The sequence below is a fragment of the Pinus tabuliformis genome, chromosome 9 (genome assembly GCF_031772625.1).
Source record: "Pinus tabuliformis cultivar Carrire ecotype Pingquan chromosome 9, CPIR1, whole genome shotgun sequence".
NCBI lineage: Eukaryota > Viridiplantae > Streptophyta > Pinopsida > Pinales > Pinaceae > Pinus > Pinus tabuliformis.
Genome location: NC_142307.1, coordinates 1,185,915,623 through 1,185,987,711, shown reverse-complemented (window position 1 = coordinate 1,185,987,711; position 72,089 = coordinate 1,185,915,623). Strand labels below are relative to the sequence as shown.

At 37.3% G+C, this 72,089-nt stretch overlaps 1 protein-coding gene across 1 annotated transcript; it reads right to left on the bottom strand.

Moving 5' to 3' along the window:
* Window positions 1-20,191: 20,191 nt before the first annotated feature.
* Window positions 20,192-58,075, bottom strand: LOC149152794 (CBL-interacting protein kinase 5-like). The gene is made up of 3 exons (XM_089443608.1): window positions 58,005-58,075; window positions 57,489-57,662; window positions 20,192-20,522 (listed from the first exon to the last, which is right to left on the bottom strand). The coding sequence occupies exons 1-3, from the start codon at window positions 58,073-58,075 to the stop codon at window positions 20,192-20,194; spliced, it is 576 nt and encodes a 191-aa protein (XP_089299734.1).
* Window positions 58,076-72,089: the final 14,014 nt, after the last annotated feature.

Genomic DNA, 72,089 nt, shown 5'->3' with positions numbered 1-72,089 from the left:
AGAAATATTTATGAGAAAAAATGAAAACTATAAATAGTTGGTTCAGAGGATGCATATTGAAATAACTTTAAAAGAATTCATTAAAGCACACTTGTGTCAATTCTACTCAAAGTTCAAAATGTATGGATGAAAAGAAGTTAATCATGCCCAAACCATAATTTAATTTTACACAAAGTCCCTTATACATCTTCAACAAGTTTTTCTACTCTGTGTGTGTAACTATTCTATGTTGTGTTAATGCATTTGGTGCTTCAATCCTGAGATTTTATCTATTCACAGGTAAAACTCAACTGAAAAACTATATACAAGATTGTGAACGAGGTGCATGCATGGATGCACATCCCCATGCATGGATGACTAAAGATTTTTTTTTTAATATGCTTTGTCACTTTTCTACATCTATACCAAGTGATGTATCACCTGAAAACATACACTTGTCGGTTTTAGATAGCCATGGAAGCCACATTTCTATGCAAAAAAATTGAGGAGGCTAACAATTGAGGCATCAACCTATGAACACTTCCTGCTCATACAACTCACATATTGTAACCCATTGATGTGAGTGTGTTTGGGCCTTTTAAGAATTATTTCAAGTTAGAGTGAGCTTCATGGATGGAAAAGAATCTAAGGGTCGAGGTGAAAAGGTTTGAGCTAGCTAAGCTTGCAAGTAAACCCTTTAAAAGGAGTCTCACACCATCAAATATCAAGGATGGCTTTAGGAGGACTAGAATCTGGCCATTGAATTATGATGCTCTTATGCATGATACTGGTTGTAGCAAGCATTTGATGTGTATGGTCAGGAAGAAGGGAATGTCCAAGCACATGTTGATGCATAAGAAGAAGTGGATGAACAGGAAAATACAATTGTAGATGATAATATGATTTTCCTCTCTCAAGGAAACTTCTATGGTGATGATGATGAAAATGCAAGTGAAACACAATATTATCATGAACTAATTGAAAGTGACATGGAAGTTTGTTCTACCAATTGAAGCACATGCAACTTCTACATGTGATATTCTTAATGACTATGTTGATCATGCAACTAACAATGAGAATGTGATTGAAAATGTGGTTGAAAATGACATTGTTGATATTGCATCAAATGATATTTATAAGCTAGGTAACCCCTCCATCATGGCTATCAAAAGTTGTGATGAATATGAACAAACATAATATCTCAAGAACCAATGAAGAAAGCATCAACATGTCTTCACAACCAGTGGAATTGAACAATGAAATTTTTCATTTTTTTGTGGACAATAGATCAATGGAAGAAAATATTGTACATAATGAGGATTCAGATGAAGAGAACAATATAGTTCAATCAGTTGTCCCAAATATTGAAAGGAAAGTGTCAAGAAAGGAGTAGAAAGTGTCTAGGAAGGAGCGGTTACTTGGTCAATTCCTAAAGCAACTTGTAGAGAGAATGCCAATGAAAAGAAGGCAAGGAACAACATATAGACTTAGTTTGGGTTGAAGTTCTTAATTACTCACCTGAGCAGACTATATAAAACTATTAGTTGAGTTTGAAAAAAAGAAACTTCAAATTCAGAAATTAAAATAGAAAAAGGAGGATTTAGTTAAGGAAAATAAGGCATCAACGATTGTTGCAACACAATGTCGAGTAGAGGAAAGGATTGAAAGTATAGAGAAAGTACGACAAGAGAAGGACCATCCAAACAAATTAGTAAGGCAGGAAAAGGAATCAAGAAAGGCTCAATAATTTTCAAAAATAATAAGGGATGATAGATAGGGTTGATAATGATGAAAGCATAGTCGAGGAAACCAGGATGGTGTCAAACACATTAGACCATATTGCAGATAATACACCATTATTCCAAGACCGCATAAGAATACAAGTCCCTCGCTATCAAAATGGGTGTTTTCCCACTTGCTATATTCCTACTAGTGTAGGTGTCAATCCTATGTATGATTATCAAACACCACCACTTAATGCAGGGGTTAGTAACATAAGTGTGAGCTATGGGTACTCAATTCCTCCATGTCTACAAGGGGAATTTGGACTCAATCATATGGAAACATTGCAAAAAATCCTAATCAGCCATTATTAGGTAGGAAAGCCTCCTTGGATCAAACAGGAAACTCAACAAGGTTGGGCAATGAAGATTGTGAAGACCATCAAACATAGAGGTGTAATATGTTTTTTGGTGTAACCACATTAGGAAGTGGATTTTGTAAGGATTGCCTTTATTTCTTATTACATTACCATTTTGCATTAAATCCTAGGTCTAATTATTCCATAATGTTTGCGACATTGTAATCAAAAGCAATTGTAATCTTTTGCTCCCCCAATGTTCTACTAATATAACATGTGTATATTACAATGTTTTAAAAAATATAGATACCAATATAATATATCCATATTTGAAAATTTGAATTTCTTTTGACATGATTGATTCTACGATATTTCTTTATTTTATTCATTTGCATTTGAGTAGCACATAGGATGTTTTCTCATGCATCCACATAGGATGTCTCTTCTGCACCCAAATACTAGATGTTTACAGTCAGGAAATTTACTTTGTAGGATGATGAAATTTAATTTTCTTTAAGTTTCACCTACACCCAACACTATTAATGATATTCAAGCTAAGACTTTGTTTAATGAATTTTATTTTAACTTGAAGCAAATTGTATACAGATTCATGTAACAGGGTCTAATTTTGCACATTACTAGTGATGTCTCTTGTCCAATGTGCTTCTAATGAAGTATACCTTAACCTGATGTCGCAAATAGGGCCTAATTTTACATTTTCTACTCAAATTCACTGTTGAACTTTCTTGAAACTAAAATGTCCTAAGTGGACATATATAACTACTTTGAGAGCTGAATCTACACAAACAAAACCATAGTTTGGCCTAACTTATTATAGTAATATGTTAATGGATATATTAAGCCCAAAATTTGAGTGGAGACCACCTCACATTTGTGAGTTACGTCTGATTGTTTAAAGCATATATTGGTTATATGCTCTGAAAATAGGACTCCCAAAGTAGCTTTGAGGGTCGTGCAAATTGTGGTTGAATTTCATGACACTATCCTCAAACTAAAGCTAAACACTTTGTAGTGGAAATTCCTTCCAATGCTAATATTAATGAATTTCTCTGTTGATTTTTGAAATGATTAAGTAGTTCATCAAACCAACATTTTCTTCTACATATTTTACAAAAGTGTAAAATGTGTAAAGGAATAGTTTGCATAAACTAATTATTTGAATGGCATGCTTCTCACCATCCTAATGAGAAATTGAGTGTCTTGAGGACGAACAAATGTCGAGGGGATAAAATCACATAAATAATAGTTTAAAACCACATGGGCCTTGTAATCCCATGCATAGAAGACAAGCATGCTTGTGAATAGTTACAAGACTTAGTTGATTGAATTACTAAACCTAGTTGATTGGATCACTAATTTTTGCCATTAACAACAACAACAAAAAAGGAATACAAGATCATTGTAAAGATATAGTAATTAACTATCCAAACACTAATGATGGACTAGAACAATTAAAGGGAGACCTCACAAACCTCTAATTAATACACTCCAATAAAAGAAACAGACATGCATCATGGTCATTGAGCTAGGCAGGTGTATTAATTAAATTCAATCATGGTGCCCTTTCAAATAAGTTTTGACGCACTTTGGTTTTAGGTACTTGAGAAAAAAAGATGACCCTTAAAAACCAGATGTGAAACAAGTTTGTAGCAATCATAAGTGGGATGGTAAGGTTCAAAAATGGAGGTGCCTCCTTGATCAATTTGATTCTCTTGTTGAGGAGAACGAGGAGAGACCCAATTTATTTCAAGTATGTGGCAAGTATAAACAAAATGCTAGTATACACGTGGAAAGTAAGGTTGGCACAACAAAATCAAATGGAGAAATGGAAAATCACATTCATTTATTGATAAACATTGGAGGCCTTTCACACATTCACCTATTGATAGACATAATCCCTGCGGACATTCACACAATTTTGAAACATCCAAAGGTCGAGCAACAAACATTTTTAAAAAACCCTACATACATTTTTACATCCAAAAAATGAAGCTCTAAGAGAAACATTTTTTTAAAGTTGAAGCTTTGAGACAAATATTTTTTAAAAACCCTACCAGTGCATAAAAACCATACCAGTTCATATGAATATAATTTACAAACAAATGTGCACAATTTTTAAAAACCTAACCTAATTTTACATCCATGAACACAGATTTTTGAAACACCGAAAGAATGGACTATGATTCCTAGCAGATGGATGGAATGTGTTGATAAACACAAACAATGGTACCTGGTAGGATAAGGTATATTAATGTAGAGACAACCATGAAGCCACTGAAATTCCCAAACATCGTTGCAACATTCATCAAAACCTTATCACCTCGCGATAGCTTACCTACAACAAAGATAGAGCTTACTTGCAACAAAGAGATGGTAAAGTTAGTTTTGGAGCAAACTACAAAAATGTTGACAAAAATTTCATGGATAAAGATGGTAAAATTCCCACTTACACTCATGAAGACTGGATGGAGCTTGAAACATGCATGTCCTTCACTAAAATGAATAAAATATCTGATAAGCTCCATCACATTCTATAGGACGCACAATCAACAAAGGAAAAAAGTGAAATGCTAAACCCCCTATGAACCAGGCGAAAAAATGTCAGGAGTAATGGTAAGCCCCCCATGAACCAAGCCAAACAATGACATACATAATGGTAAACCCCCCATGAACCATGCAAAGCAATGACACCCCTCTAGCAGCACAACGAAGGATTTGTAGGTCGACCAAAGAAGGAGGCAGGTCGAATGACAGTCGGGGTAGCTTAGTGCCTACACATCGAACCTGAATAAGAATACACAGTGATAGCAACATGTTTCAAAAAACACCCAACGTAAAACCCTAAACCTACTAAATTTACTCTGCATTACTTTCCCACCCACAACGATAGGTGGCTCCACCAACTTGACATGTGTGATACCACTCATATGGAATAGACCACATGGTTTGCAGTTGTGGCGGGGAGGGCACGAAACAACTAGTGACCCTTCCCTATTAACTTTCATTTTAAATATCACTATGTTAAAGAAGTTAACAATTAATCGTTGGAAAAATGAAACGAGTATTATATGAATGGATTTGTAAATTCGATTTAAAAAATGTTCACCTAGGACTTTCCAAAATAGGGCCCCAATGGAATATGATACAAGAAATTATTTCTTGCTACCCTCTCCTATGATAATTCATGGAAAATGAAACTAACTCAGGAATATGACCTCTCCATAAAACAACTCCACTAGTAGCGATTTCCTCTGTCTGATGGTAATGACTACGGGAGCTCCTAAAAAATAGAGGACTATTACATGATCTGCCCTTCGGTGTCTATTTTTGGATTTACCCTCTGAAAACTATGACAAGAAGTAACGACGTTGCAGCCATTGTTATCATTGACCGTTGGCAGATGACTCCAAGCACATTGTAGTGTTTAGAACTGTAAGCTTTTCTGCACACATAACCTTTTCACATGATGCTTGACCTAGGATCAATGATCAAAATTGAATATTTCCTAGCCCTTCCAAAAGGGTCTAATCCTTCGTAGAAGTATATTTTCTAAATTACCGTTCAAAAAAAAATCCAGTGCTTTAAAATTTACCCATAATTTTAAAAGGAAAATAAATATTTATAAATTTCAAAAGAAGAGTGAGTTTCTAAATAGCCCTTCAATATCTAAAAATTATATAAAACCTTATTATTTGAAATTACTTAATTAAATTATTTAAAAACTAATTATTTGGAAATACCTAATTCCAAAAATCTAATTATTTGAAAACTTGAAGTTACCTACTTACAAAAACTGAAAATTGTCTTATTTCAAAAATAAAAACAAATGAAAATGATTTGTTACATCTTAATTGGAAATTGGAATGGTAATATACTATAATGTAATAACATAGATTTTTCATTCTATAGTTACATGATTCACATGCATCAACAAATTAAAATGGTAATAAGTTATTAAGATAAATTTTTCTATAAGTATCATAGATTCACATGCATCAATAAATTGGAATGGTAATAAGTTATTAATTAATAAAGTGAAATTTTTTATATAGGTATTTTTGGAAATAATTATTGACTTCATCAATATACACAGGAAAGAAATAAGTCATTAATGGTTAGTGGTTTGAGGCAGTCAAGTTAGTAGTTTGACAAAGTAGATTGACATGATTATAAAATTGTTAGATCTTGACATAGTCAAACTAAGGTATTCTCTCTATATATGTGTGATGTAATAGAGAGAAGTATGAGTGGAAAATAATAGTATGAACTATAATTTAGTGTGTAGTGTGTCTCCAATTTATGTCTTTTAAGTAATAGTGAAGATATTTCAAGCTCCACGTGTTTTCATCTCTAAATTTTCAGATCTCTGTGTAATTTGCCTCTGTAAAAACACTGTCAAGTATAACATATTCACAAGCATGATTCTATGTACTACATGGATGATAAATCTATCCAAAATATATATTTATAGAGAGAGTAGTGGAATTCGAATTTGTGGAGCCCCTTACAACCATGGAAGTTATTGCTTCTTAATGTTTTGATTCGTTTGGAAATGGTATTGTGTATAGAATAATTTCCTAAATTTTCTTATGATGATGATAAATTGATAATTATAGTACGATATTTTTATGTTTGGATTTCGAGACATAATCTTGGTTGATATTAGTAATCATTTTTATTGTACAAATTTCAGAAAGCATCTTAAATTGGGAGAGCTGAGAAAGAACTTGATCATTTTCTTTGGAGTCTTTCATAAATTTTCTACAAAAAGTTGGGATTTCCAAGATTGGAGATCGATTGGCATTTGTTAGAAAGGTATGTTACATTCACATCCATAAATATGTTCTCATGGTTATGGAGTTATCTATTAACTCAATCATTTCTTCTTGTTGAGTATTTTACTTTTTCAATTTAAAACTATAATTTTGATATTTTGAATGAATTTAACAACCATGAAAAATGGTTAGACTATAATTTTGAATTGCTTAAGTTGCAATTTTGAGATTATTACCATTTCATCTACAATATTTAGGTCAAAACCCTATCTAAACCAATTTTAGTTAATAAGTAATACATGCCTTTAGTTAATAACACATGCCTTGGTTTAAAAAAAAACCCATGCCTTCTTGAACAATAGATGCAATTCAATAAATTTCATAAAATTGACAATAAAATTAAATATTTACATTTAAATTATGCATTTCAATAAATTTCATAAAATTGGTAATCAAGTTAAATATTTACATTCAATTTTTTTTTGTGATGGGCGTCACTAATACTCTATTGTTGTTCTAAGAACTGAGTTGCTTTCAATCAATCATAGCTAAATGACATTTAAATATTAGGGACACAAGCAAGAGTTTGGATATGGCTTGAACTAAAAATGAATGTTTTTGAGTAAAAAAAAATTGTTGAATGTATATGATGCAATGGATTCATTATTTTACCTAGATTTGATATGCATCCAAATTATAGGATTCTTCATTGGCCTCATCAATTTCACCTTCCACCACTCAAATAAAGTTTAAATTGTTTTTAATGATGCTTCTAATTTTATTAGTTATTTTGTTTTCATATTAACACTTGGTTATTGTTTTGTTTCCATATTTATAGTTTTCATTATTTTAATTGATTGAATATGTATTTATTCTAGGAAAATGGCTCCCATCGTTCACCCTAAAAATGATAAACAACAAATATCACTTTTGTATGCATTTGGAATTAGTCATTATTATGATAAACTATGTCCTTTCCAAAATTATTTTGATTCTCATCCACTTGAAGATGATGACTCTGATAGCATTGAGTTTCCTGAAGAGGAGAAAGCATCAAAGAAACGTAAATGAACATTCAAATCAAACTGAAAGACATGATTTCCATGGGCTTATGTTGTAATAGATAAAATTTTCTTTATTTTTCAAATATAAAAGGGAAACTGAATTTGCTAAAGATGGAGACACCACTCTTCAAGTTGGAGGTATAAATGCCCATGACAAATCAAAGGCTCATACATTGTCTCAACAACTTTTGGAGGGAGAAACCAAAAGAAGTAATCTTCTGATTACAAAGCATGTAGAGCTAATGTTAGATGCTGAGAAGGAGATAATTAAATTTGTAATTGAAAATATTTATTTTGTTGTCATACATGACTTAGCATTAGAAGTGTATAAGTAAATTTGTGACTTGAATATGTATAAATGCACTCCAAACATTCCTTTAACAAATGAATATAAAAAATATACAAATACATGTGGAAAATAGTTTCTCCAAGCTACCAAAGAGGTATATTAGCAAAGATTAAAATATGATATTTGTCTTTTTTTCCAGAGGAAAATCCGTAATTTTATTAATGAAAACAAAATTACATGTTGTAGATGCTTACAAAAAATTCCATCAAGGCAGTCAAGACTGGTGATCCAATAGCCAATAAATAAAATACTTTAACATGATGAGAAACAGGTTACCCTTTTCTCCATTTATTCTTTTCTACTTTCTACCATTCTTCTTGAGATGGAGTGGTTGCTACAAGTGCTAGCTGAAACTCAACATATTTTCTTGGATTTTCCTTATCTAAATCTGAGCTTTCAGATGCATGATGACGTTTGTTACCCCCTAGCTCCTTTACTTCCTGTATCCGCTCCGTCTGCAATGATGGTTCTAGGAGTTCTTATACTTCATGATTTGATTCTTTGTTTCCTGTACTTTCATGTGGATGATGTACTTATTCATTGGTAAAGGGTTCATTTTCTTCTTCATCTCTTCATCATCGGGCAAATGTTGAGGAAATTTCCATCCTTTGGGTTGCTTTCCCAGATTCTTCTTCCTTTATGGCTCTTTCTTGGAATCGAGGCATGTAGATTGAAGATGAATTGTCTGTCGGCATATTCGACATATGAGTGTTGTGTTATCATAATCAAGAAACTGCGTCCAACACTGGTTGTTGTGATTCAAGAGGATGTGATCTGTAAATCCTTTGATGAGGTCCACTTCTACAAAAACGCTGGAAAAAGTGTAGATCCTTTCTTCGGCTCTTTGTGTATCTGTCTTGATGTATCTCCCTAGGAGTTTCCCAATGCCTTCCAGTACTTTATGATGCCAGAAGTGTAGGGCAAGATTATGTAGCCCAACCCATACTAGCATTCTTGAGACTACCATTGTATTTGCATCAAATTCTAGGAACCATGGGGTAAAAAAAAATCCCATAGATCCCAAAAACCATGGGACTTCTTTCAAAATATATTCTCATTCTTCTAATGATGCAAACTTTACTATGAAAAGAAATTTGGAGCAAAGGTGGATCTCAAAATTTATTGTCCAACTTTCTGAAGATCCAGTGTAAGAGATCCATCAGCTTTGGCCAGAAACTATTGAATCTGCATATAACGGCTTGGGCTTTATATATTGAGCACAAATCGTTTGTTTTTGTTAGATCTACATTCAATTCTAGAACTTGATTCAGCTGCTCCATAATATAGGGGCTAGGAATGTTGTGTGTTTGAACAGGATTTGCGGGGGTGATCGATTTTCCTTTAAGGATGTCTTTGAATTAAGGGCCTCCATTATTTTGTCCTTGATTTAATTATGTTCCCTTTGGAATACTGGATCCAAACACATCCCCTGGTCCCTTTGATTTGATCGATCTAGCAGATCCTCCCCGCAATCTCAGATTTAAAATGATGGCAGATGACCGAGAGACATTGTATTCTTGTATGCTCTTATCATCCTACATTGTTTTGCTTCCGTAGATCAGATTTTGTAGGCACATTGGGAAACCCATGCTATGAAGGATATTTTTCTTCAACTTTGATACCCATTCAGAAGTTAGGACCCATATGAGATGTGATTTTCCATATGGGGATTTAATTAAAACTTGAAAGGGTGTCTTTCATTTCGAATCTGGTCTCCTTTGTGGACAAATTTATATGTCAAGAACTAGATTTATGTCGTAATACTGTTCTGAGAGGCCTAACGGAGGCTGCGACATCATAGGTTATGAGATGGATCGACTGGTGATGGAGTTGAGCTGCTTGATCAGTTTAACATGATGCGACATCATAGGATCGACTCTCTGTTTTTCGATGGATCGACTCTCTGTTCCAACATATTACACAGATATACGTGTTTCACCCAGTTTGGGCTACGTCCACCCCAAACAGCCAGTCCTTCCTTTCTATTATCTAGCAAAATGAAGAGACACAACCTACAACAATTCCACTGTAATATCCTCTGTTTTCTCTCATAGTCTCACCTCTCTGTTTCTCGCTCACAGAATACACATCTATCACACAACCTCAAATACAATACCCTCATACAAAGAGAGGGGTTGCCTTCTAGGGCAAAAAACCCTAAACTAAACATAAGTTCTACCGTCAGATCATCCGCTTAATGAACGGCCCAGATTGACTAGAAATTACTATACTTTTACAAGGCAATTTTACAGTTGTTTTTAGCTTCGGGGGCGCTGCCCCGAAACCCCCTGCTAGGGGGGGGGGGCTCCCAAAGGTCGCAGCCGCCCCCCCTGGACCCCCCTGCAGCGAATATTTTACGGTCGGTGTTGCTGCCCCCATTTCGAACTGGGGTCGTATGTGGCGATACCTTTGAATATAGAAGATAATCAGGCTCCACAACCAACAAATTTTCTTATCTCCATCGAACCATCAAGAGTTCTAGGAGAAAACCCATCTCCACCCTTGACCCTTGAGAATTTTCTCGATTCTGCCTCAACCAGGATCCAAATCTATCAACCATCCAAAGATTAATCAAAATAGAGAACCCGCTACATCATGGCTATCTAGGAAATGGCAAGGCAAGGCTGAAACCATTGTTAATCCAGGGAAGTTCTATGTCAATGACAACAAAATAACCAAAGAACCAAATGCATGTACCATGCATCCAAATCTCAAAAAGGAAATCATACATGGAACCTATTAACTGCAATGGACTCCAATTGTAGTTGTTGTTCCAAACTTTCCCTTGTGCTCCCTTGCTTTCCTTTGCTTTCTTTCTTGTCCAAGTGCTTCCTCTCTCTTCTCCTAGATTTCTATTTCTGAAAGTGATCAAAGCTAGAACTAACAAAAGTTGTGAACTATTTCCCTAATGCATTTTTATCATTGATGTCTAGTCTCTTCCTTTCCTTTTTCCTTTTTCTTCACTTTCCTTCATTTTATCCCTAATTTCCCTTGCATGCATATTTTTGTCTCTTCATCTTCCTTTTCTCCTATTTTCCTTTATTTCCTTAATTAAATTCCATTTAGTGCCTCTTTTCCTTTTCCAATGCCTTTTCCATTTTCCATAACCATTAATAAATTGCAAGTAATTCCCACTACAATGTTTACCCACCATTAAACTTGGAATACATTCCCATGACCTTGGTTTTCATTTTTATTTACATGAAAAATCAACCAGGGCTGTTATAGTGGTTTGGGTTTAAGAAAGGTACCCAGACTTTGTATTGCATGCAACAGAGGGCCTTAACAAAGATAGAGCTTGAAATATACGCCCTACAATTTTGTCTAATTTTTATGACACTCTTTCTAGTGCATACAAGAAACACTATTATGCTCTAGACCATATATCAGTGACGAAACATGTTTACAGGTAGGAAGGAATTGTGGCATGAGGGTAATTTCCAAGAGAGGGATTGAAAAGGTGCAAAATATTTTTCCTAAAAGCAGGGAGTAGATGTAGCTTCATATTATAGATGTTCAAGAAGTTTTTCTACTGTGTGTAGCTTCACACTATAGATCTTCAAGAAATTTTTCTTCTGTGTGTAGCTTTATACCACTGTGTAGCTTCATACTATAGATCTTCAACATGTTTTTCTACTGCGTGTAGCTTCATAATATAGATCTTCAACAAGTTTTTCTACTGTGTGTAGCTTCAAACAACAATTAATTTACATGATCTTGATACTATTGTATGTGAATTTGCATTTAGAAATAAAACATTTAAAACTTTTTTCAAGTTGAAATATCAAGCACAAGCACCCCATTTAGTTGATTCCTATCTAGTTTTAGCTCAAGTTCGAGCATGGGAATAAATAAAAATGAATCTACCAAGGGAATAAACTATCAATTTGACTGCATCATGAACTCATGGAATCTATGAGAAGTAATTCAAATTACCATTTTAAATAACATTCATTGATTTTTTTTTTTTTTTTTTTTTTTTTTTTTTTTTTTTTTTCAGAAGAAAATAAACAAAACAACCTTCATTAATGAGAGGATGTTTACAATATCAAAGGTATTAACCCAAAGGGTCATGATAACCTATAGCCAAATAGGAATTCATCCAAAAATAAGTAGCTTAGGCATAAGCCAATTCTAGCAAAGTACAAAGAAGGACTTAGAAAAAAACCCCTGCTATCCCAAAAAACAAGGGCTTGAGACTACATGCAAGTAGTCCAAGACTGGAAAGATATACCTAAAGAATACCATCCCACAGTTCCTACCTTGAAAAGAAAACAGAAATAGGAAAACAGAGATAAAAATACCAAATAATTAGAACAAAACACATAAGCAGGGAATCTTAAGAAATTAAATCTCAAAATAACCATTTCCATAGACTGAACAATTAACCATATATTCAAATAAAATTCATTTATATACAAAAGAATACTGAGTTTCTATTGCTGAAACAACATTCACTCACAGAAATTAATTTTAACAATATGCAGGTTGTTGCAGCCATGCCACGAGTTTCAATTGCAAATCATATAAGGAACATGAGGAGGCAAGGGACAAAGGTTTCCCAACTGTGATGCACTTCATTAGATGATGAAATGGTGGATGATGTGAATGCTCCCAATGCTCCCAACAATGATGTTGAGAATGCTCATGTGGTGGCAGACCCTATTGTCCCACCATCTACCACATAGCCACCCTTAACCAAAATACAAGGTGCAAGCTCAACGAAGAAGATTAGTGCCATAAGAGGGTGGTCAAAGAAATACATTCTAAGGGAAATTGATGACATAGAGTTTAGGGTATATTCAGTATGGGCGTCTGCAAAAAAACATGGAATTGCAGCCTCAAGCATACATTATTTGATTGATGGATCACTCATACAATTATGACTGAAGAGGAGGAGGCTGAGGTGCTTGTGTGGTGTAAGTAGATGGCCCAATTGGGACATGGGTTATAGTTGATCCAACTCAAATATATAGTAGCTCAAATATATCAAGGGAGGTAAAACCACTTCAAAGATGGGTTTCCTAGAAAATCTTGGTGGAGTGGATTTTAAAAAAGGAATCCAGACCTTGTGTTATGTACAACCAAAGGCCTTGACAGAGATAGGGCTTTAAATATATGTCCTGCAATTGTGTCTAACTTCTATGACACCATTTCCCATGCATATGAGAAACACTCTTATGCCCCAAACCATATATAAAATTGTGATGAAACAAGCATATAGGCTAGAAGGAATTGTGGCATGTGGGTAATTACCAAGAGAGGGAGCATAAATGTGCCTAAAATCTTGCCTAGGAGTAGAGAGTGGATCACTATTATTTGTTGTGTCAATGCAAGAGGTTATTCAATCCCAGGTTTTTTTTATTCAAAGATAAAAATCAACTTAAAAACTATATACATAATTATGAACCAGGTGCATGCATGGTTTCACATCCCCGTGCATGGATGATAAAGGAACTCTTCTTGAATTAGATTTTTCACTTTGCTACATATGTGCCAGGTGGTGTCTCGTCTGAAAATAGACAATTACTAGTTTTAGATGGCCTTTGGAATTCACATGGTTGTGCAAACAATAAAGGAGGGAAACCATTTGGGTATTGACCTATTAAAATTGCAGTAGTAGAAGCTTGGGTAAAGGAATGGCTCGAAAGATGAAAGTCAAGGGAAGAAAAGAAACATAAAAAACAATTGGCAAGGTAAGAGAGGGAGGCAAGAAAGGCTCAACAAGTGATGGAAAAAGGAGGAGTGATAGACATGGAAGAGTATGGTGCAAACCATTTGGAGGAAAACAACATGATGTCCAAAACTTTGGACCACATTGCAAATCATACACCATTGTACAATAACCTGATTAACATCTAAGTCCCTTGCTATCAGCTAGGGGTTATACCCACCTCCTATACACCTACTAGTGAAGGTGTAAATACTATGTATTATGGGACACCTCCACTTAGTGTTGGGGTTAGTAGCACAAGTGGAAAGTTCGACTATTCAATACCTCCATGGCTACAAGGAGAAAAATGGACTCAAGAATATGGAAACAACTTGGCTTTGGAAGGAAACTCAACAAGTTTGGGCAATGCAGGAAATGGAGGCCATCAAGCATAGGGGTGACATGCATTTTTTGTTTGTAACCGCATTGCAATATGGATTTTTTAAGGACATACTTGCCTGCGTATTACATCGCTGATTTGGATACAGTTCCATAGTTTATTTGGATACAATTCAAAAAAATAGTTAAACATATAGTTTAATATAAAACTTAAATATACACTGGGTTTAATTATGGTACACTTACGACTTATTGTGCTTGGCCTTTGATTGCATGTGCTTGTTTTGTAGTTTTCAACTGAAAGTAGTGAGTACATACATTCATGGATACATATACCAACAAATACATAAAGATTACATGCATTCATGGATACATATACCAGAAAACACATACAGAGAGATATTTTCATGGTTTATTACACATAGAGTTGTAGTTCTTCCTTCACATTCATGGTTAATTACACATACAAGTAGTTGGAAAACATACTAGCAAAAAGAAAGAAGACAAGTTTTGATTCACATATGAAGCACGATCCCAAAAGCTCAATTAAGGACTCAACATATGCCTCCTCAACTTCTGGTTAACAAGGCCATTGAAAAGTATGAACAATAAAATAATCGACTGCTTATATCAGATTTAAATGCAACAATGACTACACAAGTTGAGACACTAGGTAGATGAAGTTATGGTCAAAGAAAATAGATAAAGATCCAAGTGTATCCCAATCAAGGTTAAACCCTTTCACTGTTATGTAAGGATAAAAAAACTACTCTAGTCATGCTTAACAAAAGTGAGAGAAATGTCTCAGATGAGAATTATGATCCATTGAAAATGTTCACGACACATGAACCCTCTGGCGAGCCCCTCTGGAAGACCTAACATTCCATAAATATTAACTAGTTTTTCAAAAGATAAGTTGAGGAAAAATAACTCTAGAAAGAGATAAATAAATAAAAACAATCACAAGAATTCACACAGAACAAAGTCTAAAACAAGTAGTGATGATCATTATAGAAGTTTTTTGTAATATAAAAAAAAACTACTATAATTATGCTTAGCAGAAGTGAGATAAATGTCTTAGATGAAAATTATGATCCATTATCAATGCTCATGACGCATGAACCCTCTAACAAGCCCACAAAGTGGGACCTTAAGTAGAAACCTAGAGTTGTAAACCCTCCTCGTGGTGGATTCAAATTAGATGATCCCAACCAAAAATTCCAAAAGACATTTTTAATGAGTATGAAGGATTTTTAAATGGAATACCTAACATTATAGAAATATTAACCAGTTTTTCAAAAGATAAGTTGAGGAAAATTAACTCAAGAAAGAGATAAAAAAATAAAGAAAAATAAGCGAGCACAATAAGTCAACAAATCTCTTATTAATAAACAAAATTGATCTCTTTGCAATAACATATCAGTTGAGGGAAAAATATCATAGTAATAAACCATCCATTATATACATAAACAGTCACAACAACCTATGCATCCAATAACAAACCCTAGTAGCCAATCCCTAACATTAAACCCTAACTCAAATGCCAAGACATATTCGCTTTTCAAAAATCAACATCAACAACACTCTCTCACTTAGCCCGTGCCAAACCTAATGGCATGACTCACCATTTATCAAGCTTATAGAAACAATGCATCCTATCATCCTTACTTTAACCAAGGAAGTTTAGATCATTAATCAATATAAAATTTCGGCCAAAACCCTAATGAATCAATACATCAATCGACACACTACACCCTTTCACAATGAGTAAATACCTTCCCTACAATCACTATATCTCTGCATGGTAAAATCAACAAAAAACTCAAAGTAGCATCTTCATTAGGAAAATATATCTGCAAAACCTTAATGGAGGCATTGACCATTCAACATGCGAGACATAGAAAAACTCAGTAAGTTAGAAACATCAAACAATACTATAGCATATCAAAAATTTTGTCAAAATAATCCCCTCAACTTCAAGCAAAAAAATTTCCTATGATATAGCATATGGAAATATATATTGGCTTCAAATTTTCATACAACCTCAATGAACAATCAACAATCTCAAGTTCATTCTGTCGAACAACACCTTTATCCAAAGCATTGATTTATGTGAGTAATGCTAAACCAATGTCAATGCAATCCCTTTAAAAGAAGATCATTAAGACATGAAGGTCAATCAAGAGAAACAACAACATGAGATTCGTAAGCAACCTCTATCAAATAAGCTTTTGTTCATAGAACTCTGTATACACAAAATTATGCATCTAATTTCTAGCAGCATCAGACATATTCTTTTCAAGTATGGAACACGCAATATTGAATGTATGCTCTGCCCTGCATACTCAACCTCTTATACATGTCAATGGAAACTCGTATCAATTTTTCAACCATACAATGAGAATTAGAACCCTTTGTAACAATCATTCAGGTTACAGACTCTTGTTAATGTAGCAAAATCAAATTATTGGTCATTATTAAAGTTTTTTAATTCCTACAGTTTCCTCTTAAGGTACTCATCTCATATCATGAAATTACGAGTGCGCAAATTATATCTATGGACCTACCTTTGCGCATAAAACCCTTTAACAAATGGAAAACCCCTAAATTTTATCTTAACCTAAACCATAGAAGCCACAAATCCTGACATCCATAGAAGCCACATAAAAACCCCAAATCCACAAAAGACACAGAAGCCATAGAAAAAACCCAAATCCAAATATCCCATAAAACCCTTTAACTAGTGGAAAACCCCTAAATTTTATATCAACCTAAGCCACAAAAGTCATAGAAGCCACAGAAAAACCCCAAATTCACAGAAACCACAAAAGCCATAGAAAACCCACATAAGCCACATAAAAAACCCAAATCAAACATGTCCCATAAAACCCTTTAACCAGTGGAAAACCCCAAATTGTATGAAGCCTAAGTTATCATAGAGGCTATAAGAATGAGGAAACAACAAACAAAAGTAGAATGGTGTGAATATTGAGAAATTTGATGTGTTGAAAAATACAGTTGCAGGTATGACTGGCAAGATGAAGAATCCTATCAAACAACGATGATGTCATTGCCTCCAACCTCCAAATGCCTGTTGCGATGTCCATTTTTGGGCCGAAAAGGTTCAAGTGAGCGGGGGAAATGGAACAAAGTTCCCTCCAATTTGGAGCCAGATTGTAGGACATGGAAACTCGTAAAAATGTCGTGCCAGCCAAGAAACGAAAGCTTTCATTGCACCCACACCCCAACTCCGTGGTTGATCAACACACCTCTATAGTCGAACAACACACAATTATGGGGCAAGAAATGGACACCAAATACACCATAAAAGGACACCACATACACATGAATCGATAGATGAGAATGAACAAGTTTCGAGCCTAAACAAGAATGAACAGGGAGGAAAACACCCTCTAGAAGTCACCCAATGATAAACCCTAAATGACACAATGTGACATAGGTGGGTTGCATGACATGAAATAGACAAATGGTGAATTCATATGGTATCCTATCATACAAATGACTGGGCCAACCATATGTCAAATAAGGTCCATGTACAGAGGCCTCGCAACTATTGGCCTCCCTCCCCTAAGGCGTTAGAGCCACCAACCGTAAATAGAGATATGTATGAAATTATTTAATGCATACATGTCACACTGAATGGAAATAGGAAATAACAATTTTGATAATAACATGCAATTTTACACTTCATATTTGAAGTCAATTAATGCTCAAAATCTTGTGTGCTAAAGTTTGAATTTAAATAGTTAGAATTTTGTGTTTAAAGTTATTTTTTTTTATTTAACTTTGTTTTTAACATTTACATTTTATTTATTCGCTTACTGTATAGTGATTAATATTTTGTCAAACAATAATTTGTCACTTTCTTTTTTTTTCCAAATGAATTTGAATAATTTTTATACAACCAAACTAATTGATATATCACGGTAAATAGTAATGAAACCAAAAAAACCTTGAGCACATTAAAGATCATACTTCACCTTAACATATAATCCAATTCCATGAATATTCTAAGGGAGAGTCATCCTTCATAGAATCTTTTCTATATCTAAAAAAAACTTTAGATATTTTAAGGTCCTTTTATAATTGTTCACCTTAATAGATAATCCAATTCCATGAATATTCTATGTGGGAGTCATCCTTCATAGAATCCTTGTTATATCCAAGAAACTTTATATCTTTTAAGGCCCTTCTATAATTGTTAATGTTTTAAATTATATGCTCAGTGCCATATCTCAATTGTATGTTGGTCACCTCGGAGAGTTGTAACTTATAGGACCATCCATGCTAGCATGAGAACTGTAGGTTTGGCTCATGGAATTATGGCTAGTCTATGTATTATTATATCTTGTTTCCTCTAATTGTGTGTTTTCCTTTAACGCTCTTCATGCAGCTTGGAATAGCAAGTGTAGAGTAGACTATTAGGATTTGGTTGGGCTCGTTGAACTATTAGTGAACCAAAATTTCTTAGAAGCCTTTTTCACGGTGTGCTAGTCCACTCGAAGAGCCTTTTTCACTCACAGGAGTGGAATTTTAAGTTTCGCAAAATCATTTTTTTTTTTTTAATTATATAATTTACGGTTTATCCCAAATACAGCAAGTCAACTAGTATAGTAGTAGTTTTATTAAAATTTCAAGTTAATCTATCATAATTTTTACTACTAGCAATTGTCCCAAAAGGTACAAAGAGAGGCCGATAGGATTATTAAATTAGAATTGTTGAATTTCTCTAGAAGAGATGTTGGTTCAAGCCTAACAGATGATTGCTTTTTATTATTGTAAAATTATATTGATAATTCATTGGTTTTACTTTCAAAAGCTTGAAGGAATTTAAAGAGCAGGTATAGAATTGCTTTGTGGGATTTGATCCCAAAATCATTGATTTGTAGATATATACTCAATGAAATGTTAATTGGTTGAAACCCTGCACAAATGTTTGATATAAGAAAATAAGCCTAAAAGGTTGAAAGGCTTAATTGGTTTGTGGAAAACCTTGTTTTCTTGGACTCGATGAATTACTTAAATATAGATGAGAAGGAATTTTTTAGTTTTGTGAATTACTAAAATATAGATGAGAGGGATTTCTAAGTTTAATGACATAAATCTAGTCCCATTTTGTAATAAGGATTGAGCACTTTACTCATAAATTAAAATGAGTTGCAATATACCATAATACAACTGACGATGATTATTTAATGATTTGCAATACACCATATTACAATTGGTAATGATCATTTGGACATTTATGGGATCATTTACTTGGTGTAATATCATGGTAAGTATCATCACTTACTAGAATTGGTGAACACTAGTTGTATAGATATCCTACATGTGTAAGATTGTTAATTATCATGGTTGTTTTGTTCATGTTAATGTGGTTTTTTATTTAAAAACATATGCCTCTTACAATTTGACATAATATAATTTTTTTGTTTGAAAATATATAATGAAATTTGCATTATATATGAAAGGTTATCAACCTCAAATCAAATTATTTTTAAACAAACCTAAAAAACACTAACTCCCTCAAATTTACAACATCAACTTAAGAAGAAGCGCCACTAAAATGAAGAAGGAATTTTCATTTTTAATTTATGGAAACTCATGATTTGCTATGTTAATAAATCCAAAACATTCTTAATGTAAATACACGTTTAGATGAAAAGGATAAAAAAAATAACATTGTAACATATTATAAGCTCACAGATATATCAAAGTTAGAGATATGTATAGAGTACATTACAACATCACGTTGAAACCAAAAATACTCTTCTCATGATTATGCTCACGAATCACAATAAATGTGTCTCTAGTCAATATCTGCTCGCCATCGTGCTGAGTGTCACCAGCTCATGCCGATATGATGTCCTTCAGATGGGGCCTGAGCTCATGGTTCAAGAACTCACTGTATTCTAGCGTATCCCCAACGATCTTACGAAACTCCACCAGAAGCACCGAGTTCGTGACTTCAAAAATCTCGGCATCAATACTAAAATGTCCCTTCTGCCCCTGCTCGAACCTCTGCAATTGCGCCTTAAACTCCTTCACCTTGTTAAAGTTGAATCCGAAAATCTTGGTAGCCTGCTCCAGCTTCGACGTTATGGTCGGAGCCGACTGAGTCGAAGTGAACCTCGATTCTTCCTCCTCCTTAATGGCATTGTCGTTGAACAGCCCGGAGAGACTGAACCAAACATTATATATTTTGATTACATAGATTCTATAAACCAAAATATTAATAATATCTAAATACAAACCTCTCATACCTGATGCAGTGAAAAGGAGTTTACAACATTATTTTACAAAAAAACTACTACATTTCAAAAAAAGGTGCAAAGAGAGGCTGATAAGATTGTTAAATTGAAATTATTGAATTGGAAAATTTGTACTTTGTTTTGAAATAATAATTGTTATATTGTTATATTTGTGTTAAGTTGGTAATACAAAATAAAACTAATAATTAAAATATTAAGATGATGAAAGTTGATTGACATATAATTTATCACTTATTTTATCAATGAAAAATTTAAAGTCATTATGAATAAATATTGATTTTGTAGAATGGGCAATTTCTACTAAGAGGAAACCGTAGGTAAATATTACTTTTGCGTCATTTTGGGTTATTTTTTTTTTTTTTTTGTAAATGTCTGATATGGTGGCATTCAAAATGTGTGTTGTATTCTTATTCTCATTTATATTTTCTATTATTGGTGATTATCTCATTTAGGAAATTATCTATAATTCTTGTAAATCAAGACAATGTATAATTACTCTACATCAAGTTGAACTCGGCCTAGAGGATGACAAATTAGAAGAATCCTATTATTGTTGTATATTGGTTGCTTCAATAGTAGTTTTTGGATGATATTGTTTGCTTAAAGAGATATTTGCTTAATGTACCACAATTAGTTGCCATAGGTTCTATCATAGTGCATAGCATTCTACATATGCATTTGTGGAGTAACTAAAAAGGTAGAAGAAAATATGAGATGAATTGATTCAAAAGAAACATGTAGAAGAAAATGAGATGAACTGATTTAAAAGAAAGACCTATCAACCTAACTAAAAATATTAATTTTATTATTATCAGCCTAAAAATATATTATTATTATTATTAAATTATGAATTTCTATTATTGACCTTATTCATAAAATGTAAATAAATTAGTTGAAATCAGATCTACAACAAAAAGTAAGGTTGGCCTGATGAAAAAGTCAATAATAACATCCAAAAATCAATATTGTCTATCACATACATAAAAATTGATTTTTATTTTTTCAGAATATAATGTACAAATTTTGCTTTAACCAATATACAAAATCTTTGCAAGTTCCAGTCATCTGCCATTGTGGAGTTCCATAATGAGATTCCTCGGGTAATCATCCAGATTGTGGAGTTCCATAATGATATTCTTGGCATTAAAATGTGAGGTTAGTCATAAAATGTGATTTCATATGGTGCATAGAAATGTGAGGTTATATGGTGCACAAATGCCTAATTTATTATTATTATTATTAAGAAAGAAATAGTAATTAATTTTATCAAAAATTTATTGTAAATTTTAAAAATAAAAAATAAATGACCACACACTAAAATAATTGGCTTCCTCTCACATGTCAACCTCGTATTACCTTTCAACATGTGTTCAAGTTGACTAATTTTTCCAAGTTTCACAATTGTAATTGAACAAAGAAAACTTCATAGTCCCTTCCTTGGAAAACAACAATCTGTGAGCCAAGATAAAAAGCTCAACAATCTCACAATATCTTTCTTTTATTCATAGACAAATTTCAACCTCATTTTGTATTAAACATTCTCTATATATTTTAATAAGAATGTTAAACATCACATATATAGTTTCTTTTACACAGTCATCATAAATTTCATGTGTTAGATCTGTTGCATGTCAGTATATTATCAAAATTTACTTAGATGACACAATTACCTTAAAGCAGTATCTAATTCTAATAGACACTATATCATTTTCCATTCCTTGGTTGACCACAAGAACTGAAGTTTATTTCCTTCTTCCATAATTCTGACAGTACTATTTGGATGCATTATGATAAAGCAAAGCTAAAAACATTTCACTGAAAATAAATTTGCAGGAGTTCCCACAAACTGTGAATTTCAGACCAAGTTTGGCATAATTTTGGTGATAGTATTTTATGGGTGGGTAAATTCGTTTATTTGGTAATAGTATTTTATGGGGTGGCTAAATTAGTTTTTCTATTCAACATTGGAGTTGGAGTTCGCAAGATCATGCAAGGACCATTCAAGTTTAAGTTCGCAAGATCATGACCAAGTTTGGCATAATTTTGGTGATAGTATTTTATGGGTGGGTAAATTCATTTATTTGGTAATAGTATTTTATGGGGTGGCTAAATTAGTTTTTCTATTCAACATTGGAGTTGGAGTTCGCAAGATCATGCAAGGACCATTCAAGTTTAAGTTCGCAAGATCATGCAAGGACCATTCAAGTTTAGACAAGTTTTGAATAATTTTGGCGATGATAATATTCTATAAGTGAGTAAATAATTTGTAAATGATTTTTCCATTCAACATTAAAGTTGGCAGGATCTGGCAAGATCATTCATGTTTGGACAAGCTTTGAACAATCCTAGCGATAATAGTATCTTATAAGTGAACAAATGATAATGATTCTTCCATCCAACATCGAGACTAGTATCTTATAAGTGAACAAATGATAATGATTCTTCCATCCAACATCGAGACTGACTGCTCTCAGCCTAATTAAAAAAACAAATATCCTTTACCAGAGGCCGGCTGATGGGACTACTTTGCAAGAGTCTGATCGATCGATTCATAAGCAAAAGATGAAGTCCCAAAATGCCAGGTATGAGTATAAATTATAATATAATATGTGGTGACAATCCACCAACATCCCCCGATGAATCTGTACCATTTTAACCTGCATTTTGCGCCTGCAGTGTTTCTTCCCCCGGTACGCCGTGTTTCAGATGCATTTAGTGGGAGTTTATTGACTCATATCGAATCTAAATACACAAGATAGACGAGGTTCGAGGGGGAATGATGGCTCGAGGGAGGAACTTAGTCCGTAGATGAACAGTATAATAGGACCAAAGCCCTCAACATTTGTCCATGTCTTCTGTTATCCCCTTAATGTCTCTATAGCGCAGCTATATATAAATACTGATAATGCATACAGGTATATATGCCCACAAATAAGCTTCTGGGTTGGCTAAAGTAGATTGATCACATTTACTTTCACTGAATGTGAGGGAGTGTCTGAGGGTTTCTTTTTCAAAAAAGTCCATGAAAATAAAAGAAATCTGCTCAGATTCATATGGGTGTCTCAGGTGTAAGATGAACTCGAGGGTTTGGGGAAGCACACACACAGAAACCCAGTTTGCACCCAATTGCACCATGGGCTTCGTACAAAATACAGAAAACTAAATCGATAATATCACACGCTTACCTTAAGAACCTGACTTTCACTGTTCCCTTCGCCGCTGGGTTGGAGATGCAAAGCATTCCTCCAGTTGTGGACCGGACGCGAATGGATCCCATGATCTCCTCCACCCTCTTTGTCCTCAGCCCGCTGGATGTCCATGACAGCTGCAACCAGCGGAAGATGTACAGATGTCACGGTATGTCGAAACATAAAATCTCAGCGTAAGATGTGATGTGAGGTGTACAAATGTCACGCGTAATGTCCATGACAGCTGCAACCAGTGGAAGATGTACAGATGTCACGGTATGCCGAAACATAAAATCTCAGCGTAAGATGTGATGTGAGGTGTACAGATGTCACACGTAGGTTGAAAAGGTTGACTATTGAATTGATTCATACGAAGGCCTATCGGCCTAATTAGTATTTCTAGTAAATTCATCATAATTTTTAATAAACTATCAGTCATAAATTCTAATTGAGAATTATGTAGTTCCTTTTTCTATTATTCTAGTCACATTAAGTAATGTGGTTTAAGTCATAGGAGTTTATTCTTTCATAGGTTGTTGAATGCTATGTAGATAGATGAGACCTATGACACTTGAGTGAGTGAGAAATTTAGTCTGATTAGAATTGTAAGTTGTATTATATACCAATAACATATAGGATAATTATTAGATGTTCCTTATTTTTTCGCATATTTTATGGTCAATTTTGTTAAAAGTTTGGTGGGAATTTTTTGGAATGTAAGCTTGAGTTTTATAATCTTCACAATCGAAGTTCCCCAAGAGTTTTTTAGAGCGTTGAATCCTTGATAGATTCAAAAACAAATTTTAAATAAGGAAAAATCACAAACTCACACAAATTTTATCACCAATTTCCAGCTAAAAAATAAAAAAGTTTAATGGTTACACTGTTCATATAATAATTATTTTCCATAGAGTTGATTTGAAGCTAGTGAGAATATGTCTTATAATCTACTTTGATTTTGGGTAGAAGAGTTGTGGCCTGGGATAGAAGTTATGTTAGAATGATGAATAGTCAAATCAAGAAATCATGATGTAGATTGTAGATTCTGGAATATTCTAGAAATCTGAGTCAATCCGTCGGGGTATTGTCCAGGCCTGTTGGCAGTGGGGCAACACCAGAGATGAAAAACTATACTCTGAAAATCTTAAGCTCACGAGCTAAAGTATCCTTCCCAATTTGAAACATTATGATTATGATGAATCTTATGTTGTGTTCAACTGACAAGGTATAAAAGGGACCATGTTTGCCCACGGGGTAAGTTGGGAAGCCGAAGTAATCTGCACGATGAATGAATACACCGTGAAGGAGGAAGGCCCTACAAAAAAGAAAATAACCAAGATAGAGAAGCTAGAATACAACCAGTGTGTCACCAAGTGTTGTAGTGGCTACAACACCCTCCAAAATTTTGGCTTGCACTCAAATTTTGGAGCCTTCCTTGGTATTTCCCTTGATTGTTGCAAACACTTAAGCTCATTTCATGAGCTTTCCTAAAGTTCTTTGAACCCTTTTGCTTGTTGGATTAATTATCTTCCTTTGGAATGTTTGGGAACCTTTTTGGGTGGTTTCAAAGGTTGGTCTTTGTGTATACGAGTTTTCCTATCCATGTAAACATATGTCACACTCATACACAAAGTTTTGAGCACTGTCGCACAAGTGTCATCACTATCGTCCTAAAGTCTATCTCAAGTGTTGCACTTATCTCTTCTTGTTATGAGAGATTCACACGGAGGGTAATGCTTTGTATTGTTATTTCTGTGGTCTATGTTGTCGTATCGTCAAAGAATTCTATGTGTGTGATCACAAGTTCAAGTTCTTCACGAGTTCATCTTCCTCCTGCACTTAGCCCTTTTTCCGAAAATCTTCCTGACCGAGCAACTCAACTTCACCAGATCCTGACTGAACTGCGTAGTACGTAGTATTAGCCCTTAGTGATGTGACCTTTCTATGTGGAACTTTGCAGTGAGTATTCACTGTCCCCCAGGTCAGTTGCATTGTGCAATTCCAGAGCTCAACAACCTCCCTTCATCCCCGAAATTACGCAACAGTTCCTCCCAGTCTGACTTGAACTATGCACTTCGCAATTTCAGACCTCAATCTTCTCCCCTCTCCCACTAGAACCCCGCAATGCATCCAACCTCCCTTGGCCTCTAGAACTACATAGAAGTGTCCCCTAGTTTCCTCCCTCAGTTGGAGCTCAATGACCTCAAGAACTGTGTAAATTTGTCCCCTGGTCTCTATCCTGCACAGTCCCCCTTGCATCTGAAAAATGCACAGATCTGTCTCCTAAGGTCCCATCCTGCATCAGCCACTGTCTACTTGAACTACACAATCCTGACTCCCAGTGGCCACTGCACGATTCCCCCCCCGGTCTATGCTCAAAAGTTCCTCAGTCAAGCCTAAGCTGCGCTTTGCGTAGTCTCAGTGATCATACTCTCTCCTTATCACCTAGAACTGCACAATGCGCAGTTACTAGGCCCTCTCTCCCAGTGTGTCACCTATCGCAGGGTCAGTTCATGGATAATAATGCATCATATTAAACTAGGGAGTTTTTGGATTGATGTCGTCCCATCATGAGTGAATTGCAAGAATAGGTACATTTTCAAATCATGGCGAGATGATGAAGAAGGAGAAGAAGGAGGAAGCATGCTTGAAGACTCACTTGCAGTTGGACGGAAAAATGAACCTATCAAGAGCAAGCAAAAGGAACACATGTATGCAACCACCTCTCAAGACCAAAGATCATTAAAGACCCCGCACCATCAAGATATGTGGAGGAGGAGAGAAAGCATATTGAAGAACACATCTATCACTCAACAGCAACAAGGGCTCAGCATTGCCACATCATCAAGCAAGTCCATGTCAGCATCGTCATGTCAAGTCATGTCATGAGTTGTCATATGCCACATCACCATTGTGGGTCATGTATATTGTAAACCAAATGTATTGTAAAGTGGAAGTCCAATGGACACACACGAATATGAAGAGTCATGTCAGTTTAAAATTCATAGGAAGTTGAACAGTCATGAGGGTAGTTAAAGAGTCATAAGGGGTAAGCATCACTGCTTGGTTATATATACCCCCTCATTGTATGAGAAAATGACTTTTCACCTTGGCTTCTCCCACAAGGCACTAGGGAGATTAGCTGGTTCTTTGAAGTGCAAGGAGTATCTCCAATGTCCCACTACTAGGGCTAGTGATGTATAATGTAAATATGTGTCTTGGAACTTTTTCTTAATAACACAAGCCCTTCAGGGCCAACACGTTCTTCATGCATGACTTATGAGTGCTTGTAAGACTATTCTGTGGACATTTGTATTTCGTGTTTTCTTTCACATGTACTAAGATAGTTGAACTATTTCGATTATTTTAGTGCTCATCTTGTTGAGAATGTGTTGCAATGTTTCTTATTGTTGTCCCATCCTTGTGGACTATTCCGTAGGATACTAGGCAGACTTTTATTTGTTCATTGGTTGTAATGACTGCCACATCTGTTGTGGACTATTCCACTAGATGTTAGTCATATCTTCCTTTATTCATTGGTTGTAACGATTGTCACATCTGTTGTGGAATATTCTACTAGATGTTAGACAGATCCTTCTGCTTCATGTGTGTCTCTTCCTGGGTGGTACTATTACCTCTCACTTAAAGGCTCACTTTCTCCTCCCCTTTTTTCCGTAATAGAATCTATACACAGTTGCACTACACACTCACCAAGCACACTCATATGGCTTTTCGAAGATACCATTGCATCACTCTCCTGTGCTGATAGTTAGAGCCAAGGAAGATCTTTGAGGATTTGGCAACCGAGCATTTATACCGGATGGGACTCCTACACCAAATGGTGCGAGGTATGATTGGGACTTCATATTAGGGAGATCCCCTTGGTTGACGAATTTCCAGCACCTTCAACAAAATGGCGCTAGAAGGAGGGCCAGTTGACAAGCTAAACCCATTGCATTTGGTTTGAATGTCTTACTGAAAGTGGCTCATACATAAATCATACTCCCGGGTTGTTCCTCCAATTTTTCTCTTCATCAATTTTCATCCCTAATGAGCCTCTCGATCACTTGTCCCATTTAAAATTTGATGGTGAGGATGGAACATCCATAACCAAGCACATTTTTGATTTTCTTAAATTTTGTGAATCTTACAAAATTGATGATGAAGGGTTGGCTTGTGTGATTTTCTTTCTCACCCTTGAAGGTCATGCTAATCGGTGGTGCCATACCTTGCTACCCACTTCCATTCATTCCCTTCGTCACTTGCTCGGGGAGCTTCATCAAGCCTTCAATGGGTATAATTACCGAAATGTTTCTAAAAGAATCAATCTCTTAAGAATGGAGCCTAATGAATCAGTTGAGAATTTTTCTGATCATTTCCTTCACCTTTTCTATGAAATTCCAGAAGAATATTTTAAATGGGATTCATTGAAACAAGAGTTTGAGCGCTTGGTTCTTGTCTCTTCATATGGTGAACCTCAAGCTCCTAATTTTTCTTCTTCCCCGACTCTTTTGAATCATGAGGCACCTCAAATTTCAGAGGAGGAGCTTACTGCCCCTTTTTTTCTTTGTCCTCCTCCCTTTCCAGTCCCGATGCGGGTGCCTCCTTGCGATGGCTTTAAAGTTGAAAAGTCCACAAATCAAATTCCCTATCCATCTTCTCATTCTTCTCCTACCTTTCATGACTCATATTCAATGGAGGAAATTCCAAAATCGCTTACGAGGTCTATGGCTTAGACTAACTCCTCCACTCTACAAGATGATATCATTTTTCATAACTCGAGTCTCTAATATGATCTAGATTTCTACCATCCTCTATCATCTACATGCCATGACTCTTTGTACCATGATCCACTTGAGCAATCTATTCCACCAGCTAGTCTTCCACACTCTCTTGATTTTCGCATTGCTAGTTCAAATTACGATTAGATACAAGATAGTCACTCTACAAAGGTAGAGGAGAAGGAAGGTGAATGTGCTTTCAATCTTTCTTATGTTTTCCAAGATCCTTCATGTCAAGATGATTCACTTCCATTCTTGGATAATTGTCAATATGCCATCTCGGTAGTGAATCAAATATAATAAATTCTTTCAATCAACCTCCAACCTTGGGCAACAATCACTCTAATGATGATGATTCTATTGTTGTATGCCATGACGAATGCCCAAGCCCATCATGTGATCTTTCAATTTCTCATCTAGAATTTGGTTCAGTCGAAGGAATGTTCATATCGAAACTTCCCCTTCACCTCACTCTCCCGTGTGTCCTACCATTCGCAGCACATCTAGTTACGATGGAGATACTCCATGCTCTTCAGTTTCTTCATCCGGTGAGTTATACCCTCGATTGGCACAAGGCGATGAGGTTATCCATGATGAAATTGAAAATAGTTAAAGTATAGAGAAATCTTCCCACCCCTCATCATATCTTCTCTTGCATGAGGACAACTCTTCGAATCAAATTGCTCGTGAGATCTCATCGATTCGTTTTTCTTTGAATTTGTGATTAGAAGAGTCTTCAGATTTGAGAAATCTAGTTGTTGAAGTTGAAAATTACGGTAAAATATATGACAAATATGGCTTCTATCTGATGAGAATTGGTATGGATTCTATCCGATGAGAATTGGTCTTACTGAAACTATCAATAACAACTATCCACAAACCATGAAGGATCTAGTACAAGCTTCAAAATGCAATTCTACAATCCTGGAAAGTTCTGGAACCTGCTAGGGAGTCAAGGCACTTCAACTTCCATTAACGATTATGTCAAGATCTCGCGACTTTAGTAAGCCCCCAAAACTAAGTCAAATATGTTTTTTCTCACACAATCTATCTATTTTCATGGTTTCACTCAATGTAAATTTTCTTGTGAAAAGGTTTGGCATTCCGGGTGTGACCTTTCAAATCTTCAAGATTTTACTTCTCACCAAATTCAAGAATCTATTATAGTTCATTCATCTTCATGCAAATCTCTCGCATCAAACTTGGATTTGGAATGTGTATCTCACATAGAGTCATGGAATTGCGAAGTTGATCATGTCAAGGTTATCTTTTCCCAAAAGAATTAGGCTTTTCGAATTTATCCCTTAGTGGTCAACTCCTAGGTCTTCTTGCGAATTTGATGTTCAAAATTTGTCTTCTCATCACACCAAAAATATTCTTGAGTGATAATGAATGCACAAGTTGTCACATGACTCAAGTTCTTGTCCATTGACCATGTCCTAACTGGCCTCATGCATTCGTGGTGCTAGCATCCTTTTTAAACCCTTTTGATGACTGTGATGCTTGTAAAATTTGTCACCAATTGCAGAAAGGTGGTCTGTCATCTTTGGCTCATAAGGAACTTGATTCAATTGTATAGAGCATTCTCAAGGTTGTTCAAATTGATTTTTATTCATTCATTACAAGATGGGAATCTGATGCTTTAATTAGCTCATCTGATCATTTCTTTGTCTTTGGAAACTTTCATTCAACTTATCATTTTCCCATCAACACATCCAATGATAGTTTTTTCACACCCCTTGGTCTTCTTTGTTAAACATCTCTCTATTCATATTTTTGTCAAGTAGGCGAGGCACTTCAACCTTCACTGATGGTTATGGTAGGTACTCACTGTCTTGACATGACTGTTGAGTATGATCAAATTATTTTTCCTTACAATATTCCCATCGTTATCCCACTTCTCTAATAAAAAATTCACCTTTTCCAATATGTTGGGGTTTTCAAGAGGGTCATCGTGAATTTTACGATCAATCACTGATTCACTGGAACAACCTTACTAGGAAAGCTTTGCAACAAACAACAATTTTCAATCTTTCCTCGCGCTTGCTAAGGATCTCAGTGTAGATGAAGACACATCCACAAGAAGCTTCTGAGATTTGTTGAAAAATGGTAATTGTCGAAAAGGTAAGCATGTGAATTGGATGGAAGTAGTAGTTGTGACACACCTTTCTGCCCACAGGCAAGACCTTCCTTTCCTTTGCAAGTTTTACAAGTTTTTATATCTTTTGTTACACATCACTTTTTATCTGTTTTAATTTTTTACATTTGCGGATGTAGGCCAAGAACAATTATGATGGCTTCATTATAAATTTCATTACATGTAACCTCGACCTTCTAGCTATTAGGTTAGGAGTAAGATTAGCTACATCGTTATCTTTCCCTTTCTTACACTCATTCTGTACTCATTTTCTCTTTCTGGTTCTACATTATGTTCGTGTTAGCCATTTTGTTCTCTTGTCTCCTGGTTTTGTTTCTTTGTTGTGTGCTTCTTTCTTTTCATCTTGTTGATTTTATCATTTCCTTTTCATCATGCGAATAAGTGTTGTGCCTGGACATGTTTTGACTTCTTATTATGTGTGTGGCTGAACTATAAAGAGTCTTGTGACACTTCAGCATTTGGCTAGCCATCTGTCTGTCTTCCTTGTTTGTTGTCTCTTTTGGTCGATGAAGTTCTAATGGAAAATACAATCCACCCATAAGGAGAGTTTTGGTCCAACCATGAACCCGTGTCTAGTCTAGGAACTTCATGCCTATATTCAATTTTCTGCTTTGGTGTTCTCAAGCCTATCCAACTAGTAGAAATGGAGAAGGGGAAAATATAAATGAGAAAACCTAAATCAGAGGTATTTATATGATTCTCTGAAGGAACAACCTCTCTTGTTCTCAATAAGTCAGGATCCCTCTTCTATTCCGAAATAAATAAGTGTTTATGCATATTTCTCTTTAAATAAATAAATAAAGGTGAAATAAGAGAAAGGCATCCTATGTAAGGAGGTGAAGTAAGAAACTCCACCAAGGTACTTTCGAGGCTTGCTTCCAGTGGATAAATGTTTGTCTTCCTGCATGACTCCGTCGGGGTACTGTCCAAGCCTGCTCGTAGCAAAGCAACACTAGAGATGAAAAACTATACTATGAAAATATTAAGCTCGCGAGATAAACTAACCTTCCAAATTCGAAACATTGTGATTATGCTGAATCTTATGTTTGTTAGAATGAGAAGGTATAGAAGAGACCATATCTGCCGACGGGGTAAGTGGGGAAGCCGGAGTAATCTACACGATGAATCAATACTCCTTAAATGACCAAGGCTCTGCACAAAATAAAATAACCAAGACAGATAAGTCGTAATTCAACTACTGTGTCACCAAGTGTTGTAGCGGCTGCAACACCCTCCAAAATTTTGGCTTGCACTTAAATTTCAGAGCCTTCCTTGGTCTTTCCCTTGATTGTTGCAAACACTGAAGTTCATTTCATGAGATTTCCCAAAGTTCTTTGAACCCTTTTGCTTGTTGGATAAATTATCGTCTTTTGGGTGAAACCTTTTTTGTGGTTTCAACGGTTTGTCTTTGTGTATATAAGTTTTCATAGCCATGTAAACATATGTTGCACTCATACATAAAGTTTTGAGCACTATCACACAAGTTGTCGCTTCTTGCTATGAGAAAGTCATATAGAGGGTAATGCTTTATCTTATTGTTTCAGTGGTCTATGTTGTCGTATCGTCAAAGTATGCTAAGTGTGTGATCACAAGTTCAAGTTCTTCATGCTTTCATCTTCCTCCCGCAATTAGCCATTGTTTCGAAAATCTTCCCGACCAGGCAACTCAACTTCACCGGACCTTGACTAAACTGCGCACTGCGTAGTCTTAGCCCTTAGTGATGTGACATTACTGCATGGATCTGCATAGTGCACAGTCACTGTCCCCCAAGGCAGTTGCACTATGCAATTCTAGAGATCAACAATCTCCCTTCATCCCCAGAATTGTGCAACAGTTCCTCCCAGTCTGACTTGAACTGCACACTTCCCAATTTTAGTCCTCAAGCTTCTCCCCTTCCCTGCTAGAACCCCGCAATGCATAGAGAACCCAACCTCCTTTGGCCTCCAAAATTACGCAGAAGTGTCCCCCAATTTCCTCCCTCAACTGAAGCTCACTGACCTCAAGAAATGCACAGATCTGTCCTCCGTGTCTCTCTATTGCCCAGTCTCCCTTGCCTCTGAAAATTGCACAGATCTGCCTCCCAGGGTCCCATCCCGCATAAACTATTATATGCCTGAACTGCACAATCTTGAATCCTAGTGGCCACTGCGCAATATTGACTCCCAATGGCCACTGCGCAATTCCCCTCCCCTAGTGAGGATTGTGCTCAAAAATTCCTCAATCAAGCCTAAGTTACGATCTACATAGTCTCAATGATCATCCTCTCCCCTTATCATTTGGAACTGTGCAATGCAAAGTTATTGGGCCCTCTCTCCTAGCCTATCACCTATCTCGGGCTCAGTTCATGGATAATAATTCATCATCTTAGACTAGGGAGTTTTCCGATTGATTTCCTCCCATCATGAGTGAAATGCAAGAGTAGTTACATTGCAAATCATGGTGAGATGATGAAGAAGGAGAAGAAGGAGGAAGAATTCCTGAAGAATCACTTGCAGCTGGATGAAAAAATAAATCTATTAAGAGAAAGCAAAAGGAACACATGTATGCAACCACCTCTCAAGACCAAAAATAATTGAAGACTCCGCACCATCAAGTTATGTGGAGGAGGAGATAAAGAATGTCCAGGAACGAATCTATCACTCAACAACAATAATGACTTGACATTTCCACATCATCAAGCCAATCCATGTTGGTAGTGTCATGTCAAGTCATGTCATGAGTTGTCATATGCAACATCACCATTGTGGGCCATGTATATTGTAAACCAAATGTATTGGAAAGTGTAAGTCCAATGGACACACATGAATATGAAGAGTCATGTCAGTTGAAAAGTCATAGTAAGTTGAATTGTCATGAGAGTAGTCAAAGAGTCACAAGGGGTAAGCATAACCCCTTGGTTATATATACCCCCTCATTGTATGAGAAAAGGACTTCTCACCTTGGCTCCTTCTGCAAGGCATTAGAGAGATCAATTAGTTCTTTGAGGAGAAAAGAGTGACTCCAATCTCCCACTAATGTGGTTAGTGATGTACAATGTAAATATGTGTCTTGGAATGTTTTCTTAATAACAAAATCCCTTCAGGGCCAGCACGTTTTTCATGCATGAATTATGAATGTTTGTAAGAATATTTTGTGGACATATGTATTTCATGTTTTCTTTCACATGTACTAAGAGAGTTGAACTATTTTTCTTATTTTAGTGCTCATCTTGTTGAGAATGTGTTCTAATGGTTCTTATTGTTGTCCCATCCTTGTGGACTATTCCATAGGATACTAGACAAAATTTTCTTTTTTCGTTGGTTGTAACAACTGCCACATTCGTTGTGGACTATTCCATTGGATGTTAGTCAGATCTTCCTTTGTTCATTGGTTGTAACTATTGTCGCATCCACTATGGACTATTCTTCTGGATGTTAGACAGGTCCTTCTGGTTCATGCGTGTCTCTTGCTGGGTGGTACTACTACCTCTCACTTAGAGGCTCACTTTCGCCTCCCCTTTTTGCAATAAGAGAACCTAGACACAGTTGCATTGAACACTCACCGAGAACACTCACCTTGCTTTTCAAAGATACTATTGCATCACTCTCCTATGCTGACAGTTAGAGCCAAGGAAAATCTTTGAGGATTTGGAAACTAGGCCTTTATACCAGATGGGGCTCCTACACCAAATGGTGTGAGATATGATTGGGACTTCATATTGGGGAGATCCCCTTGGTTGACGGATTTCCAACACCGTCAACACCTTCAAATCACATTTTTCAAAATCATTAAAATTTACATCATGGATGAGATGAAGCTATTTTTCCAATGGAAGTGGATTTCGAGCTTTCATTAGTTTCCATACATCATAATGGAATTCTAGTCTACCGTATTTAGAGCATGAGGTGCATTGAGAGAGAGAAACTTTAACACATCGAAAGTGTCACCAAGTCATTTTAAATGTTTTCATTATCGATTTTAGTTCTCCATGTATTTTAGAAGTTTTCCAAAACAAGAATATATTTTATTTGTAAATTTATCAATAAATTGCAACTATGAAAAATTAGATGAAGCATCATTTGTTGCTAATTCTTCTCAATGATATATGAAATGGATATCTAATAAATGAGGAGCATGTCGACGTAATTTAGTTGATAAACCTTCACGTATACCCCTCATGGTAGAAGCCCCATCATATCCAAATCCAACTAATTTCATCAAGGATAGATCCATCTATGCTAAAAGAGTTATTATTGCATCATACATAGACTGAGTTGTTCCATCCTTAATTTGAAGTAAGTGTATGAATCTTGTCACACATTGGCCTCTTCCTTTATTTGTAAAATATGTAATATAAATAATCATATGTTGCTCCATAGTTTTGTATGTACTTTAAATCAAGTAACATTTAGTAGAAATGACTATGACAAATCTCATATTTTAATCTTTGCCAATATACCTCTTGAATGGCTTGTAGAAACTATTTTCCAGTTGTAGTATTTGTATATGTTGTATATTAATCTGTAAAAGTATGTTCGGAGTGCATTTATACCTATTCAAGTCAAACATTGACTTATACACTTCTAATGGTAAGTCATGTATGAAAACAAAATAAATATTTTCAATTACGGATTTAATTATCTCCTTCTCAGCATCTACCATTAGCTCTACATGTTTTGTAATCAGAAGATTACTTCTTTTGGTTTCTCCCTCCAAAAGTTGTAGAGACAATTTATGAGCCTCTGATTTGTCACAGAATTAATATATCCAACTTGAAGAGTGGTGCTTCCATCTTTATCAAATTGAGTTTCCCTTTTATATTTAAAACATAAATAACATTTTATCTTTTACAACATAAGGCCATGGAAATAATGTCTTTCAGTTTGATTTGAATGTTCATTTACGTTTCTTGGATGCTTTCTCCTCTTCAAGAATCTCAATCCTATCTGAGTCATCGTCTTCAAGTGGATGCGAATCAAAATAATTTTGGAAAGGATATAGTTGATCAGAATAGTGGCTAATTCCAAATGCATACAAAAGTGAATTTTTTTGTTTATCATTTTTAGGGTGAACGATGGGAGCCATTTTCCTAGAATAAATACACATTCAGTCAATTCAAATAATGAAAAATATAAATATGGAAACAAAAACAATAACCAAGTGTTAAGATGAAAACAAAACAACTAATAAAATTAGAAGCATCATTAAAAACGATTTCAACTTTATTTGAGTGGTGGAAGGTGAAATTTATGAGGCCAATGAAGAATCCTATAATTTGGATGCATATAAAATCTAGGTAAAATAATGAATCCATTACATCATCTACATTCAACATTTTTTTTAACTCAAAAGCATTCATTTTTAGTTCAATCCATATCCAAACTCTTACTTGTGTCCCTAAGATTTAAATTTCATTTAGCTATGATTAATTGAAAGCAACTCAGTTCTTAGAACAAGAAAAGAGTATTAGTGATGCTCATCACAAAAATAATTTGAATGTAAATATTTAACTTTATTACCAATTCTATGAAATTTATTGAAATGCATAATTTGAATGTAAATATTTAATTTTATTGTCAATTTTATGAAATTTATTGAACTACATCTATTGTTTAAGAAGGCATGGATTGTTCTTTTAAACCAAGGCATGTGTTACTTATTAACTAAAGGCATGTATTAATTATTAACTAAATTTGGTTTATATAGGATTTTGACCTAAATATTGTAGTTGAAATGGTAATAATCTCAAAATTGTAACTTAAGAAATTCAAAATTGTAATCTAACCATTTTTCATGGTTGTTAAATTCATTCAAATTATCAAAATTATAGTTTTAGATTGAAAAAGTAAAATACTCAACAAGAAGAAATGATTGAGTTAATAGATAACTCCATAACCATGGGAACATATTTATGGATGTGAATGTAACATACCTTGCCAACAAATGCCAATCGATCTCTGATCTTGGAAATCCCAACTTTTTGTAGAAAATTTATGAAAGACTCCAAAGAAAATGATCAAGTTCTTTCTCAGCTCTCCCAATTTAAGATACTTTATGAAATTTGTACAATAAACATGATTACTAATATCAACCAAGATTATGTCATGAAATCCAAACATAAAAATATCATACTATAATTATCAATCTATCATCATCATAAGAAAAATATTTAGAAAATTATTCTATACACAATACCATTTCCAAACAAATCAAAACATTAAGAAGCAATAACTTCAATGGTTTTAAGGGGCTTTGCAAATTTGAATTCCACTACTCTCTACAAATATATATTTTGGACAGATCTATCATCCATGTAGTCCATAGAATCATGCTTGTGAATATGTTATACTTGATAGTATTTTTACAGAGGCAGATTACATAGAGATCTGAAAATTTAGAGATGAAAACACATGGAGCTTGAAAGTTCTTCACTATTACTCAAAAGACATAAATTGGAAACACACTACACACTAAATTATAGCTCATGCTATTCTTTTCCACTCATACTTCTCTCTATTACATCACACATATATAGAAAGAATACCTTAGCTTGACTATGTCAAAATCTAACAATTTTATGATCATTTTAATCTACTTTGTCAAACTACTAACTTGACTATATCAAACCACTAACTATTAATGACTTATTTCTTGACCATGTATATTGATGAAGTCAATAATTATTTCCAACAATACTTATATAAAAAAATTCACTTTATTAACTAATAACTTATTACCATTCCAATTTATTGATGCATGTGAATCTGTGATACTTATAGAAAAAATTATCTTAATAACTTATTACCATTTTAATTTGTTGATGAATGTGAATCATGTAACTATAGAATTAAAAATCTATGTTATTATCTTATAATATGCTACCATTCCAATTTCTAATTAAGACGTAACAAATCATTTTCATTTGTTTTTATTTTTGAAATAAGGCAATTTTCAGTTTTTGTAATTAGGTAACTTCAAGTTTCCAAATAATTAGATTGATTTTTGGACATATTTTCATTTTTGTAATTAGGTAATTTTCAAATAATTAGATTTTTGGAATTAGGTATTTCCAAATAATTAGTTTTTAAATAATTTAATTAAGTAATTTCAAATAATTAATTTTTATATAATTTTTTGATATTGAAGGACTATTTAGAAACTCACCCTTCTTTTGAAATTTATAAATATTTATTTTCCTTCTAAAATGATGGGTAAATTTTAAAGAACTGAACCTTTTTGAATGGTAATTTAGAAAATATACTTCTAGGAAGGATTAGACCCTTTTGAAAGGGCTAGGAAATATTCAATATTGATCATTGATCCCAAGTCAAGCATCATGTGCAAAGCTTATGTGTGCAGATAATCTTACGGTTCTAAACACTACAATGTGCTTGGAGTCATCTGCCAACGGTCAATGATAACAAGGACTACAAAGCCATTACTTCCCGTCATAGTTGTCAGAGGGTAAATCCTACAATAGACACTGAAGGGCAGATCATTCAGTAGTCCTATATTTTTAGGAGATCCCGTAGTTGTTTCCATAGGGCAGAGGAAATCGCTACTAGTGGAGTTGTTTTATGGAGAGGTCATATTCCTGAGTTAGTTTCATTTTCCATGAATTATCATAGGAGGGGAGTTTGTATCAGATTCCATTGGGGACCCTATTTTGGCAAGTCCTAGGTGAGCATTTTTTTAATCGAATTTACAAATCCATTCATATAATACTCGTTTCACTTTTCCAACGATTAATTGTTAAATTCTTTAACATAATGATATTTAAAATGAAAGTAAATAGGGGAGGGGCACTAGTTGTTTCGTGCCCTCCCTGCCACAACTACAAACCATGTGGTCTATTGCATATGAGTGGTATCACACATGTCAAATTGGTGGTGCCACCTCTCGTGGTGGATGGGAAAGTAATGCAGAGTAAATTTAGTAAGTTTAAGGTTTTATGTTTTTATGTTTAAGGTGTTATGTTTTAAGTGATTTCTAAAACCTGTTGCTATCACTATGTATTCTTCTTGATGAGCGATGTGTGGGCACTAAGCTAACCCAACTGTCATTTGACCTGCCTCCTTATTTGTTCGACGTACAAATTCTTCGTTGCACTGCTAGAGGGGTGTCATTGCTTTGCATGCTTTGTGGGGGGTTTACCATAAAGTATGTCATTGTTTTGATTGGTTCGTGGGGTGTTTACCATTACGCCTATTTTTTTCACCTAGTTCATACGGGGTTTACCATTTCACTTTTTCCCTTTGTTGATTGCACGTCCTATGGAATGTGATGGAGCCTATCAGAGATTTTATTTGTTTCAGTGAAGGACATGCAGGTTTCAGGCTCCATTCAGTTTTCATGAGTGTAAGTGGGAAGTTTTCTAGCTTTATCCATGAAATTTTTGTCAAGATTTTTGTAGTTTGCTTGAGAACTAACTTTACCATCTCTTTGTTGCAAGTAAGATCTGTCTCTATTGCAGGTAAGCTACCATGAGATGATAAGGTTTTGATGAATGTTGCAACGATGTTTAATAATTTCAGTGGCTTCATGGTTGTCTCTATAGTAATATACGATATCCTACCAGTTACCATTGTTTGTGTTTATCAACACGTTCCATCCATCTGCTAGGAATCATAGTCCATTCTATAGGTGTTTCGAAAATGTGTGTTCATGGATGCGAAATTAGGTTAGGTTTTTAAAAAATTGTGCACAATTGTTTCTAAATTATATTCATATGAACTAGTAGGGTTGTTATGCACTGGTAGGGTTTTTTAAAAATGTCTATCTCAGAGCTTCAATTTTTAAAAAATGTTTGTCTTAGAGCTTCATTTTTTGGAAGTAAAAATGTATGTAAGGTTTTTTAAAAATGTTTGTTGCTCGACCTTTGGTTGTTTTGAAAATGTGTGAATGTATGTCGGGATTATGTCTATCAATAGGTGAATGTTTGAAAGGTCTCCAATGTTTGTCAATAGGTGAATGTGATTTTCCATTTCTCCATTTGATTATGTTGTTCCAACCTTATTTTCCACATGTATACTAGCACTTTATTTATACTTGCCAAGAACTTGAAAGAAATTGGTTCTCTCCTCATTCTCCTCAACAAGAGGATCAAATTGATCAAGGAGGCACCTCCATTTTCGAACCTTGCCATCCCACTTGTGTTTGCTACAAACTTGTTTCACATCTAGTTTCTAAGGGTCGTCTTTTTTTCTCGAGTACCTAAAACCAAAGTTCATCAAAACTTATTTGAAATGGCACCATGATTGAATTTAATTAATCCACCTGTCTAGCTCAATGAACATGATGCATGTTTGTTTGTTTCAATGGAGTGTATTAATTATAGGTTTGTAAGGTCTCCCTTCAATTGTTCTAGTCCATCATTAGTGTTTGGATAGTTAATTACCATATCTTTATAATGACCTTGTATTCCTTTTTTTGTTTTGTTGATGGAAAATAATAGTGATCCCATCAACTAGGTTTAGTAATTCAATCAACTAAGTCTTGTAATTATTCACAAGCATAATTGTCTTGTATGCATGGGATTACAAGGACCATATGGTTTTAAACTACGATTTATGTGTTTTTCTCCCTTTGACAATTCTTCATCCTCAAGACACTCAATTTCTCATTAGGATGGCGATAAGCATGCCATTCAAATAATTAGTTTATGCAGATTATTCCTTTACACATTTTACATTTTTGAAAAATATGCAGAAGAAAATGTTGGTTTCTTGAACTACCTAATCATTTCAAAAATCAACAGAGAAATTCATTAAGATTAGCATTGGAAGGAATTTCCACTACAAAGTGTTGAGATTTAGTTTGAGGATAGTGTAAGAAATTCAACCACATTTTGCATGACCCTCAAGAGCTACTTTGAGAGCCTTATTTTCAGAGCATATAACCAATATTTGCTTTAAATTGTTGAAAATGCAACAAGATGATGGAGCTTAGTGGAAATGAGTCGCCTTCACTAAGTGTGCCCGCAGGCTATTTTTGGTGCAAAGTCTATTTTTAAACTATGTCTATTTTTAGACATATGGATCATGGTCTATGAGTTGCAGGATGCTATTTGTGGATGATTGGTCATGTTGGTAAAAATAGATGGACTTGTATTTTTAGACATATGGGCAGAGTCTATTTTTAGACTGCCAGGCTAAAAATAGAAACAATTGAATATTATTAGCTCTTAATAATATTTGGACTATAAACATTATCTTATCCTCTTGGAGCACTTCAGTTCGAGCTACGGATGTGGCACATGCAACTGTCAGAAGGAAATACGCTTTTCTTGTGGGTCAGTTGAGCTATTGCATGCAGGACTTCAGTTAGAACTCATGTGGTTGAGTTTTGTGGAGTTGATTGAGGAGTTGATGGAGTTGTGTTCAGTTGAACTAGTTGTATTTAGTCTAACTGCAGAATACACTAGTGATGAGTTGTGTGAATTAATTATTAATTAATTCACTAATTATTAACTCATAAAGCAACTAAAGAATACATCAGTTAACTCAGTGCATGGACAGTTCAACAGAGACAGGTGTTAGAGGTAAGTGAAAGGGTGAGTTGTGACTATCAGTTGTGCATGAGATTTGCACAATCAATGGGATTGAGTATTGCCAATGAGGATTGCATGTTTCAGCCAAGGAAATATGTGTTTGGTTCAGCCATTCATCATTATTCTCATGTAGGATTGCACAGTGGAGGTAGGCAAACAGTGGAGGAGATTTGAGGCGTCAGATCTGAGCTAGTTTTGTGTGTAACAGGTGGAGATAGTACTGAGTACTTATGAGGAGTATTGTACTATGTATTGTTACATGTTCTCAATCATTATAATATACAGATAGTGTGGGGTTTTCAGCTGTATGCTTTCCCCGAGTTACATACTGTGTTAATGTGTGCATGCGATTGATGTTTCATTGTTTTTAATGCTGCAAAATTGATGATCAACGTAGAGGAGGTTATGTATTATGCATGTATTCCGCAATAGTGTTTAATCAGGATAATCTCTGTGAATAAGTGTCATATTATTCAAAATTTCTACATAAACAGTCAAACGTAACTCACAAATGTGAGGTGGTCTCCACTCAAATTTTGGGCTTAATATATCCATTAACATATTACTATAGTAGGTTAGGCCAAAATATGGTTTTCTTTGTCTAGATTTAGCTCTCAAAGTAGTTCTATATGTCTACTTGGGAAATTTTAGATTCAAGAAAGTTCAACAGTTAATTTTAGTAGAAACTGTAAAATTAGATCCTATTTGTGACATCAGGTTACAATATACTTCATTAGAAGCACACTCGATAAGATAAATCACTAGTAATGTGCAAAATTAGACCCTATTACATGAATTTGTATACAATTTGCTTCAAGTTAAAATAAAATTCATTAAACAAAGTCTTAGCTTGAATATCACTAATAGTGTCGGGTATAGGTGAAACTTAAAGAAAATTAAATTTCATCATCCTACAAAGTAAATTTCCTGTTAGACTGTAAACATTTAGTATTTGGGTGCAGAAGAAAAAATCCTATGTGGATGCATGAGAAAGCATCCTATGTGCTACTCAAATGAAAATGAATAGAATAAAGAAATATCGTAGAATCAATCAGGTAAAAATAAATTCAAATTTTCAAATATAGATATATTATATTGGTATCTATATTTTTTGAAACATTGTAATCTACACATGCTAAGATAGTAGAACATTGGGGGAGAAAAACATTACAATTGCTTTTGATTACAATGTCGCAAACATTATGAAATAAATTGACCTAGGATTTAATGCAATATGGTAATGTAATAAGAAACATAGGAAATCCTTACAAAATCCACATCCTAATGTTACGCCAAAAAAAATATGGCAACCCTATGTTTGATGGTCTTCACAATCTTCATTTCCCAACCTTTTTGAGTTTCATGTTTGATCCAAGGAGGCTTTCCTACCTAATAATGGCCAATTAGGATTTTTTGGAATGTTTCCATATGATTGAGTCCAAATTTTCCCTTGTAGACATGGATGAATTGAGTACCCATAGATCACACTTGTGCTACTAACCCTTGCATTAAGTGGTGGTGTTTGATAATCATACATAGGATTGACACCTACACTAGTAGGAATATATCAAGTGGGAAAACCCCCATTTTGATAGCGAGGGACTTGGATTCTTATGAGGTCTTGGAATAATTGTGTATTATTGCAATATGGTATAATGTGTTTGACATCCTCCTGATTTTTGTTGAGGAAAATTAATTACCTATCATTTAATTGTCAACCCAGGGGTTTGGTAAAACTTGCTAAGCGTGCGTGCATTGTATATGCTAGAAATTAACTTCCAATTTAGATCAATATAACTACGAAACCAAATAATGACAAACCAAATTCACCTATTCTAATTCAACAATCAACTCAAAATAAATTATAGTACAATTATAGTACAACGCGCAGAATTGAAATTACATGAAATGAAATCTACTCTAAGGGATCGTGTTTGCATTATCAATTCAAGATCCTATGAAATGAATAATCAAAACCACATGACATGAAATGAAAGCAAAAACAATCATTCTTAACCTCTCACACAGGAAAAGATATGAAAGAAAATAAAAACAATTGCTCTTAACCTCTAGATATGAAAGCAAATAAAAACAATCGCTCTTAACCTCTAGATATGAAAGAAAATAAAAACAATCACTCTTAACCTCTAGATATGAAAGCAAATAAAAAAAATCACTCTTAACCTCTAGATATGAAATAAAATAAAAACAATCACTCTTAAACTCTCACACAAGAAAAGATATGAAAGAAATAAATTTTAATCTATGAAAGCAATAAATATTAATCTATGAAAACAATAAATATCACACATTATAGGTGGCCAATCCAAAAGCATGAGAGATGGCAAGTTGAGAGGCTCCCAGTGCAAGCATTACCAATCAAGGTGAAAGCAATAAATCTTAATCTATGAAAACAATAAATCTCACACATTATAGGTGGCCAATCCAAAAGCATGAGAAAGGGCAAGTTGAGAGGCTCCCAGTGCAAGCATTACCAATCAAGGTGAACATCGCTCATGAGCATGGTGCTAAATCTAAATTCCATTCACAATTAATCTTAACTTTCCACCTGAGTATCTCCATCTTTACACATGCCTTTGAAAGGAGAAGGCTCTCCTATTTATACAAGAACATAAGAACCTACCTCATTAATGGAGGTCCATTATTCTCTCCCTAGATCCCTACAAAATCTCATAGAGTTACAACGAAAATAGGTAATGATAAGACACATATCCTCTTTGAACTTTATCCAAATCTTCTTCCATATCTTGAAGTGAATTCGAATTTGAGCATTGGAGGCCACATAAGGGTGCCTTGGAAGCTTCCAAATGACCTACACATGTCATCAAACTCAAGACACTTATAAGTATTAGCAAGTATATTCCATTTTTCTAAGTTTTGAACCATTTAATTCACTTATGATACTAGAAACCATTAAATTTTGGAAAACACAAATGGAACCCATATAATTATGAAAATGGAGGCTAATGAAAGGTTATATGGTCATGGAGTTGCGACATGTGAGTGAAATGGTGGCGATAAAGGTGAAAGTGGATGATATTTTGAATACATTTTGGAGACTCTACATACCCCCCAACTGATGTTATTCCATGTCCTCATGCAATCTACTGCATTGCTTAATCATGATTTTCTTTTGAATGAGCTTGGCTTATATCAATTGTCCTTAAACTTTGCATTTGACAATTTCATTTCTTTTCGCAAAGTATTTATTATTATAAATTGAATTGCAGCATGTTTGGTTGGTTCTTGTGTGACAACCAAATTTTAATTGGTATTGGTTCTTGTGTTTCAATACCTTGTTCCTTTTTGTTGCAGTAAGATTCACTGAACATATTTAAGAATGCATCTTTGCATCAGCCATATAATATGCTCACCATTTAGGCATTATTTGCAAATCACCTAAATTTTGAACCATAATGCAAGCATGATGATTAGGACAAGTATGTTAGGATGAAATGAAGTGAAATGGAATGGATTGATATGAATGTGATAATAAATGGATGTTCCTTCCCCCCCCGCCCCCCAACTAAAGGTGTTTACAGTTTTTTGTTTCAAATGAGAAAGTAAATATGGTGAAGTATTTTCCAAATATTATAACTTTAGTATTCAAGGAATTCTATGATTAAAAGCTAGAAAAGAACATGCCTTTACTTACCTAGGAAGTGGACAAACTGTGCATATGTAGAGAAGTTGTAGTTGTTGTTGGACCATGGAATAGAATGTAGAATTTCATCTGCTTCTTGGTTGCATAAATGGTGGATGAGGTGGTGAAAGTGGATTCTTTATTTCTGCTGCTAAATCTATTATATTTGTTGCAAAATGTTGAAATGATATAGCCTTCACTTGCTACAAAACCCGATGTCACAATTCTAGTCATGCAAATGAATGTGTTGTTGTCGAGCATGAAGATAAGTCATTGGATTACCAGCCATTAATGAATGTCGTTAACCAATGCGAGGAAAACTTGCCATTAATGTCAACAAGTGCCAAGGTATGTAAGTACATCTTGCAAAGTGTGAATAGTTGAGCTGATGTCGAGCCACTTGCAAGATCCAATGATCAAGGGACATTGATGTATTCCCATGATTGTTGGCGAGAGAACTTGTCATTGATGCACACAAGCCTCAAGGTACTAATAAGGACTCTATCCCTAAACCTAGATAGTGTGCTGATGTCGATGGGCCAAGACTTGTTAGAAGGGAGGCCTTAATGAATCCTCCATCATCTAACGCAAGTATGAAATGATGATTTTGGAAGGACTATGAATGAAAATTTTTGCTGTGGATCAAGGTTTATTTAATGGAAAAGAAAATAACAAGAGGGTAAACAAGCGAATGGAAAGAAAAAAGACAAATCAGCATGTAAGCGAGCTGAATGTCTCTATGAATGGAAATTACAAAAAATGTGAATGAAAAATGTAAATGGAAAATGTGAAGGAAACATGCGACACTTTGCAAGGAAAATGGCGATGACGATGCCTAGCAAAAATGCTTGGATAGCTTGTGAGTTTGGAGAGGAAAAATGATGGCATTTATGGATGATATAAATGGATTCAATTGGTTCATATATCTTGAAATTGGTCGTAGAAAAGTAATCATGCATAATTGGCTTCCTTCAGTTCTCTGATTGCCCTAGAACCTGAAAATAAACATGGCACTAACATTGCAATAAAACATAAGTGTGTTCAAAGAGAAGTGATCAATTTCTTTTTGATACATATGAAAAATTTGCATAATTAATAGGTTCATGACATGTCTTCATTTCAAATGGTTAGTCCAATTTCCAAATTGCGATAATAAATCCAATTTCTAAAAGAAAACAACTTCCTCAATTTATGTTTGAATCATAACATTTCATAAAGATAAAGAAATATTATTTGTGAATGCTTGATGATTCCTGCAAAACAATCTTCGATAAAAAATTCATCAATCGATCATGTAGATAAAGCGCCTTCATAGTTCTTCTTCTTTCCTGCATCATACTTGAAGACATAACATTAGACAAAACCAATAATAAAATTTTGAGCATGATTTTATGATAGAATGCATTGTTGACAAATAGATCATTGAGTTAAATACAGAGCTCTAGAATTGTTGGTCAGCTCCAGAATTGTGCAGTTTCTATAGCTAAAATCCTGAACAGACAATTAAGTATACACATCTATGCATTTTTGTTATGAACAAATAACCAGTCCAATCTTCAAATTGATCAATGCCTCTTCCAGAAAAATTAGCAAATAGAACAATTTTTTATTTTTTATTTTTATTTTATTTTATTTTTATTTTTTTATTATTAAAAACGACAAGGTAATTATGATCTGCTTATTTACCTGTAAACCTTCTTTGGTTGAACAATAGCAAAGAAATTTCCAGTTGTTGGTGCCATAGCCTCAGGGAAAATTTTAAGAACCCCCCCTAAATTTATAAATATAATAAATGGGCGAATCTCCATGGTATATAGGAAAAATGGAAGGCGATTTTATCAATAATATAGTATGTATATATAATTTTTTGGCGAATCTTTCACCAGGCATGGCGAATATTTTACTCAATTATAAAATCTTGTAAGATCTTGGCGAGTCTTTCACTAAATAATAAAACTTTGTAAAGTCCTAGTGAATCTTAGCATAGGCTACATGCTGGTTTAATTCCCCCATTTAAATAGGCTACATTGCAGGTGAATACCATGGGTCAATACCATGTGCCATTTTGGTGAATACCATGGGTCAATACCATGTGTCATTTTTATTTTTATTAATTCTAATATTAGGGTTAATAATGGTTTTTTGCATGGTATTAATAACAATCTAGTCCATGGTATTTGTCCCATAGTATTTTGGCCATAGGTTTCACCTAAATATAACCCTTTTTTTGAGTGTCCTTAACTAGCAATTGCACCAAATGTTGCAAAGGAAACGCCGTAAGGCATAAATTGAGAAGCATTTTGACATGTAAAGAATCATTGAAGATAAATATTAGTAAACAAAATGCTTCCTAGTAGCCCCTCACACTTGCAACTATGAACAAAGGGCTTGTACTTCTAGGGTTGGTCAATTGTTCTCACTATCGACCAAACCTGCAGATAAAACACAACTTGAGTGTTTGGTATCAAAATGAGCACATGACCATTACAAAGAAAAATAAACTACTAAGATGCGGAATTGCTAGATATAAACAATATATGTTGAGTCAAAATAAAACGAGCAGTATGTGTCATTTGGTACACTCTTGTGAGGCACCAAATTGGTGTATGAGACCAATTGGTATATAAGACCTAAATGTGTCCTTTAATACCCGGTGTATGAGACCAATTGGTATATAAGACCTAAATGTGTCCTTTAATACCCTTTTGTAACTTTGTTCTGTGTTTTAGTGGTAATCTTTCTGAAAATTACTATAATAAATTTTCAATATTATATATTTAAATATAAAATTATATCATTTTAATTTTACACTTTATTCGTAGAAATTAAACTAATTTAAATGCAACTTAAAACTAAATCTCTTGATGAAAATAAATTTTCAAATTTTACACAAAAAAACACATTGCCTATTAATTATACACCTAAATTTTCATATAAATAATAAATATTTAATAAAAAAAATACAGATTAACTATTAATTATACACCTAAATTTTCATATAATTAATAAATATTTAATTTAAAACAAATACAAAACATTCGGAAGGTGCTCTCGACACAAACAATCCCATAAAAAATAGAGCCTTCTAACTACTTCAAACTTTCACGGAAGTAATAATATAGGTTTTCCCAAAACACTTGACCTCTAAAGCTTTTACGATGTAATCCACGGGTTATGTTATGGGTATCCTTCTAATTAATTAACTATATCATATCATTAAAAAAAAGAGTAAAAATGACAAAATGGATATTATTATTTTTAGAGGAAACTGATAATTTTTCTAGATATATGTAATAGATGGGAAGTCACATATTCATAGTTCAGTTCAGGATGGAGACTTTGGGAGACCATCAAAAATTGGAATAGGAATCTAAAATGGGAACTAAAGTTTAGACTCGGGCGGGACCTTTTTTTAGTCACCCCTATTTTTTTAGTCTTATTATGATAAGGCATTAAATTTGGGTGAATGGAATGACAAACTACTATCTCAACCACTCAAATTAAAAACCATTGACACATGAGACAAGTGTTCTTTTAAGCTAAATAAAACCACAAATAACATATATATTTGGTCTCCTCTCTTCACATTCACATACTTCCACTGTCGTTTTGCCCATAATCAACGTAAGTAGAACCACTCCAAAGTTATATACACCCGTCTTCTTGTCCAGCTTCAGAGTGTACGCATAACTGTATAAATTTAATAATTACAAACACAAAGATGAATGTCAGATAAAATGGCAATATAGTAATGTTTTAACACACGAGATTTTATTTATATAATGCCAGTTGTTTGATAGAAATTATTTATGGGTTAAAATATAATACACTGAATGTGGGTAGAGTACTATACATTCACAATAAAATTCTTATCAACAAAATGGTGTGATGGTGTGAGGTTTGACATTTAATTTAGTTAACGACCATTTTTTTAATTCCCACAAAGTGATTTTCTATCTTCAACCACTGCACCTAGTAAATTTTAAAGAGTTAATAACAAACCATAAAATTTTTGAAAATGCAGGCATTAAGAATCAGGCTGTGCATGGAGTATCAGACTAACAGAGTGCTAAATACTACGCCGTCGGGTGGATAGCGCTCGCCCTCAATCCACCCAATGTCCACTCAGGGAGAAGAAGAAAGAAAAAATTTGCAAGGTTACAGCTGACATGTGTCAGTTGAGGATGCACGCAGATTTGGGCAGAATTGCATGGGCCAGTGGAAGACCAACGCAGCTGTTGGCAGGATTGCATGAAGGACTAGTGGTACCCATCTTCCGAAATAACAATGGTGGTTTACATGAATTTACGCAGACGTTGGAAGAATTGCATGAATGATCACTGGTACCCATCTACAGAAAGACATGTGGTTTTCATGTATTGGTTTTTATGCATGGAGATTTGCGGGGCTGTCGATGAAGAATTGCACAGAACGAATGTGCCTCAGACTGTGAAACTGTAGTGGTAAATCAAAGTGAAGAAGAGCGCTATGGCAATGAGAGAAGCAACTACAAGAAAAGTCTCAAACCAAAAATAAAATTGAAATTTCTAAAAATCTTTCATTTCCATTCACTGTGCTTTGTCCTCCTTTATCATCAACTTTGTCTAATTATCTTATTATCCTAAGTATTATAAAAAAACTGCAATTCTGTCTCATTGCAACTTTCGATCCATTGCTATAATAAAAATGTAAGTTTGTTGAAAATATGCACAGAGGTAAAGATATCACCAAAATCTTACAGTTTTAGACCAAAGAACATAAAAAACCTGCACTATTCGAAATTTAAAGGTTAATGTCTGTGTTTAAATACCTGCAATAAGCAAGAATCTGTCCATGATAGAGGGTTAAAAAGAAACATATGGAATTAAGAAATTGAACGCACTGAGTCTCTCCGAGTTGCTGAAATGTTGAATGGATACTGAAAGAATGAAAAGGAACCCTCCATTCGAACTTCAGGTTTCATGGCAGAGGACAAAGTGCATGGTAGATGACACATCACTACCAGCAAACTAAAGAGCGTGAATGAACCAGATGCGAAGCGGAGGTGGAGAGTGCCAATGAGCCGAAAGCTAGGCCGAGGGAAGGGAAGCTAGGGCGAGGGAAGGGTAGTTACCCCTTATCCACCTTGAAAGCGCTGAATTCACTTAGGGTTTGCAACACCATTAGCACCGAATTGAAGAGTGCGAAACCGAAGAGAACAAGTTGCAATGGAATTGAAGAGTGCGAAACCGAAGAGAACAAGTTGCAATGGAGCCAACATCGCGGCAGAGGGAAGTGGGTGGTTAGGTTTAAGAGTCCCTGCATTTGAACCTTAATGTAAGGGAGTTAGGTTTAATAACTGTTCTTTCCAACTACTTTTCAATCGAACAGTTAAAATTCTTCGAATCGTCTAACATCTAATCCAATGACGCACAAAGTTGACAAGTGTCCCAGAGGAAAGTGTTTTTCATAGGGAAACCCCTTACCGCGTAAATATAAGGTGACTTATGGAGTAAATATAAAAAAATGTTTTATTTGTTTACGATACCTCTCTTACCATACCTCTTTTACAAATATGGTATTTGGCCCATAGGATTCACTTAAATAAAACCTCTATCTTGAGCCTTCATAAATAGAACGAGGGTTATGGACTAAATATAAAAAGAGGTTTTATTTATTTACGATACGTCTAGTTTATTTATATTTTTATTTATTTACCATACCTTTTGAGTAAGTGTAAAAAGACGTTTTATTTATTTACCATACCTCCACTTTACTTATATTTTTATTCGTTTACATTCTTACATGTATATAAGGTGACTTATGGAGTAAATATAAAAAATGTTTTATTTATTTACCATACCTCTCATTTATTTATATTTTTATTAATTTACCATACCTCTTTTATAAATATGGTATTTGGCCCATAGGATTCACTTAAATAAAACCTATTCTTGAAACTGGGCGAATGGATTCACTTAAATAAAACCTATTCTTGAAAATGGGCGAATGGAAGGTTGTAAGTCCTAATTTCAAGGGCTAAATTTACCTTTTTTACCCTCTCCCTTAAAATAAGGTGGGCTATTTGAGGTGATTTGTAAAAATGTACTATGATACAAAATATTCGCCCACTAAAAATTTAAAACCCCTTAATTTCGCCAAAGGGCGAACATTCGCCCCTAAAATTATCCTTGCATAGCCTTGTTTGTTGTTCTTGTCTCGTGTTTTTTTTCTTCTGTTTCTTGCTTCGATAGGTGTGTTTGAGTGGACCATCACAACAACTTTTTCTCAATTTTCTACAATCACTAAATGAATTTCACATCAATTTTTATGAAATTTTTTTTTTCATAGCAAAAAAAATAAAAATTAATGAAATATTTACAAAATTTAAAATGTGAAATATAAAAACAAAACATTAAACATACTAATCACAAAACATAAAATATATAAAACAAAAGTACAAAAAAAAAAATTAAAATTAAAAAAATAAAAGTAAAAACAAACATTATACACAACATATATATATACACTTTAAAAACAAAACATAACAACATAAAACATAATGTACTCAACAAATGCATGTGCAAAGATGGAAGATTCAACAACACAGTTTTACTTTTTACTACACAGATTAGAGAGAAAAGAGGATTTGTCATAGATCCACTCTTAAGATCAGATGTTGCTATTGAAATTGTGGCAGGATTCACATCTCCAATCATTGGCATTGAAATTCCTGAGGTAATTTCTTGACTTGGTGAATGAGAAAAAGAAGGCCAAATAGTCCATTATCATGTCTAGATATGCCACTCATATTCTTGTACCCTCGAGTGATTGTGGTCTTTGATAATTTCTTACAACCCTCTGCTTGTTCTTTTTACTTTCAAATACATGTGGAGATTTGGAATTCAATCATGCCTGGGATTTAAAAAATAACACATTTTTCATCTAATGTGTTTTGAGTGATTTACAAAATCAAGGAAAATTGGATTTGGGGCACCTAGAATAGTAACAAAATATCAAAACTTAACAAGTTGCGATAATTTTTTTTTACCGATAGTAGTAAATGCTGGAGGAAGTGCTCGAGGTCGAGGCAAGGGAGGTCGCACTCCTAGGGCTGCCAACACCATTTCAGAATATCTCTGGCATTTGATTTGTTGTTTGATATGGAATTTCATCCTTTGAAGATCTCCTTTCACCTGTGATCATAACGCAATTTTAGTCCTGGATCATGAACCCATCTTCCGTACGAATAATTACAAGGTCTCATCTGGCTGCCCACTTGCTTGTGGAGCTTTTCTGAAGTGCCCATATTCTCGTCCCAGATGTATTAATAACCTTTTCTCCTTTAATCTCTAGAACTCAAGAAATATTTGTGGTGGATCTTCCTTCTGTAGATCAGGAAAATCAAATCCATTGCATGGCCGCAACTGAAGCTTGTACATTTAATTGAAAACTATTTTTCTCACGCAATCTTGCAAATAAGACTCGAGAGAACCTCAAAAATCTCTCAAACGGTTACGAATTTGAGAAAATCACTCTTGGATAACATAATTAACCCCGTTATGAAGAAAACCCACATTTTAGCTTTTTGAAATTCATTTTCATTTGGCCAGAAAACGTGTTTTAAAATGACGTGTCGAAAACTGCTACGCATTTCTGGCAAATTCTCAGGTACAAAAAATTACTTGTTGGATCTTTCATGTCCACCGCCAAACATGGATGAGGATGAGATTTCAGATGAGGATGAGTGGAGCACGGGTAAGAATGGCTTCATCTTATAGCCATTTGGATCATCCCTGGGTGTATGAAGAATAAAAATGAAAACACAGCCATCTGGGTAATCATTTGGATGCACGACTTTTGAAGAATATCCACTTGGGATTGAATAACCCTCTACACAAGGTTCAAGCCATAGTGTGTCAAGATTGGCTTACATATCATGTTTTTCTTTAGATGGGTCCTTCGAGTTTTCACCTATGATGCTCCTATCAGGATATTCTTTCTTCAATTGTTTGAATTCTTTCAACATGGTCGCAAGTGGTCTGTCACTGATAAGTTCAATATATATGTTTTTCTTTTGCAGACATAGTTCTTATAGGAGAAAGTTTTCCAGGAGTTGGATCGTGATGGATGCTTGTGATATGAATCAAATCAAGCTCGGCTGTAGAAACGATCCATTTCTACAGCTTCGCAAGAACGAATTAGAATGGGAATCATGTGAATCATTGATGCGCTAGATATGCAATGAATTAGAGCAATTTCAAAGCAAGATTTTTCTTCTTTTATGATGAATTTTGAATTTCTATACTAAGCTAACGCTTAATATATATAAATATAAATATAAATATAAATATAAATATAACTATTCATCATAATATCATAATTGTTATATTTATGATAAGTTTTTTTTAGTGTGTACAATTGTTAATAAACCATAATTGTTATAAAACTTTACTCTCTAAAATTCATATAATTTATAAAATAGTTTTTTTCACTAATTTCAAGACTATGACAACTCATTCCTACATAAAATAAGACAACATCAATTTTCCATAAAATAGTTCATCAAACTAAATTCTCTACTCATCCAAGCATGGTTGGCTTCATCCATTTAATAGAGCATTTGGCGTGGTTGGCTTCATCCATTTAATAGAGCATTTGTGAGGATGTAGAAGACTGGATAGTCACCCTAAAGGCCCAAATCAAATTACCTCAAATAACCTTATATAATAACCTTATCTAATATGACTTTATGAATAATTAATGATGTCATTATTAAAAATTATGGCAAGGTACTAGATATTTTAAAATTAATAATTTTAATAAATTTATTTTTGACTTCAACCTTGAAACCTGCAAGCGTGCTCGTTCAAAATGATGGACCTTGGTTGCAATGGCTTTTCCATGTAGGGATTCAATTGTAGAGTTGAGGCTTCTATGATCCATATCAAGTTTACAAAAGATTTTTCGGCGAAAATCACATGAAATATCATTTGTCGACGCGTTTTGAACCAACCAGTGTGGTTCATCGTCAGACGCCCCACGGGTTCAGGTGGAGGAGGAGGATGTAGGGGCCCCGAGTTGCCCGAGTTGCGAAGACTTCTTCAACGCTTGGTCCTTCTAGGGAACTCGGCCCTGGCCTGGCTTGACTTGCTTCAAGCTTTCCTTCTACCGTGTTCTGCTCAAGTGCACCAACCAAGTGTCTGTCGACCAAGTTCATGGAACTAAACTTCCGAATGTCCTCTGGATGCTCTCGGTAGTGAGTCCCCAAATCTTCAATGTAGTCGAGCTCTTCTTGCTCAATCACAACAACCTTCTTACTAAGAAGCTTCTTCCTTATCTCTTCCTCAATTTGCTTGATTTCGAACTCCACCTTGGCACTTTCCTTCCTTAACCGGGCTCTTTCATCAAAGAGCTCTTGAAGACCAAGACTACCTCGTTGGATCTCCTCATCAAGTTCATTGAGTTCAACATCTGTCGTACTCCCGCATTGGCTCCTGAGTTCTTCAAGTTCCCTTCTTAGTTCTGAACAGCTCTCTCGAATCTTCATGTTCTCAGCTCTCATCGCAACCCAATTAGAACTCCATCGACTCATGTGTTCTAATACCTCGTACCGGAGAGCTTCAACCGCATTATGGCTGGATTCACCTTCATCCACCATTACTGCCTTCTCAGCCTTCTCCAAGTCACCTGCAATTAGAACCAACCCTTGTTCCACTTCGTGTGAAACGGTTTCCTTCATCGGCAGTACCTGTCACGAGCAAACCTTGCTCAAACCGAGTCTTGAAACTACCTTCAAATGCTTCAACACCTGAACCTGTTCAAGCCTCAATATCACCTGTCATCAACTTCAAACCTTCACGAGCAAACCTTGCTCTGATACCACTTGTCATGCCCCTACACATGCGGTGCTCTTCCAACCGCTTATAGCGAGGTGCGGCACCACCGAACGCTTTCTTTTCACCAATACTCACCTTCGTGGACTACGCCTAATTCACTTGTCCTTACTTAGTTTGTTTTTCGCAACCAAGTAAAATGCATTTATCTTTTATACTTAATGAAGCCCATACTCATTCATTATCCATATGCAATTAACCAAGAACATCAACAATTGCAAACAAGTATAAAGGGAGGGGCAACTCCCAAATAGTCTGCCCAACAATATATTATAACAGTTCTTCAATAATACATCATCAAGTATACTTGGCAAAACTCCAAGTATATACTTAGAATAATTTACAATCAAGGCATAGAACAGCCTTTTACAACATCAATGCCAATCTACACGGTAGGAGGGTGCTCACCAGAGACACCTAAGACTCCCCCTTAGACTTTGCATGATTTCCACCTCAAACCGCACTCTTGTCGACCTACGACTAACCTCCGGTAAAACTGCGCACTTCCTCCTTAGAGCGCATGAGCTATGCGCACTTATCTGCGCCCTTTTTACCCCTGCTTAATGCATAGAAGAGATATGTGAAGTTCGTTGGTTGGATTGATGCCAAATGAGCTCAAGTCTTTCTCCATTTATACACATTTCTGCGTGTGTTTGGAGGGGGTGTCCAGCCTTAAGGCCGACCCCATAAACCAACACTACATGCCCACATGTGCTCCTCCATAAGTCGGCCTAGCTTCACTTAGCCATCGCATATAAACAAGATTTCAACACTTAGTTTATTTAAGTGTTTCTCCCTATCGTCGCACTTAATGTCGCATATGTTTGTCGCACTTCGTCGCATAAGGAGCGCCCGCCCGTCGCATGTCCGCCTGCTCGTCGCATCGATGTGCACCCATCGCACCCGACGCTCGTCTTCCCGAGTTGCGAAGACCTTACATCCTCCTCCACCTGAAATTGTTGTCGTCCTCGACAACATACCATCTCGGTAGCTCTCCACCAAGATCATCATCAAGCATGATGTCAACTCCTCCACATAAGGCAACCATCCCTGCAACATATGTAGAATCCCATCTCCATCATGTTCCACCTTAGTGACTAACTGCCACCAAGACAACCATACCAAGGTATACACCTCTACGGTTTGTACTCCATCAGATATCATCTCGATACATGATTATTGACTCCTTTGTCACAATCTCCATTGTAACAACTCGTGTCAACCTCATCATGTGTCACCATGTGAACCTCTATCATGATACTCCAACAAAATGTCAACACATCTCTGTACACTTCGCGACCCCATGTCTGAACTAGTTGGGTGATGAGTCCAACTGGCACGCTCAATCCATGAGAGTGAACATCCTTATGCCATCATCTGTTGTTCCCTCAAATATCTGCCACATCCTTGACTCATCAAGAATCCATCCATATAAGTAAACCATGTTCAGGTCCATGAAGTAGTCCTCATCTCATCTGTAACATGCTCCATATAGCCAACCTGATGTTCATGACTCTAGTTGTCCATGATGTCTAATCCATGTAGACCCCATCTCAACCTTGGTCACCTGCATCCAAGTCTTCATCTTGTCATAAAGAAGCCTCCTCTAAGGCCCCTTGTAGGGTTGATGTGGTTCCTTCCTGCCAAGGCCTCCACACCAACCTTCCTCCAAGGTCATCTATAGAGAAATGAGGGCCAGGAAGTTTCCTCCCTGACTCTCATCCACCCATGTGTCAGATTGATGTTGTGTCCTCAAGTACCTATGCACAGCCTCAATCTCTTCACATGTACACCCAAGCTCACCTAGCTTGTTCTTTGTCAACTGAAAGTAATATATGCCCATAGCATACCTGCAAAAGTCCACTATCCCAGCAGGATCTCTACCCTCATAATCCTCATCAACCACTGCCTTTGAAGTAGCACTTGGGCTCCCTTCACTTGTAGATCCATTGTGAAGATCATCAGTAGAAGATGCTTCCACCAAGTGTCTCCATGTTAGTGAGGTCCTCTCCTCACTTTCTTCATTCTTCTTTCTAGTTCTTGCAACGAAGTCAACAAGCTTCCTTTCCTTTGTTGTTTGAGTCATGCTCCCAAGTCCTCTTTGCTCAACATCCTCATGCTTCACATTTGGGTCTTTGGGATACAAAGTCATAGAAGCCATCCTTGGTCTATACCCCAAGCAACTCCTTCTATTTATCGGTACCATCATGGTCTTCCCTCCAGCTGTGATCAAGAGTATGTCCCGGCTCACCATTGATATGGCTTGTGCAAGCTCCATAAAGTCCAGCCCCAACACCATAGAATGATCATCCATGTCCACAACTCTCAAGTCCAACTTTCCGAACCACGATCCTACTTTCACCTGAGTGTTCTTCAACACACCATCAACAGCTCTAATGGTAGAGTTGACTGCTTTGAAAGCACTCCATTCCCTCTCCATCTTTGCTTTCTTCCCAAAAGACTTTGTTGCCTTCCTGCTTATGAAGCTATGAGTAGCTCCTGTATCCACCAAAGCTGCAAATCTCTTGCCCTTCACGGTCACCTGCACAAAACTTAGCTTCAAGGAACCATCTTCCTTTGTTGGCTTTGTCTTGCGCCTTATATCAGCAACCTTCTTCAAGAATTCGGCCTCAGAAGTGTCAATTGGCTCATGCTCCTTCTTGACATTCCTCTTAAGGTACCTTACTTCCTTGCTTGGTCCTTCTAGGGAACTCGGCCCTGGCCTGGCTTGACTTGCTTCAAGCTTTCCTTCTACCGTGTTCTGTTCAAGTGCACCAACCAAGTGTCCATTGACCAAGTTCATGGAACTAAACTTCCGAATATCCTCTGGATGCTCTCGGTAGTGAGTTCCCAACCTGTCAATGTAGTCGAGCTCTTATTTCTCAATCACAACAACCTTCTTACCAAGAAGCTTCTTCTTTATCTTTTCCTCAATTTGCTTGATTTCGGCCTCCACCTTGGCACTTTCCTTCCTCAAATGGGCTCTTTCATCAAAGAGCTCTTGAAGACCAAGACCACTTCGTTGGATCTCCTCATCAAGTTCATTGAGTTCAACATCTGTCATACTCCCGCATTGGCTCCTGAGTTCTTCAAGTTCCCTTCTTAGTTCCGAACAGCTCTCTCGAATCTTCATGTTCTCAGCATTCATCGCAACCCAATTAGAACTCCATCAACTCATGTGTTCCAATACCTCGTACCGGAGAGCTTCAACCGCATTATGGATGGATTCACCTTCATCCACCATTACTACCTTCTCAGCCTTCTCCATATTCACCAAGTCACCTGCAATTAGAACCAACCCTTGTTCCACTTCGTGTGAAACGGTTTCCTTCACCTGCAGTACCTGTCACGAGCAAACCTTGCTCAAACCGAGTCTTGAAACTACCTTCAAATGCTTCAACACCTGAACCTATTCAAGCCTCAATATCACCTGTCATCAACTTCAAACCTTCACGAGCAAACCTTGCTCTGATACCACTTGTCACGCCCCTACACCTGCGGTGCTCTTCCAACCGCTTATAGCGAGGTGCGGCACCACTGATCGCTTTCTTTTCACCAATACTCACCTTCGTGGACTACGCCTAATTCACTTGTCCTTACTTAGTTTGTTTTTCGCAACCAAGTAAAATGCATTTATCCTTTATACTTAATGAAGCCCATACTCATTCATTATCCATATGCAATTAACCAAGAACATCAACAATTGCAAACAAGTATAAAGGGAGGGGCAACTCCCAAACAGTCTGCCCAACAATATATTATAACAGTTCTTCAATAATACATCATCAAGTATACTTGGCAAAACTCCAAGTCTATACTTAGAATAATTTACAATCAAGGCATAGAACAGCCTTTTACAACATCAATGCCAATCTACACGATAGGAGGGTGCTCACCCGAGACACCTAAGACTCCCCCTTAGACTCTACACGATTTCCACCTCAAACCGCACTCTTGTCGACCTACGACTGACCTCCGGTAAAACTGCGCACTTCCTCCTTAGAGCGCATGAGCTATGCACACTTATCTGTGCCCTTTTTACCCCTGCTCAATGCGTAGAAGAGATATGCGAAGTTCATTGGTTGGATTGATGCCAAATGAGCTCAAGTCTTTCTCCATTTATACACATTTTTGCGTGTGTTTGGAGGGGGTGTCCAGCCTTAAGGCCGACCCCATAAACCAACACTACACGCCCACATGTGCTCCTCCACAAGTCGGCCTAGCTCCACTTAGCCATCGCATATAAACAAGAGTTCAACACTTAGTTTATTTCAAGTGTTTCTCCCTATCGTCGCACTTAATGTCACATATGTTCGTCGCACTTCGTCACATAAGGAGCGCCCGCCCGTCGCATGTCCGCCCGCTCGTCGCACCGATGTGCGCCCGCCGTGCCCGTGCGCCCGTCGCACCCGACGCTCATCTGCCCGAGTTGCGAAGACCTTACATCAGCAACGTTGTCAGTCTTGACAACAAACGGCTTCCCAATCAGGTAATGCCTCCACACATGAAGACAATGGATGATGGCAGTCATCTCCTTCTCATGAACCGGATACCTCCGTTCTCTATCCTGCAACTTCCGACTCTCATACGCCACCGGATGCCCATCCTGCATAAGAACTCCTCCTATGGAAAATCTGAAGCATCAGTGTGTACCTCAAACGGTCTCTCAAAGTTAGGCAACTTCAGTATCGGTGCTGTAACCATCCTCTTCTTCAAGTCATCAAATGCCTCTTGACATTTGCTCGTCCAACTCCACCTCTTGTCTTTCTTCAATAAGTCTGTCAGTGCCGATGTCACCTTGGAGTACCCCTCTACAAACTTCCGTTGGTAGTTGGTCATGCCCAAAAACACCCTCATCTCATGGACATTCTTCAGTTCAACCCAGTCCTCAATCGCCTTCACTCTGCTCGGCTCCATCCGTATGTACCCTTGACCAACAATATGCCCAAGGAACGAAATCTCGGTCTGAGCGAACACACACTTGGACTTCTTCAAGAACAACTGATTTTCCCTCAACGCCTCGAATACCATTGCCAAGTGTTTCTTATGATCCTCCATGTTATCACTGAACTCCACTATATCGTCCAAGTATACTACTACGAACGAATCCAAGTATGGTCGTAGAACATCGTTCATCAAAGTGCAAAACGTAGCAGGAGCATTGCACAACCTGAATGGCATAACAAGGAACTCAAAGCTACCATACCTTGTTACTATCGCGGTCTTCTTCTCGTCTCCTTCAGCTATCCGCACCTGATAATATCCATGCCTCAAGTCCAGCTTGGAAAACACTCGATCTTTCGCAAGCTTGTCAAAGCAATCAGCAACCAATGGCAAAGGATACCTGTTCCTTACCGTCTGCTTGTTCAATGCACGGTAATCACAGCACATCCGTAGCTCATTCGAATCCTTCTTCCGCTGGAACAATACCGGAGCTCCATAAGGGGACCTTGAAGGTCTAATGAAACCTGCCTCAGTTAACTCCTTTAACTGGCGTTTCAATTCCTCCAACTCAGGCCCTGACAATCGATAAGGTGCTTTAGCCGGGGGTTGCTTTCCTGGCTCAAGCTCAATGCTGTGGTCCACTGCACGCCTTGGTGGAAGTTTCTTCGGAAGCTCATCAGGCATCAAATCCGTATACTTGGTAAGCACATCAGATATCTCAGCTGGAACAGGCTTCCCCACTCCATCACCTTCAACATCCTTGAACATCACGGCATATGTCTCCATATTTGAATCCTTCATAGCCTTCTCCAAACTTAGTGCCGAAACATGCTGCACCTTGACTTCCCTTCTTTGCATATGAGTGGGCAAAGTCCAAGTTTGTGACTGTCCAACCAGCACCACCTCATCACAGAAGGGGACAACAATAGCCTTGTTGCCCTTCAAGAAATCTTGTCCGAGTATCATATCAAAGTCGTTCATCTCCATCACCGTGAAGTCCAACTGACCCTTCCAGTCTTTTATCTGCACAGGTACTTCGTGTACCAAACCTGCCACCTTAGCTCTAGAGTTCACTGCCTTGACCTCCATATTCGATGGGGTGATCATCAGTTCAACCTCTTTTGCCAACCGTGTCGTCATAAAGTTATGTGTGGCACCTGTGTCCACCAGAGCTTGAATGGTCTTGCCATGAACCATCAAGTCTACGAAACCCAGACTGTTCATCCATGATTTCTCCATAACCTTATCAGCTTCACCTGTCATGAGCAACCCTGCTCTATCAGGTTTCACCATTTCATGTTCACTTCGTTCAGTAGCTTCAACACCCTGTGAACTTGCTCTGATACCACCTGTCAAGGTTGGTATCAGCTTTTCGTCAAGCTTCTTCAACCCTGAATCCACTCTGATACCACCTGTCACGCCCCCAATTCTTCACTATGTTCTTAAAGAACAACTCCGCAGTTCGCTCGGCTCCACAAGGTATCTTTGTAGGAACAAAGACAACATACTTGGAAAAACGATCAACCACGACCATAATCCCATTATACCCATGAACTTGCGGTAACTGAGTGATGAAGTCCATCGAGACACTCATCCATGGCCTCTCTGTGTGGAGGCATTACCTGATTGGGAAGCCGTTTGTTGTCAAGACTGACAACGTTGCAGCAAGTTATTTTGCATCAAAACTGAAGCTTTCTGCGAAGCAAGCTCGTTGGCAGGACTTCTTGGCAGAATTCGACATGACTATCGAGTATAGACCGGGTAGACACAATGCGGTAGCAGATGCCCTTAGCAGAAAGGGACAACTTGCAACATTGGAGGAGGAAGAAGACCGGGCAGCAAGGAGTAGGAGTCGAGTTCAGATGTCAGAAGAGATGCAGAATAAGATCAAGGGAAGTGTTGAAACCGATACTTTGGCGCAGAATATAGTGAAGCAGATAAAGGAGGGGAAGACACGAAAGTTCTTTCTACGAGACGGGTTCTTGTTCTTTGGAAACCGACTCTATGTTCCAAAGTCATCCGGACTCAGGAGGCACCTTTTGAAGGAGTGCCACGACTCACCATGGGCTGGCCACCCAGGGCAGCGTCGTTCTTTGGCATTGTTGGAGAGAGAATTCTTTTGGGAGAAGATGAGAGAGGATGTGGAGGAGTATGTACATACGTGCATCATTTGTCAGCAGGACAAATCGGTTGTCATGCCCTGCGGTTCATATCGGGCGCGCGCTCCTCCAACTCGCAAAAATGACTAAGTGTTGGTCACCATCACATAAGAGGCGCACGATTAATATGACTTGTGGCGGTTATATATGCGATGGATGGGTGAGCGATGAGCGTAACCGAACTTAGGATGAGCCGACGGTGGAGAAACTAAGTGAGGGGCGTTCATCGTTATGTTTGTAGTGTCGGCCAAGAGACAACGCACAATTTAGTACGCGTATAAACATGGGCGACCTGCGGTTCATTTGCATCAACGAACTTCACTCTTGCTTCATCGCACAAGTGGAGTGCGCAGAAAAGAAGTGCGTAGGGGTAAAACGACGAGCTGGTGGATGAGCCCGCCGAGTCGGGCATTGTTCCGGGTGTGAGTCGGTTGTGTGTGTGTGCGGTCGGTCGCCACCACACGATAATATAACTTGTTGTGTGTTGCGGTTCGGCGGTGGGTTCGTGCACGGGTGCGCCTGCCCGCCCAACGACACAAGGGTTGTATGTTGTATGTGTAAAGTTGTATTTTGGTGGAGTCTTGGCAGACCGCCGTGCGCTCTTGCACGGGCGGGCGCCCTCCCGTTTATGGAACGCCGGTTGAGCGCGGCTCCCGGTCATGTAACTTCGCATATATAATAAAAAGATTGATTATTATTATATTGTCGAGTTGGTTTTATTATTGTATATTGTTAATGGTTTCCGCACATTAATAATATGAATTCATGTGTATTATGAATTGTTAAGGCGTAGTTCGTAAAGTTTATTAACGATGGAACATCTTAATAACTTAGGCGGTGCCGCACCCGGCCAATTTAACGAAAAAAGAATTGGGGGCGTGACAGGTGGTATCAGAGCAGATTCAGGGTTGAAGAAGCTTGACGAAAAGCTGATACCAACCTTGACAGGTGGCATTAGAGCAAAGGTTGCTCGTGATGAAGATGAAATGGTGAAGCCTGATAGAACAGGGTTTCTCATGACAGGTGAAGCCGATGAAGATAAGGTTATGGAGAAATCGTGGATGAACAGTCTGGGTTTCGTGGACTTGATGGTTCATGGCAAGACCATTCAAGCTCTGGTGGACACGGGTGCCACACATAGCTTTATGACGACACGGTTGGCAAAAGAGGCTGGACTGATGATCACCCCATCGAATATGGAGGTCAAGGCAGTGAACTCTAGAGCTAAGGTGGCGGGTTTGGTACACGATGTACGTATGCAGATAAAAGACTGGAAAGGTCAGTTGGACTTCACGGTGATGGAGATGAACGACTTTGATTTGATACTTGGACAGGATTTCTTGAAGGGCAACAAGGCTATTGTTGTCCCCTTCTGTGATGAGGTGGTGCTGGTTGGACAGTCACAAACTTGGACTTTGCCCACTCATAGGCAAAGAAGGGAAGTCAAGGTGCAGCATGTTTCGGCACTAAGTTTGGAGAAGGCTATGAAGGATTCAAATATGGAGACATATGCGGTGATGTTCAAGGATGTTGAAGGTGATGGAGTGGGGACGCCTGTTCCAGCTGAGATATCTGATGTGCTTACCGAGTATGCGGATTTGATGCCTGATGAGCTTCCGAAGAAACTTCCACCAAGGCGTGCAGTGGACCACAGCATTGAGCTTGAGCCAGGAAAGCAACCCCCGGCTAAAGCACCTTATCGATTGTCAGGGCCTGAATTGGAGGAATTGAAACGCCAGTTAAAGGAGTTAATTAAGGCAGGTTTCATTAGACCTTCAAGGTCCCCTTATGGAGCTCCGGTATTGTTCCAGCGGAAGAAGGATTTGAATGAGCTACGGATGTGTTGTGATTACCGTGCATTGAACAAGCAGACGGTAAGGAACAGGTATCCTTTGCCATTGGCTGCTGATTGCTTTGACAAACTTGTGAAAGCCCGAGTGTTTTCCAAGCTGGACTTGAGGCATGGATATTATCAGGTGCGGATAGTTGAAGGAGACGAGAAGAAGACCGCGATAGTAACAAGGTATGGTAGCTTTGAGTTCCTTGTTATGCCATTCGGTTTGTGCAATGCTCCTGCTATGTTTTTCACTTTGATGAACGATGTTCTACGACCATACTTGGATTCGTTCGTAGTAGTATACTTGGACGATATAGTGGTGTTCAGTGACAACATGGAGGATCATAAGAAACACTTGGCAATGGTATTCGAGGCACTGAGGGCAAATCAATTGTTCTTGAAGAAGTCCAAGTGTGTGTTCGCTCAGACCGAGATTCCGTTCCTTGGGCATATTGTTGGTCAAGGGTACATACGGATGGAGCCGAGCAGAGTGAAGGCGATTGAGGACTGGGTTGAACCGAAGAATGTCCATGAGATGAGGGTGTTTTTGGGCATGACCAACTACCAACAGAAGTTTGTAGAGGGGTACTCCAAGGTGACATCGGCACTGACAAAATTATTGAAGAAAGAAAAGAGGTGGAGTTGGACGAGTAAATGTCAAGAGGCATTTGATGACTTGAAGAAGAGGATGGTTACAGCACTGATACTGAAGTTGCCTGACTTCAAGAGACCGTTTGAGGTACACACTGATGCTTCAAATTTTGCCATAGGAGGAGTTCTTATGCAGGATGGGCATCGGTGGCGTATGAGAGTCGGAAGTTGCAGGATAGAGAACATAGGTATCCGGTTCATGAGAAGGAGATGACTGCCATCATCCATTGTCTTCATGTGTGGAGGCATTACATGATTGGGAAGCCGTTTGTTGTCAAGACAAACAACGTTGCAGCAAGTTATTTTGCATCACAACCAAAGTTTTCTGCGAAGCAAGCTCGTTGGCAGGACTTCTTGGCAGAATTCGACATGACTATCGAGTATAGACCGGGTAGACACAATGCGGTAGCAGATGCCCTTAGCAGGAAGGGACAACTTGCAGCATTGGAGGAGGAAGAAGACCGGGCAACAAGGAGTAGGAGTCGAGTTCAGATGTCAGAAGAGATGCAGAATAAGATCAAGGGAAGTGTTGAAACCGATACTTTGGCGCAGAATATAGTGAAGCAGATAAAGGAGGGGAAGACACGAAAGTTCTTTCTACGAGACGGGTTCTTGTTCTTTGGAAACCGACTCTATGTTCCAAAGTCATCCGGACTCAGGAGGCACCTTTTGAAGGAGTGCCACGACTCACCATGGGCTGGCCACCCAGGGCAGCATCGTTCTTTGGCATTGTTGGAGAGAGGATTCTTTTGGGAGAAGATGAGAGAGGATGTGGAGGAGTATGTACATACGTGCATCATTTGTCAGCAGGACAAATCGGATACTCAGAGACAAGGAGGACTATTGCAGCATTTACCGATTCCAGAGAGGCCATGGATGAGTGTCTCGATGGACTTCATCACTCAGTTACCGCAAGTTCATGGGTATAATGGGATTATGGTCGTGGTTGATCGTTTTTCCAAGTATGCTGTCTTTGTTCCTACAAAGATACCTTGTGGAGCCGAGCGGACTGCGGAGTTGTTCTTTAAGAACATAGTGAAGTATTGGGGGATGCCTTTGAGTATTGTGTCGGATAGAGATCCGCGATTTATAGGGAGATTTTGGACCACATTGTTCGAGTTGGTCAAGACAGAGTTGTTGATGAGTTCGAGTTACCATCCGCAGACAGATGGGTAGACCGAGAGGCTCAACGCATTGCTGGAGGACTACTTGCGACATTATGTGACGGCTGATCAAAAGAATTGGCCTGAACTCTTGGATATTTCTCAGTTTAGCTACAATATTCAAAAGAGTTCTGTGACGGGGTATAGTCCATTTGAGTTGGTGAATGGACAGATGCCGGTTTCACCGCATACCGTAGTGACGGGAGGCTTCTTGAGAAGTCCTCATGCGAGGAAGTTCATGAAGGCTTGCGAGGAGACCTTGGAGTTAGCACGGTTACGCTTGCATGATGTTGCAAGGAGGATGAAAAAGTATGTTGATCGTGGAAGACGGGAGGCACACTTCAGTGTGGGGGATATGGTGTTTCTCAGGATTACCGGGGAGCAGTTTCAGCCAGCCAAGGGGACGACGAGAAAACTGACACGGAAGTATGAGGGACCATTCCGAGTGAAGAAGAGAGTGGGGGAAGTTGCTTACGAGCTGGAGCTTCCACGCCATATGAACATGAAACACCCAGTTTTTCATGTGAGTCAGTTGAAGAGATGTAGACTTGATTCAGACCATCCAGAGAGGGTTGAACCGACGAGAGGACCAGCCAGAATTGTGGATAGACCAGGACTAGAGTTGGAGAAGATTTTGAGTCTCAGAACTACAGGAGTTGGTTGCCACATGCGACGGGAATTTCTTTGTAGATGGAAGGATGCACCGAAGGAGGACAGCTGCGAAACGGAGGATTCACTTTGGAGATGGAAGAACAAGATCGCAAAGTATGACAGGAAGTTGAAGAGGAGAGCAGGAATTGTCGGGACGACAATGACTTCTGGTGGGGGAGGATGTAACGCCCTGCGGTTCATACCGGGCGCGCGCTCCTCCAACTTGCAAAAATGGCTAAGTGTTGGTCACCATCGCATAAGAGGCGCGTGAGTAATATGACTTGTGGCAGTTATATATGCGATGGATGGGTGAGCGATGAGCGTAACCTAACTTAGGACGAGCCGACGGTGGAGATTCTAAGTGAGGGGCGTTCACCGTTATGTTTGTAGCGTCGGCCAGGAGACAACGCACAAGCTAGTATGCGTATAAACATGGGCGACCTGCGGTTCATTTGCATCATCAAACTTCGCTCTTGCTTCATCGCACAAGTGGAGTGCGCAGAAAAGAAGTGCGTAGGGGTAAAACGATGAGCTGGTGGATGAGCCCGCTGAGTCGGGCATTGTTCCGGGTGTGAGTTGGTTGTGTGTGTGTGCGGTCGGTCGCCACCACACGATAATATAACTTGTTGTGTGTTGCGGTTCGGTGGTGGGTTCGTGCACGGGTGGGACCGCCCGCCCAACGACACAAGGGTTGTATGTTGTATGTGTAAAGTTGTATTTTGGTGGAGTCTTGGCAGACCGCCGTGCGCTCTTGCACGGGCGGGCGCCCTCCCGTTTATGGAATGCCGTGCGCTCTTGCACGGGCGGGCGCCCTCCCGTTTATGGAACGCCGGTTGAGCGCGGCTCCCAGTCATGTAACTTCGCATATATAATAAAAAGATTGATTATTATTATATTGTCGAGTTGGTTTTATTATTGTATATTGTTAATGGTTTCCGCACATTAATAATATGAATTCATGTGTATTATGAATTGTTAAAGCGTAGTTCGTAAAGTTTATTAACGATGGAACATCTTAATAACTTAGGCGGTGCCGCACTCGGTCAATTTAACGAAAAAAGAATTGGGGGCGTGACAGGACTTGTCTGAGCAATCCTTGTTTCAAACAACCTTTTGCTACATTCTGCAAATCCCTGTTTTACTTCCCTTGACTCTTCAAGTAGGTATCCTTGAAATTCTTCAAAGGTAGCATAACCCAATTTCCGCAAGATAGACATTTTCACCAAGTCACCTGCAATTAGAACCAACCCTTGTTCCACTTCGTGTGAAACGATTTCCTTCACCTGCAGTACCTGTCACGAGAAAACCTTGCTCAAACCGAGTCTTGAAACTACCTTCAAATGCTTCAACACCTGAACATGTTCAAGCCTCAATATCACCTGTCATCAACTTCAAACCTTCACAAGCAAACCTTGCTCTGATACCACTTGTCACGCCCTATTGTGGGGAAAAATGCCTATGCAGGACGATCCTATCCACCTAAGGTGTGACAGTGCCTTAGCAACAAACAGAGACAGCTATTCTAGTATTTTTCCTTTATGAATTAAGAATGAAGAGAGAGATGGATGGATTAACCGGTGTCTTCCGTTTGTCCCTCGATCCAACTTCTCTTCTCTTGGAGAGTTCCCAGCTACTTGCCTTCTCGCTCGCCCAGCTTCAAGAGGTTTCTGCAAGATCACAAGAAGAGAACACTACACAAGACATGGATTCATATTCATAACTAGTTTAGGATTAGAAGTAAACTAAACATACTAATGCAATCATACATCAAAAATACATTAGTATATAGGAGGAACCAAGATAGCTTTATTGATGAATAACAAGGTTCAGGAAGAGATACAACCCAGAGGGCTCCAATCCAGCATCTCCTTCCTAGCAAATGGAATTCCTATCTTCACCCCCTTCAAAGCATTAAGCACCCAATGATTCCAATCTCAAACCAACAACAATTCTTTGCAATAACAAAATTCCAGCCTCTAGATCTCATGGAGAAAAGATCCATATATAGATGTTTGGAGAGAGGATGAGTCAGCTTGAGATCTGACTAGTGTCCTCTCCCTCTGTCAGTTCTTGATTCCACTTGGAGGTTCTTGCTTCCACTTGGAGATTTGGAACCTCTTACTCATCACCAGTCGAATTCCCTGAGGCAAGTGTCATTTTGGAAGCTTCCTGGGTTCTGACACCTTGAGAAATGAACTTTCCACATGTCCATTCTCGCTCAGCGCAGGTAGCCAGTGTTGCCTTTGACATTCAGCGCAGGTAGCCAGTGTTGGCTTTGACATTCAGCGCAAACAGCTAGTGGAGCCACTGAAATGATCCTGAATTGACTTGTTTTTGAGCAGTTTCTGGTGGAGAACTTCTGTGAATTGTTGTGGTTTGTTAGCCTTGTTCCTCTAGGGGTAGGAACAACATGTTTAGGGACTTTGGATCCCTTAGATTATGGACATTTCATGCTCAATGCTGTAAGGAACAAAAATGTCTATAACAGTTGCCCCCTAAAGTATGAGGTCGTTTATCGGGTGAAATGCTTTATTAGGGGGATCCGAAGTTCATCCAATGCTGGGAGGAGACCTGTAATAAGATACAATACAATACATTATTTTTCATACTGCTTTCATGATCTAGCTGAGGCGAGCATTCCCATGCTCAACTTTATAAATTCATTTTTCTGTACATAGAACAGACAATCGTCTGATGGTAGACTGATAATTTTGATGAAATTATCATCCTTTGAGTAGGATGATTATCTGCTGCAATGATGTACATGTCAATGTCTTTATCTTTCCTGAATATATATCACAGCCCGGATGGATGAAACTAGATCCGGGGTCTTCAAACTCGTTCGATCTTCACTCTAAGTACAAGTCGATCCATGTGAGAAATGTTCTGAAGTCAAACATGGAAAGACATCGCTTGATTACCAGTCAATGAGGTAAACCGTTAACAAGTGCGAGAGGAATCACCGATAATGATAATGACCCTCAAGGTACTGCAGTACAATTCACGTGGTGTGAATAAAGGACTTGGCGTCGAACACCACGCAAAATCTTTCGGTCGAAGGTCATTGATGTATACCTGTCGCCGGAAGTGAGAAACTTGCCATTGAGGCATGCAAGCTTCAAAGTACTGAAGGGGTTGTTCCTAGATCAACTTCTTGGATAATGAGCTGATGTCGACAAGAAGCGATCCGTCAAAGGAGGGCCTTAATGAATCCCACATCAGTGACACGGAACGGAGCTAATGATTTTGATGGAGGTGAAAACGATCTGTGACATATGATTCAGGGTGGCGGTCATGAAAGGATGAAGGATAATGTATGGCAGTGGATGGGACACGGTTGACTTTTCTGAACAACTTCTCTTGAACATGTGGCGACACTGATGCGATGGATTGGTAGCATTACCCCAAATATGGATGGTATGGCGAGACCATGGATATGACCGGTGAATGAAACAACCCAACCTGATTGTGGTACGGAGGAAAAGTGTCATGTTCAAGAGCGACTTGCTACCATCAAAGTTTTCTTGAGTTTCTCCCAATTTTTCCCCAGTCATTGCTGACCAGTACCTCTTTATTTTTGTCAAGCATGAGGAGGATAACATATGCTTATTCTATAACCTGCCCTTCGGGCAAGCCCATCGCTATGTTTTAACGAGCCTAGCGATAGTGAAACTCGTTCTCGTCTAAAAACAAGTTTGTCGCTATTTAATGATTTTAACAAGTCTAACGACAAAGATAACTCGGTCCTTTTCATTTTTAGAGAGTCTGAAAAGGTACATAAAGTTAACTCCAAAAGTCCTTTTTTGTCATCTAATCCCTTAAGTCTGAAAAAGTATAAAACAATACAGAAGGGATGAGTTTTCGATAGTTTTAACGAGCCGAATAAAACAAGCGCTCGATCTTTTTGTGCAATAATCCCTCAGGTCGAAAAAGATTAAAATCTAGAGGAGGGATAACACTTCATGTCCCTTTAACGAGCTGGAAGGCCAAGGACTCGACAATCTTTTCATATTTTACGAGTCAGTTGAAAAGAGCTTAAAGAAGACTCGTCTTTTGAGGAACGAGTGATAAACAGGGTTAGCAGCTGATTCCAGGTACAGGTTAGAATTTTCCAATCACGGCAGTGTCACAAGGATGGCTAGGTGAAATCACTCTTCGCAGCTGTTCCTCAAAATGGGTAAACAAACATATGGAGGTGAACGATCGGCCAAGTGAAAAGTGGAGGTGACGGTGCAAACACGACCAAGGCTTTAATGGCTGATAAGGTTACATTCACAGTGGTTATTTACCGGGTAGGTTCATTTTTTATTTTAAAATGAGCTTAAACGCTGGTGGAAACACTTGCTCATTGCTTATGTTTATTTTTTAACGAGCATGAAGTCCGCGTTAAAACTGCTCGGATCTTGCGTTTATTTTTTAACGAGCATGAACTGTGTGCTAAAACTGCTCGATATACCAGTCATATGATAAGAGTGTCTCATTGAGATTCTATTTTTTATGGAGCTTCATCTCACGAAGCTTTGCCCCGGATCCTTTCGTTACGCAAGTTCGGAAACGACTAATCCTACGAGTTTAAAGGGTTAGACCTACAGGTTTAAAGGGAGGACCTAAAAATTTAAAAAATAAATAGTCGCCCCTTGCTTGCACTCCAAAAGGTTTGCATGCCCCCAGGCATAAAGTACGATTTCAAGGTTACCTCTACTTCATTTCCGTCAAAACATTCGTTTCACCGAGAGAGGCCTACCTCTTTCAGGTTACCCAAAGATTGTCTCGTTAATATTTCAAACAAAACACTTCTCCGGCAATGTCTACCGAAATAGACAAAGGTGAGCGACGTAGCCCGCCAACTCACATAACTTTGACAAAAGAATCTTATTCTAGAACAACCCCTCTTCCTAGACGGACGGGGTACGGACTAGTCATATTCTCCCGCGGAAACCTACCTTATACCCAAAGTTTTCCTGCCGAAGCAGACCAAGACGCATGCCCCCTGGGTTCCAGTCATATCCTCCTGGATTACTCGCGCTCATCAGGAGGATGGACCGTGGGTTGAGACACTTCTTACGTGAATAGACCATTTAGGGATGGTACATGACTATTTGCGATGCGTGATCCGGGAAATGAAAGTTGGTCCACGAGCTTGACCACTCTTCCTTCGTGCGGAAAACACATTACTCTAAAGAGTGAGGAGACGAGGGCCCCCATGCAATATATATAGTCTCGTCCAAGGAGTAGGTTATAATCCAAGGGTCCTTGAACGACCATCACGTTCATTTGAACGATCTTCCCTTTCAATGTGATGGGCACATTGGGGAGGATCCCTAAAGGTCGACTGGTTCCTTTATCAAAGCCTGATAGATTTCTCATTTTAGGCAAAAGCGCTGGCGAACCAAGCGCTTTCCAAGCAATAGAGGAAAGGATACTCACAGATGCCCCTTCATCAATGATAGTGCCAGCCATTACCATTCTGTATATTTGAACGATAATTCTGAATGGTATGCTTGCCGGCAACCGGGGTCTGCCTAGTTGGTTCCAGTCGAACGAGACAACTAGGTTGCTTGGTGGTGGGACCGAATAGACGGCCGGATATCGCTCTGACGAACTTCCTTCCTGCGATAAAGGAATGGGTGCATTGCCCTCGTGTTCGTCGGAGTCTATGTTGATGAAGAGAATTTGGACGGTGTCGTCTTTATTCTCCTCTGTGATGGTATCATTCGAAGATAGAGCCTCTGAAGGAAAAACCGGGTCAACTGCCGCCTCAACCTTTTGACTTTTGTCAGGCATGGATCCAGACGGTTCATCTTCAATGATAGGTGCTTCGGCTGACCACCTGGGCGGGTCAGCCGGGTTCTCAACTAGTGAAGGACTTGGCAGGAG

Excerpts from the sequence above, each read along its gene's own strand:
- LOC149152794 (XM_089443608.1), bottom strand. The coding sequence starts at position 58,075 with ATGGAGAAGGCTGAGAAGGTAGTAATGGTGGATGAAGGTGAATCCATC. Across the intron at positions 57,663-58,004 it reads AATGCGGTTGAAGCTCTCCG|GTTGGGAACTCACTACCGAG; the intron begins GTACGAGGTATT and ends CTACATTGACAG. Across the intron at positions 20,523-57,488 it reads GGACCAAGCAAGGAAGTAAG|TCTCTCCGGGCTGTTCAACG; the intron begins GTACCTTAAGAG and ends TGTTTGGTTCAG.